This window comes from Xiphophorus hellerii, chromosome 14, assembly GCF_003331165.1.
Source record: "Xiphophorus hellerii strain 12219 chromosome 14, Xiphophorus_hellerii-4.1, whole genome shotgun sequence".
NCBI lineage: Eukaryota > Metazoa > Chordata > Actinopteri > Cyprinodontiformes > Poeciliidae > Xiphophorus > Xiphophorus hellerii.
The window spans coordinates 25,612,309-25,670,640 of record NC_045685.1 but is presented as its reverse complement, the minus strand read 5'-3'; the positions used below and the strand labels follow the sequence as shown (position 1 = coordinate 25,670,640).

Genomic DNA, 58,332 nt, shown 5'->3' with positions numbered 1-58,332 from the left:
CCGGGCAGTTAATAAATACAAAAACAGTCGATTATTGCCTTCTGTTCCACAGCTTTTGATTTTGAAATCGACAGTTTTGTAATAGTGCGCCATCTTGTGGCTCGAACCCAGAATGCTCAGCCAGGAAATGGCAACTCTCGCGAGACTTTTTATTTTTACTACTGTCTGAAGTCCAAACATAAAGCTAGCGGATAAGTTGGTTATCATCTTCAAAACAACATTTAAACCCGGTAAGTAACTAAAATCAATCTTCATAACTGTCAGATTGTAACATTTTGAACATTTAACGTCATGCAAACTGGGTTTTTATTAGATTTAGACCGGTTCGGAATTAGGTTTCCTGGTTTTGACAACAAATTAACTATTAACGGCGGCTGCATCTGTCACGAATAGAGAGTCAGTTTATTATATTTGGCTAAAACGTCTGATATTTTGGTAAATATAACACCTTTAAATGTTAATGTTTGCATTAACATTTGTAACATGGTAATGCAGGTGTTTTACCTTCGGGTTTGTTCTGTGGCAGAAAACGTAGAATTTCGTTTCAAAGTTTAAGTTTATGAAAGTAGTTCAAAATTTTAGAAAACTTTTTTCAATTTATTTAAATGGGACACAAATATAATAAACAGGTGCATATTTTAAAAATGATTTACCATTGGTTCATTTCAGTTATTGTAGTTATTGTATTATTATTGCAGATATTGTTCAAAAGGCCTTGCAGTGTTTTTAATTTACTTATGTTTTTTACAGCTTGCAGAAAATTATAATCAGGAATCAGATTCCTTTTGTTTGTTCCTTTAGGGGAAACTTGTCATTTTTCATCAATATTAAGGAAATATTGACTTAAAAGAAGCTCCTATATTTTTCTGAAGAGTTCCTTGTTAGTTAGTTTTGTCTTATTTTAAGATATTTGCAGTAGAAACTACTGTAGACTAAAATTACTTGGTAACGCTTTGTGTTTTTGCAGTGTATGAAGTGAGGAACTTTAGCTGCCATGTGTCTCTTTCTCTCTATTTTATGTAAATAAGTGTCTCTGTTGCTTTAACAATCAGGCCTGTGATGATGGTGGAGCGGTGAGGAAGATGAGGGCGAACCTTCATCAGCTGATGTTCGGATCCACAGAGGAAACACCTGGAAACACCTGGAAACGCCTGGAAACGCTGCTGCAGGTTGGCCATGAAGGAGAAACACATTCTAGTTTATTCTGATCTATTCAACGTTACTCTGTTCACGTCAAATAGATTCTGTTCTGATTTCTTCTTCTATTCTGATGATTTTATTCTCTCATCTGTTTTTTTATTCATTTTAGTCTTTATCTGATTTATTTAATTTGCATCTATTGTGTTAGTTTCAGTTCTAATCTAATGCGATTTATTGATTCAAACTGTTATTTCCTATTAAGTTTTGATTTTTGTTATTTCTTTAGGATTTTATTTATTCTAATTTGTGATTTGCTCTATTTTCTTTTTCTTTTTGTCTTTTTTGACTCACAAGGAAGCAAATTTTACAAAACATATCCTCACAATTCAATAGTTAAGAAGTAAATGGCACATCTGTGTAATAAATAAAACACAGGGAAAGATTACAATGTTCAAAATATGGAATAGAATAATGTGAAAGAAAGGAAAAATAAATAAATAAAAACGTAACATTAATATTATAATTTTCTTTATTATACAGTTTTTATTGTTACTGACTGAATTACAGTTTTTTTTTTTTTACATCTTTCTCTGTTCCTGCAATTTTTTAAATCTGTAAACACTAAGGAGCTACAAATATACAAAAAACTATAAATAAAATATTTTATTTGCTGGATAAATTTGCTCCAGGCTCTGATTCTCAGCAGATTGTCCAGATTTGCTGCATATTCTCATTTAATGGCAAATAAACTTATAATCTTCTCTGTTCTAGTCGACAAACCAGGAAGTTTTTTTTAGTTCTGTTTGTCAGTCAGATTCATAGAATCAAAAGTTTCTGATCGGATGAAGAAAGAAATGTTTTTATTGTTGCTTTCCTCTTTAATTTCCCTCCTTTACTTTTCAATCTGTTCTCGTCTTGTGACTCAGTCCGGCCCAAATTCCTGGAAAATCCTGGCTGTCCAAAATGAAACGGCTTCCGGAATAAAAGACCAGATTAATTCAAACAAAAGCAAAACTCTGAACTCTAATCCAGCTTGACGTTTGTCTCTGAACCTTTTACAGGCTGGAGAGCTGGAGGGGAGATGTAATGTCAGGAAGCTTCCAGAAGGTGGCAGAGTTCTGATTGTGAGTAAATAAAACAGAACAAAACTAAACCAGATGAACCATGTTTACCAGAACCACTGAGCTGGAAGCAGAAACATGACTAAATAAATCTATTCTATATTTTTTCTACCAATTATAAATTAAACATGTAATATTTTACTAACCCAAAACAGCCTGATGTTCGTATGAAATGTAGCATCCTCATAAGCTCATCATTTAAATAAAAATATTTATTCTCAGCAGCAAGAACAGGAAATGGGTTACACTTTAAAAATACTCACCTTATTTACTCATGTAAATAAGGTGAGTATTTTTAAAGTGTGTACATGAGTAAATAAGGTGAGTATTTTTAAAGTGTGTACATGAGTAAATAAGGTGAGTGGCAATTTATATCAAATTAAAATAGAAATAAAAAGCCCGGGTAAAGGAAAACAAATACTGTTGACTAAATACTTTCCATCTTAAAGGGACAGTATGATGTGTTTTCCAGTCATATAGAGACATTTTATAACAAAGTCAAGTAACTGTGTTGCCATCAGTTGTTAAAAATGCAAAATATATCAGATGTGACTTAAAAGAAGTTTAACTTCCTGATTTACAGCCTTGAAATTGGGCCTCTGTCTCTTTAAGAAACTCCTGCTCTTTCTGAAGCTCCGCCTTCAGGAAGTCATCCCAACATGGCTCCTCTATTAAAAACCCTTTAACAACGTTTTTACCAGAGAAGTAGCTCCTATAAGTTCAGCAGCTCCACCAGGTGTTTGCTAATTGCTGCTGGCTAGTCTGAAGGAGCTGAGTGGGGGAGGAGCTCCGTCTTTTAAGGCGGAGCTACGTCCACCCAGGCTGAACGGTTGCCATGGAGATTAAAGATTTGTTTTATGAGGGAAAACATTATAACATGATGTATAGCTAAAAAAAAGGCGATTTTACAGAATTCTGCTCCTTTAAGTAGATTTCAGTTTCTCTGTGTGACGTTTACTCTAATAATTTGGAAAAAGTCTCCATCTGGTGGGCCAAAGCTGTGGTTGGGGGGCCACAGAGAGTCATGCCGAGTGCTGAAAATGGCCCTCGCACCGCCCTTTGAACACCAAAGGTTTCACAGAATCAATAAACAGTCATGAAATCATTCAGTTAGATTCTGTTAACTAAACTAACTTAATACGTTTTCTAAGCTTTGGGGAAAATAGCAAAAGCAACATTTCCGATCAAACTGTCAGTTTAGTGAAATTAAACAAAACTCCAAAGATTTTTATGACAAATGATAAACAATATGATAAATGCTCCGACCTTTCTGCAAAATATGATCTTAAAGTTTTACTATTTTAGTCAACCTGTTTCCTGTCGTCTCTGACGATCTGTTTACTGTTCACTGTAAGATATGAGAACCGTTTCAGGAACTTTATTTTACACCCAGATCATCAAACAACGCACAATTTTAGCTGCAAACGTCGACATCTCACTTAAATGCAGAAAAACGGGAAGTGAATTTATTTGTTCAACATTAAACTTTATTGGCACATTTTGAGTTTAAAAACTTATGTCTTATGGCAAAGTACCCAGAAATTTTACTCAAGTAAGAGTAGAAATACTTTGACATATTTTTACTCAAGTAAAAGTAAAAAGTAGCCGTCCAAGAAATTATTAAAGAGTAAAAAAAGTATTTGGTAAAAAGTCGACTCAAGTCCTGAGTAACTGATCAAATGATCATTTAATATTTAAAAAGTTACACCATCAGATAAACAAAGATATAAAGTTAAAGGGACATTTTGATATTTTAAGGTCAGAAATTACAATAATTTATATAAGAAACAAAAAATAACAAAATCAATCAAAAGATAATTTTTCCAAATCATTTTTTTTTTCAATAAAAAATTGATGAAACAGAAACTGCAGCCGTGTGTCTGAGTCTGGTGATTTGTTTTTCATTCAGTGGGAAGAAAATCCAGAAATTTTACTCAAGTAAGAGTAGAAATACTTCATAATAAAATTACTTAAAGTACAGCCTAGTAAAAATACTCCTAAAAGTTACTCAAGTAAAAGTAACTGAGTAAAAGTTACTGCTGAACTCTGCATTTCATCTCCATGTTTATGTTAAATCTTAATGGTGACACAATAATTAGAAAAAACATCCAAACATTTTAAATAACTGTAACTAAATATAATCTGAGGCAGATTAAATTCTGGTTTTCCTGTCTGATTTCAGGAGCGCTGATCGTCCCGCCGTCATGAATTCGTTGAGGCGAGGATTCGCCAACCTGCAGACGCTGATGGACAGCCGCGCGTCGCGCAGCGAGCAAAACAACAACCTGGAAACTCCTGCAGCTGACCGTAAGTTTCTGTTCTCATCTCACCTCCGATGATCAACATCTGGTGACTAAAATATTCCCCCATTTTAATTAGTAAAACTACAGGGCCCCCTAGTGGCCATAGGGGAATTTATTTTTGCATTTCCTTGCTAAAAATGAGCAAATAAACTCTATTCTGGTCTATTTTGTTTGCAAACATCTATTTAAAATTGTACTCATACTTTTAAAGAGCCTCATTGAAAATATATTTATACATTTTTAACTCTTTGGTGCTTAAAACTTGATTGAAAATTAATCTATTACTTTGTGTTTGTTTATGTGAAGCTTAGATGAAAACGGCTGTTTATTAAACATTCAGACTGCTAACATAAAAAAACATAATCAGAACTTCAGAAGACTTTATCAAGTACCTGAAAAACACAAAATCAGTGAAGTAAATTAAAGTTTGCTAAGTTTAAACCTGACGTTATGTCGTTATTTTACCACAAGGTGGCGCCCCGACTGGCGCTAACTCGTCTCAGCAGCTCCTTCATGTTGGTACGTCACCACAGATTAATGATTTTATCTTTTTTTTCTTTTTACTTCATTTAAATCGGATCAAGAACCCAACAAACTTCCTTTTTCTTTTCATGCTATTAGCTTTTGGCATCTCTGCCAGTTTTATATTTGTCTTATAAGTTTTACTAAACTTAATTTTATTTCTATTTTGTCATTTATCTACCTGTGATGTTGTTTGTTGTGAAGCGCTTTGGTCAACTGAGGCTGTTGTAAATGTGCTATATAAATAAACTTTGACTTAACTTGACTTTTCTTTTCTTAAAAAATAAGAGTGTCAAGTTGCGGTTGCCGTGACAACCAAAGTCAAAATACACGTTTCTACAGTCGACCCCTATGATGTCAGGAAGCTCTGCAGCACTCAGATAGTCAAGGTACACACACACACACACACACACACACAGACACACACACATTCCTGTATGTTTTAGGCTTTAAAATGAAATAATAGGAATGTGATTAAAATCTCGTTGGCTTGCCGTATCTTTAGAGGTCAGAGGACGGCGAGTATCGAGCGTCGGTTTGCTGCAGCATCGACTCCAAGCTGCAGCGTCACAGCAGGATGGAAGTCAGACTTTACAGAGAGGATGATTTAAGGTCACACTCCTCAGTAAGTGTGTGTGTGTGTGTGTGTGTGTGTGTGTGTTTTACTACAACTGTGTGTTTGTGTGTATATAAGAGGATTAATGATGAGGACGTGTAAAACCAGCACAAACTGACTTGATTTCTCTCTAAATTAATCTCCAACACACACACACACACACACCCCGCCCCCCTCCACCCACCCCCACGCACACACACCCATGGGATGGATGGGTGGATGTGTAAAACAGAGAACAAGCTGAGTTAATTTTCGTTTTTCAGCTCTGTTTCTCCTGCCAGGAGCTTTTCTAATCTCCAAATATTTTCCCATGATGCACCTGGGGGGGGGCGTGTTTTTTTTCTTTTTTTAATCCCTTGGGCTACGATGAAATGGCAGGAGGAGGAAAAAGTGAGCGAGTGAAGAGGAGAAACAGCTGATTTTTCAGCTGAAGTCGTTCCTGTTTTTGTCTGGATTTGTGGAAACTTCTTCTTCTTTGTTTTTAATTTTTGCCGATTCTAATCTGAAGGATTAATCTTTTAACTCCTCCATCGCTCCGCTGCTGTTTGACTTTAACAGTAAAACTGTCAGTAGGCTTTAAACTGATGGTGCAGGTAGGAAACAGAAATTTATATTTCTGTTTTTATTTGGCATTTAGATCCTAATCTCTTAATCTCAAACTGATATTTTTGAACAGAAACTGAAAATAAACCAACACAATGGATCAAAATTAAGTCAAAAACAAATAGCAGCAGCAGAATAACTGCTTTCTACTACATAATGCTTAAAATAATGACAAATGTAGATTATTTTTCCAACTTGCAGCTGGAGGATCGATTTATCTATTTATTATTCTACATCCAGCAGCTCTAGTTACTCTAGCTCGTTATCTTTAAACTCTCCTAAAAATAAAACGTTCTCAAGATGCAGCGAGCGATGATGGCCTGCGCCGACTGTTTACGTCCTCCAAGAGACGACAGCTCCCCTGCTGGACAGGTAGGGCATTACACGGCGGAAACAAACAACATGGAGGCGAAAAATACCCGACATGTAAAGTTATGAATGTGATTGAATTAGAGCTGAAATGATTAATCGCGATTAATCGTGACTATTTGTGATTATTCCCAACTCTGGATGTGTGTAAAAATATTCAGCTCAACCCAAATTAATCTGAAATAATTCATCCCCATATTGAGTGAAAACCTGAGTAGGATTGTGTAAAATTTGAGTTTTTATTGAAGGTGTCGTCTTTAAATTGACCTTTAGCCACATTTAAATGAACAGCCAGCCATAGAAGAAGTAGGTGACGCTGAATGCTTTGTTTAGATGTGAATTTCTCTCACTGTTTGATGATAAAAGCTCGCTGGAAGCAGGGAGGAAGTGTGCAGAGGCGTTCGTCTGTTAACCACAAGCAGAGCACAGTTCAGCGTCTCTCACATCTCCTTCATCTCTGTTTACTCGTTCAGCCAGAAAACTCTTTTATTTAGAGTTAGAACATGTTTTCTGGTCAGGAGTTTATCTAAAGGCCACACAAACACCAGTTTAGGGTTTGGTTACCATGCCAACCATGGATTGGGACCTATCTGACTTCCAGTTTGAAAACATCCACTGTGATTTTGGGTTTTTACTCCAGTAGAAGGAAGGAGGTCCGTTGTTTACATGAGCTGATCTTAAGCTTTGGGTCTGATCAGCGTCCAAACGCTGACACATCGAGATGAAAGGTGACCTGTTATGTTTCCTTTAACAGGTTAGGGCAGGTCCACACAAAACATGTTCACAAAATCGTTCTCAGATCTTGAGGTTTCAGTCAGGTCAGCTGTTTTAGCGCTCTGTCACTTTAAATCCAAATGAGCGGCTGAACACGCCACCAGGTGAAAATGGCTGCAACTAGATGTGCAGTTATGCACATCTCGTTGCAAATGTGAGCTAAAAGTCGGGAGGTTTTTGAAACGGCTCGTTTTCCAGACACCAAAAACATGAACTCAAAGTGTTTGTGCTGTTTTTCACAAGCAGTCGACGCACAAAAAATGTGCAGGAAGTGAATTTTGATTAATAGATCCTCTTTAATTTTAGAGTGTAGATTAGAAAAGTTGAACAAAAAGCATCAGACATGCGTTTTTATTATCTAATAATCCAAATGTTTTCTACTTAATCTAATTAAACTGGTTACCTGCTTATTTAAAATCTACTCTTACCTCTAATCCTGGATGGTTCTCTTTAGGAACCTGCTCAAGACTCAAGCCTACTGTTAATATATCATCTCTTTTATTTACACATTTACAACCAGATTTTAACCTTTTATCTAATTATTTTTCAGTCCTTGTCTACTTGATGCTTCCTGTATTAAATTATGGTGTTAAATCTACTATAAAATTATCCCTTGAGCGTTGTTGATTTATGTTTACACTGCAAAAACACAAAATTTGACCAAATATTCTTGTCTAGTTTCAATTGCAAATCTCTTAGTGCACTAGTAATTAAATGAAACTAACTGATAAGTGACTTTTTAGCAATAAATAGAAGCTTGTTTTAAGTAAATACTTCCTTAAAATTGATTAACAGGTACTATATCCATTGGCGGATTATTTCATTTACAACACAGAAAAAATGTGGAATGAATCTGCCAGGGGAACTAGAACTTTTTCATCAATATTAAGAATATTCTCCTATATTTTAGTGAAAAGCTATTTGTAAGTTATTATTTGCTCCAGAAACTAGGTAATGTTTCCTGTTGATTTCATATTAATTTGGCCCATTTATCTCGTTTCCGCCCAGTTTGTTTTGAATGAAACGTGAAGCGGCGTTTAGCACCCAGCTGTGGCGTCCAGTGTGTGTCGTGTTTCTAGGTTTGATGAGGATTAACGCGTAATCCTGAAAGCCTCTTGTTTGGCCGGGAACTCATTGAGAAACATTGGCTCGGCGTGTCGTTGCACGTCGGCTTGTGGTTGCACCAACGCGGAGCCGCCAGCGAGGAAATGAGGCAACGGCTTGGATTTCTCTAGCATGCAGTAACTTTGCTGCAGGGAATTTTTAAAAGTTTGTAAGACTCTCTGAACGCGTCAGTCAGATCCAGGCTTGTTTTGTTACTGATCAGTTAAAAACCTGAAGAGGGGAAAGGAAATTTACCTGCAGCATTTTCCTAAATACTCTCTGACAAACTGGAACATTTGCATGTTTTAGAGAAGAAAATGTTGGAATAAATGAATAAAAAACTATGTTGAATCAGTTTTATCCTTAAATTTGAGGTTAACAGGTTCAGGAGGGAAACCCAACCAGAGTCTGAGGGGATTCACTGCAAAATGATAACATTTTACCAAGTATTTTTGTTTAGTTCTTGTTTCCAGTTATCTTAGTTCACTTGAAATAAGACTAAAATAACTTCCAAGTAACTTTTGAGAAAGAAATAGGAGCTTGTTTTAAGTTAATTCTTTAATTTTATTTAAAATAAACTAGTTTCGTTGGCAGATTTGTTCACTTATGACAATATATATTTCAATATTTTTTTTAACTTGTATTTTTCAAGTATTTTGAGGTTTTCTTAGGGCAGGTGAGAAATATTTGGTCTCTTTTCTTCCTGTTGTTTGGTTCATATGTTGTGACCTTCATTTTTTGTGAGTCCACGATTTCTGAAATTCTCTAAAATAATCCAGAATTATGGGTTTATCGCAGATTTTCTGCTAAAATTTATTTAAAACATTGGGTTTAAGTGATGCTAACTCCTACCTGCAGGTGCAGCGCTAATTTACTTGGCTGTTTTGTAAACTTTCAGTTTACATCTGATTAATGGCTCATGCTCTTATTTTGAAGTGTCCTGTGTGCTTTCTGACCGAAGCGCTACCGTGGGTAGTTAGCCTAAATTAGCAGCAGAGCTAGCAAACCTCAACAACAATAAAACAAAAACTCTGAGTGAAAGATTTGTTACAAAGAATCACTTCCTGAAGCGCAAACCGTACATGTAGGTGTGCAGTAACAAGTGTGAACCTGTTGAGGGCGATATAGTATGTTGTGACGCATGGTGGGCGTCAACAGGATTAGATTTAATGCCTTAGCATTAGCTTCCATTAAATACCTGTTGGTTTAAACCCTAGCATTAGTGGAACTGATGTTTATGAGTAGTGATTTAGCATTAGCCTCTACTAAATACCCTGATGATATAGCACCTTAGCGATATCAGAACTGATGTTTATTTTAAGTGATTTAGGGTTAGCATAGCTAGCATTTTAGCTCATGGCGCCCACCACTGCCAAAGATGTTCCCAAACCAAAGTCTTTGAGATTCTCTACTGGGAACAAGCTGGACTTGGTAGTAACACAAGAAGAAGTAGCATGTCGTTAGCTTGTGCTAAACCCAAATGAATGTAAAAACATTCATCTGAAAACCAAAACCAAAATGTTTCATCACTTTTAGCATTCAGAGCCAAAGTCTTTCCTCTTTAAGTCTCCTCCTTCGTGTTTGATAAAGCATCTTCATCTCAGGTTGTGACGACTTTAATAAACCTTTTCTGGGACTTTTCTCTGCTTCCCTTCACTTCAGTGTTGTGATTTTCTGTCGACTGCGTCGCCTGATTTGAGAGCTTTAATCCCCTGAGCTGCTGATTATCCTCACAGCAGCTCAGTGACTTCAGCTGTGGGGAGTTTGGACTTTGCTCGACTCTTTTATTAAAGATGGCCGTCGGTTTGTGGTGTGGCTCTGTAAATAGTGCAGACGCACCATATATAGACGCTAGTCCTCAATAGGACCAAAATAGTCATAAAAATGCTGAAATCTGCCATCAACGTCATTTAAATGTGAATTATTTTCTTAAGAGCTTTTTTTTCTTCAATAATTCTGTTTATTTTTCCCCTTTTTGCTGTTTCAGACGTTAATTTCTTGCTCAAAGCAAAATAAAAGTGACATTCTGCTAGAAGATTGTTTTGCTCTTAATTTTTTTTGAATAGTGAGCGTTTTGGGATCAAAGGTGCGGTTCTGTTGGACATAATGTGAATCTTTAACAGCGATGGTAACGCCTCATTTTATTTTTTCTGCTTCAAATGATCATCTGGGAATATGTTTTCAATTCTCTATCAGCTCCCTACTGGCAATGCTACTAAAAGCTGAATTAATCAGAAAGTAGGCCAAGCTGTCAGTTTCACTTCCAGGAATCCAGCAGGTGAATAAATCCTGATCAGACAGAGCAGCGCAGCGTAGCGTGAGATTCGCTGACAGTTTTTTGGGTCATTGCTGTGATAATAAAGTTGATTCACTGTAACTCTGAGGTAAATATGGCGTCCAGCAGCCTGGCGACCAAATTATTAATGTTACAGTTTTATTTTCCAGTGACATCATGTCTTCTTTTGACTCTAAAACAAACAGCAGAGACGCAGTAAACTGATTGAATGTTTGCAACTTTAAGCATATTTTATCATTAATGTTGGAAACCATTTTGTTTTTTGTTCTTTCAGAAAAGCTGTTTGGGTTTCACATCGTTCTCCATCAGAGATCTCCTCCGATCCAAAGAGCCTCGCTGCTCCCTGAAGCTCAGGTAAACTTTACATTTCACTTATAGAAGTAGCTTCTAGGACAATTAATCCTCCAGAAAAATCACAAAATGCCATTAAACTGATAAAAAGCCTAAAATCTTTTTCTTTCTGATCGGCTGTGAAACATCTCTGAACTTTCTAAGCTGGCTTAAAGTGAAATCAGAGAACCAGCATTCAGCCTCTGCGCTCTCATTTCTTGTGAAAAACGCTTTTGTAGTCAATGAGGTTCTTCTTAAACAGCCTGTAGATAGGGGTCCAGCTACCTGCCTGCTGATTGGCTGTTGCTCGGATACCTTTACCCAGAAGAGGAAGTGAAATGGGGCAGCGTGTGTCTCCGCCTCTAGACCCATAGAGGAAAAAGTCTCTTCCTGTTTTAGCATCAAATCACCTCCAGAGAAGAAGAGAGGAGACGCAGAGTGGAAGCTCACACATGCCTCAGTGCAGGTTTGCAGTTTGCTTGTGGTTTTCCTTCGCAGGCTGATTTTCTCTTTGAGTTTGTTTGTTTAAGAAGGAGATGATGTCCGTCCAGAAACGTTCAGTACGATGTCACTTCCTGCAGGTGACGGTCCAGGTTGACGTTTCAATGTAGATTTATTGGCTTTGTGTTGCATGAATGTCAACAAAACATAAAGTAGGGCTAACTAACTGCTAACGCAGTGGAAACCAGAAGTTTAAATTCATGTTTTCTTTTTCACAATTTGAAATTAAATCTTAAATTAATTTAATTTAAGTTTTAGTCTTTAAACAAGACTAAAACTTGTCTTGTTGTAGTTCAGCTGGAGTTATTTCTGTTTGCTGAAAGCCACAATAATAATAGCTAGAATATGTCAGAGATTTATTTATTGATGCTTACACACACAGAGTGATTACCATCTCTTTAAAGGGGATCTGTTGTGTAAAATTCACATTTTGAATGTTTTTACTCTTCCATTTTGGATCCTAGACGTTTCAAATTTGTTCATTTGACGGACACTGCGCAGTTACCTAGCAACCCCAGCCCCGTTACCTAGCAACCTAAGCAGAGCTCCAGCACTTTTGTTCTGCTGGTTTTATACTTTGTACAATGCTGGAAAATACAAGTGTTTTGTTGTTGACTTGCCATACAAAAACCACTTGCTAAATTCTTGTTGGTTGTGCAGGAGGCTCAACTTATGCTTTTCCAAGATGTACAGTTGAATAATTGCAAATCAGTCTCTAGCCATTTTTCATGTGCGAGTGTAAATGTTGAGTTGGGGGGGGGGGGGGGGGGGGGGGGGCTGCTTGCAGCAGATTATTTGGATTTAAAGGGACAGGACACCCTAAAATATCTAAAGTAGGCAGACGTGTTCAGACTAAAAATCGTCTAGGAATGATTTTGTGCAGAAGATGTCATGAACATGTTTTGTTTAGGACATAAGCTTATCCTAACCTGTTCAAGGAAGCATCATTTCTCACCTTTAAGCAATGAGGGAAAGCCCAGATGATGACGTCATGGCTTTAGAAAAAACTTCTCATAGGTTTAGCAAATGGAAATAAATTAGATGATTCTATTTAACATAGAATTTATCTTAAAACAAGAGACGTTTGGTCTGATTTGACCTCAGACTGTGAGAAAGGTGTATGTAAACTTCTGGTTTCACCCTAGAAAACCATTGATTAGAGATATTAGTATCAAATGTTGCTATAAATCCATATTTAGCTCTCTTTGCTCGTTCTTTGCTGTCATTGTTTGTTGCTTTCAGCTCTGACCTTTAGAGGTCGAACAATCAGTTGTTTAGAAATCAGTCGGCTGATTGTTTCCCTTTATCGACTTTAGCAGGTTGAAAACTGGAAGATCTGCTGCTGTTTAAAAGCAGATTAAATGTATTAACTGCACAACATATCTCTAATTTATTGTTACTGTGTTTCTGGGATGTTTTGCAGCAATTATTTATTGCAGCATAAAAAGTTTTAATACATTAAAAAGTAGTAAAGTGTTAAAGTTATTAAGAAACTACATTTATTTACTTTTCTCTTTTTCACGTTGATATAAAAACTTTTATCCGCGTCAACGTGTGATTTCCTCACATATTGCAGTTTATAGTCTACAGTTTTCCCTTTGGTAGAAATCCAGTCATGATTAGAGAAAAATTATTTGATTCAGACATCAGAACAACCTTGTAGTTTCTTCCAAACTCTGTCGAGTTATGATGGAGGTTATTATTGTTAACTAAAACTGACGAAATAATGAAAACTTCACTAAATAAAAACGGTAATTATAGAACTATAAGAACTGTAACTAACTATAACTAACTGGAACCAAATTGTGTGTTCATAAAATACTAAAACGATACATAAAACATCCTTTGTTTTTGTGTTTATGATTATATTTATTAGCCTTTTAACTGATGTGAAATTCAGCTGGTCTGAGTTTTCCACAAACTGCTGATCTACTGGGATTTTCACTCACAACCATCTCCAGGGTTAACAGGGAACGGAGGGAGAAAGAGAAAATATCCAGTGAGCCTCAGTTCTGCCTTGTTGAGGTCAGAGGTCAGAGGTCAGAGGAGACTGGCCAGACGGTCAAAAGGTCAAGACGAAATAAAACTAAACTATAAAGAAAAATACAAACTATTAAAACCCTGGTAATGGTCCTTCTGTTTCCAGTCTGAGGCCGTTTTGTTGGACTGAATGCGACCCGGTGTCGGAACCAGAACCGTCGGGTATCACATGTCACTGCTCATATTCCTGATCTGGGTTTAGTTCTCTTTGTTTTGAATATTTACCTTCTGGTTGATGTTTTCTTGCTTGGTTTTTGGTTTCCAGGCGTGTTTGATGCGTCCGCGGTGCACAGAGTGGCGTTAACATAGATCCATCTCTACAATATTTACATCCCTGCTGGGTTTGGTCCAGCTTGTTGCCACTTATTGTAAATAGTTTGTTGTTTTTTGTGCACAAATGCACATTTTCAATTTTTTTACTCCACTACACATTTCTTTGGATTGGAGTTTGGTATTTTATAGTTTTTTATATCTTAGTTTTTCTCAAACTGTACAGCATGTTATTCTTAATTCTATTTTTAGAAAGCATATTTTATATTTGTGTTCGTTTACATGTTTGGATTTTATGTCGCTTTGCTGCTTTTACACTTGAATTTCCCTTTTGTGGGACAATAAAGGATATTTTATTCAATTCTATTCTTTGTGTTTATTTTTATCAATCATATTTTTCTCCTTTTCGGTTTCCTCTTGTTGCTGTTTTCTTTCTCTTTTTTTTCTTCTGTCTTATTGTATTTAGTTACGATTGTTCAAGTTATTTTGTTTCCCAAATTCATCCCACCATCTTTTTGTTTTTTCAACTTATCTTTTAAACAGTTTCATTAATTTAACTGGGTTAAAGAACCTCAAAATTAAAAATAATAAAAGAATTTAGACCATTTTTCACACATTGTAAATTTCTTGTTTTGTTTCTTCATAATAGTGGTTTGTTTGGTTTTGTTAACTTTGCCTCTAGTTTTACAGTGTGACAGGAAGTGGCAGCTTTACTTTTAGAAGTGAGTTTCATTTTCACCAGGCCGCCTCCTTCAGTTCTGTCTTCTGTCCGTTTGTCTTCGCTGCAGGACGATGGACGGCGTGAACGAGGTCGGGGACGTGACGGTTTCCCGCCTGCAGCTGGAGGAAGAGACGGAGGATAAATGTCCAGAAAACAAGGTGGAGGAAGAGAAATGTTTGTTTGTCTCAGCAGAGAGGTCTCACTTTGACACTTTTCTTTGCAGTTTCCTCTTTGGCATGTTGATCTTGTTATGTGTGCCATGGGTCAAATTTAGATTAAAGGTTCAGTGCGTAAGTTTTATATAGAATATGCTCTTTAAATATTTGTTAAAACTGTCACCAAACAGATAAACTGTGAAACATTGATCTCCACCTCCTCCCTGAGCTGCTGCTGCTGAATAAATGCACAAAAGAAAAAAAATCAGAGCCAGGAGGCGGGTCTTAGCGCTGACAGTCATCCTCATCTACGTGCTGCTAAATGTGCTAATAGCAGAGAAACAACATACTGTTACAGGAAAACTTTTTATATGTTGTCATCAGTGGCCAAGTTAAGAAGATTGTGATTGACAGCGCTAGGCTGTTTAGTTGTTGACTTACCATCCAGAAACCACTTGCTGCATTCTTGTTGTTTGTGCAGGAGACTCCACTTCTGCTTTTCAAAGATGTACGGTTGTATAATTGCGCATTTGTTTAACCTGTGAGTGTAAACATTGAGTTGGGGGGGCACAACCAGCAGCAGATTATTTGGATTCAAAGTGACAAAGTGACAAACACAGGTATCAAACTCCAGTCCTCGAGGGTCCCTGTCCTGCAGGTTTTAGATGTGCCACAGGTACAAACACTGGAATGAAACGGCTTCATCACCTCCTCCTTGTGTAGATCAGTTCTCCAGAACCTTAATGACCTAATTATTCTATTCAGGAGCAGCAGAGGCACATCTAAAAGTTGCAGGACAGCGACTGGAGGACTGGAGTTTGACACCCCTGCCCTAAAACATTAAAATCTCATTATCTAAGAATGATTTTGAAATGTAATGAACGGGTTTTGTTTAGGCCACAGATCTAGAAGAACAGTGATTTCCGTCCATTTCACCTCCACTCAGGCCTGATCGTCTCTTCTCTCCCTCCAGAGCGCCGTGTTGTGTGACGCGCTGCACGGCTCCGTCCAGGACAAAGAAAACAGTCCGATGATGCGAGCAGGTGAGACTCCGGCCGGCGGCCATGTTTCTGCCCGATCCTCCGTCCTCCAACAGGTGTGCGTCTGTGCAGCCTTGTGCTCCCAGGTGTGTAAGCTGTACCGGTTTCAGACGGAGGATCACAGGTGGCTGCTGGTCCGGGAGCAGATGTCAGAGACGCCGCTGTCCTTCTCCTTACCCAAACAGCTGCTGAGCGCGCTCATCAGGGAGCACACTGACAGGTACACAAAGGGTTAATGACATGAAATAACATCGACGTGCCTCGACCTCGTTAAGTTTCAGTCGGCCGTGTTTGATTTTGTTGCTCAGGGTCGCGGAGGTCAAGGCGCTCGGTGACCTTTCACCTCACTGGGACGGCCTCCGCCACGACGCCGTCGCCCACTCCCTCCAGCTGATCGGCTGCTACCAACAAACGCAGGCGGAGCTGCACCACCTCTCCAGTGAGATCAGAGTGACATCATCAACGATGACTCAGTCCAGCCTTCCTCACCTCACGCTCCCTCCTCTTCCTCTTCCAGCGGCGTCCTGCTTCAAGGCGAGCAGCAGCAAATCGGACCGACACCTGCAGTTCATCCCCACCAACCTGCACAGCCAGAGGATGGAGGTGACCGGCCCCGGCAGCTCAGGTAACGCACAGCGCCCCCTACAGGTGTTTTCCTCTTCCTGTTTCCTCCAGATGTTTTCCTCTCTTCCTGTTTCCTCCAGGTGTTTTCCTCTCTTCCTGTTTCCTCCAGATGTTTTCCTCTCTTCCTGTTTCCTCCAGGTGTTTTCCTCTCTTCCTGTTTCCTCCAGGTGTTTTCCTCTCTTCCTGTTTCCTCCAGGTGTTTTCCTCTCTTCCTGTTTCCTCCAGGTGTTTTCTTCTCTTCCAGGTGTTTGGTACGAGGTCGTCACGTTCGGAGCGCCGGCCGATCACCACCAGGCCTTCAAACATGGAGGACTGAAGCGGCTGCTCATCAAGCACACAGACCACACACACAGGTGACCTCTTGACCTCAGATTCAAAGCTAAAAATACTCAGTATGGTTTTATGTTTTTGCAGTGTTGGAGGCGCCATCAGTGTAAATATCACAGCAGCTGCTTTAGTTTAAAAGAAAATGATGATGAAACATAATAATTATGATAATTTGGATTTTTTTGCAAACCTTTTAGAAATATCCTAAATATAATTATAATTTCTGAATATTGATTAAAAGATTAAAGTTTAGTTCCACTGACTGAAGTGAAATAATCTGAACGTTTTCATCAATTTGACCAATATTTTACTTAAAACAAGCTGCTATTTCTTGCTGAAATGTTACTTATCTGTTAGTTGTCTAAATTTAAGTGTACTACTATACTTTCAATAGAAATACTTTGTAAAATGTAGATTTTTAACAGCTCAAGTATTTTGATACCAACATGATAGAGAAATCTTAAAGAAAAGCAGAATTATTTTTGTGTATACCTCAGTTCAGTTTGTGTTAGAGTTGTTTCTCGCCGTTCCTTCGCCTTTAGCTCGGCGCCGTTTTCCCGTGACGAGTCGTGCAGAGCGAAGCGGCTGCTGGCCGCCGCGGCACAGCTGCAGCCTCTGGTCTTCGGCCTGGCGGAGCAGCTGCTCTCCGTCTCCATGGAGGCCGACCCGAACCGCCTGCAGGACGTCCTGGACGACCTCAGGGAGCAGGTGAGAGAAACACACACACAGCTAACAGGAAGGCAGATGAATCTGACTCGCTGCCTCCCTCCCTGCAGACGTCGCTGTTCATTCAGGCGCTGAACGACGATCTGGTGAAAGTCGCCCTGCAGGACATGAACAGCCGGGCCGGCAGCGGCAGCAGCCACCTGCACGGCAACGGGTTGCTATGTGAGGTATCCCCCGGCGACCAGGAGGGGGCGCCGCAGGACGACACGCAGAACAGAGAGGAGGAGTGGGCAAGTTGGAAAGGGTGGGACAGGGTTGCCAGGTCTGACAGTTTCCAGCAAAAACACAACATAAAACAAAACATCCAAATGAATGTAATGAAACTAATATAAGACTAGATAGAGTCATGTATGAACGAATGAAGGAACTAACAATAAAAGAAACAAACAAAAGAAGAAAGAATAAAAGAAAGAATAAAAGGAGTGAATAATGTAGCATTTTATTAAAGTTTGGTGCTTTTTTGAAAGAATTTTCCTCTGAACACTTTTGAAAAACCGGCCAAATTTTATGAAAAGCATCTCAAATTTTGATCAGCCTGTCGGAATCAGGTTTTTTTTTCCAACCCAAAGTTCAAAAGCAGCGGAAACTTTTCCAACCTGGCAACCCGGTGTGTGGTCGTTTCTGCGGCCATCGGTTGGGTAAACGTGTTTGTTTGTGTAGGACAGAACGTGGGTGAACGTCGGTAAGAGTCTGGACTGCATCACGGCCATGGTGGAGCGGCTGCAGGAGCGACAGCGCCACCTGCAGGAGCAGCCGTCGCCGGAGCAACAAGAGTCCACAGGGGAGACAAAGTCCCAACACACAGGTGGGACAGAAAGAGACAAATGTCCCAGTTTATCCTACAGTAATTTTAGCTCAAAAGTTCTTTCATTTCTCATATTACTTGACAAAATAAAAGCAAGATTTAAAAAACATAAAATACCTTAATCAGGAAAAATGAGTCATTTTTGGGGCCATTTATGGTGATTGTTTTTGTAAATCATAATTTCTATCAGTTTAGTTATTTTTTAAACAGTTGGAATCTATTTAAGGTAGTTTAGAACCAAAATCTATAATTATTTTCATTTATTTTGAATTATTTGGATTACTTTGGTAACTTTTCTACCTACCATTAATTTAAAGAGATGAAGAAAACAATGGGGGGCATAGTGGAGATATTTTTATTTTTGTTTGTTAGATGTCCAGTGTGACTTTATTATATTACTTATTTTTTTGTTTTGTTTATTTGATTCTTTTACAGCTTAAAATAACAATTTTGAATGAAAAATCTTGTGTGGTCTTCACCTTCTCCCAAAAGTTAATTCACTATAAAATAAACAACTATCTTTATATAAAGATAATAATAAAGAAATAACTTAAGTTTACATGTGAAATTATCGGTTTTTATTTTGTTTATATTTTTGATAAAAGTGAACTTTATGTACTAAATTAAAGATAAAATGTTCAGAGGAAGTTTCTCTCCTCTCTTCCTGCAGCCTCTCCTTCCTCCTTCTCCTCCTCCTCCTCCTGGCAGGAGCAGCTGCTCCCCCTGGTGGTGACGCTTAGAGACTGCGTGCGGGAGGCGGTAACCATGGCCCGAGCTGCCATGACCTTTGTTGTCCTGCAGGGGGCGGTGGCTGCGACTGTCGCTCGGGGTCCAACGCAGATCGTCCAGCGGCGCCACGCTGTCTTCAGCCAGGGGGTGAGAAAGAATCTCAGGCCCTGTCCGCCATTTTATCCTGAAGACATTTTGTCATTTTGGTGTCTTTGGAAATCAGAAAGTTTTTAAACCAACTTCCAGTTTAAAAACGTTGGTTTTATGTTTCCATGGTGACATATTTTAAACGATGACACCGCAGCTCCATGTTTCTCACTCTCATAAATAACAAACATGGCGCCGTTTGGTGTTCTTTGTGTCGTTCTCTGGCTGTGTTACAGCGCCACCGACTGGCCCGGCAGACCAACTGCAGCATTTCAGTCTGTGGTTCTGCATCTGTTGAACATTTTTTCTTAATCTGAGATCGTCTCCATGTGTACATGTGTACATCTGTTTCCTTAAAATTCTTTCTTTATTTTATTTAGTATTTTTGTTTAAATAAAACATTGTAGATAATCTGCAAATATATATAGAAAAGCAGCAAAAGGTGATTTTATAATAGCATCAGAATCAGGCACATTTTATGTTTTTAAATAGCTTTAATATTGGATTAGGGTCAGATTAATCATCATGGTTTCTTCAGGTTCTTGTTCCATATGGATAAAAATGTAACTTCCTGTTTTATTGTAAGGTTTGTCTGTTTGTCTCCCAGCTCTCAGCGATTGTTTGTGGATTTATGCTGAAACTGTTTGGAGGTTTGGAGGATCCAGAGTTTCTGCAGCAGCTTCTCTCCGTGGGGATCCTGGCCCAGTTTGAAGGCCTGCTCAGCACCTACGGTACGACGACGACCCCAAACAACCAGCTGAACGTTTTTATTTAACAGGATTTAAAAAATAATCTGAGCGTCTTTGAGAAAAACAGGGGCAGCAACAAATAAAGCACAAATAATTCTGAACATTCAGAAAAGATTTCTCTCTCTTGTTTGTTCTTCAGTGCTTGAAAACCTTGAAAATATTTGAATTTCATTCAATTTTGGTTTAGTTTCTAGTGCAAATATCTTACTACATTTAGAATAAGACAAAACTAAAGTATAAGTAACTTTTCAGCAATCTATATGAGCTTGTTTAATAAATAATTCCTTAAAATTAAAGCAAAAGTCCTATTTCTATTGGCAGATTATTTCACTTATAAAGAAATAATCTGTTATTTTCAATCAATATTAAGGAATTATTGACTTAAAACAAGCTCTTATTTCTTGCTGAAAAGTTACTTATAATTTAGTTTGTCTTATTTTAAGTGTATTATTTTCCTTTAAACTAGAAACTAGACTAAAATTACTTGGTAGGATTTTTGTGTTTTTGCAGTGTGTTGCTGGTAAATTTGGGAAACTTGATGCTGTAATCTGAGTGTGTGAATCGTTTGTGTCTCCAGGTGAGGAGTTGGGGATGCTGGAGGACATGGAGGTGGGCGTGGCCGACCTGAGCAGCCTGGCGTTCGCCATCACCGAGGCCCAATCCGAGCGACCCGACGACCTGCAGCCGACGCTCACAGGGGCCTGGTGAGCGCTCTGACACACACACACACACACCCACACACACACACACACACACACACACACACACACAGAACGCAGCCTCATCTCGGGTCATTTCTCCTCCATCCAGGGGCGATTTCGTGGTCGAGGTGCCGCTTCCCTCTGAAAGCTTCGGGTCGCTCCCCGAGGAGCTGAAGGCCGGCCGTTTGATCCGAGTCGAGCCGGTTCTGTTCAATATCGGGATCAACCAGCACCAGAGTCTGGCTGAGAGGTACAAACACGACGACATTAACATCTAGGAGTTAAAATCACCTCGTTTTTTCATCCATCGTGTTTTTTTTTATTGAATCTGCTTGTTTTTTGTTCAGTGGGTGGAGAATCCAGACATTTTACTCAACAGTAGAAATACGTCACAATAAAATTACTCAAGTAAAAGCAAAAGGTGCAGCGTAGGAAAAATACTTATAAAAGTAAATCTTTTCAAAAACGTTACTGAAGTGAATGTAATTGAGTAAATGTAACTAGTTACTACCCATCTTTGATTACAACCAGTACTTGATCATTTTTCAGTGCTCTACCCACCTCTGTGTAACACTAAGATAAATATCAGTGATATTTACAGTAGTACCTACCGCTAAATTAGCCTAGCTAATGTAGCTTCTATCTGCTAGCTAAGACAGACGTGTATCCTACATGTTTGTTGCTTCATGAACTCACTCTTGCCAGAACCTCATTTTTCACCTGAAGAGTTCGTACGTTCTTTAAAAAGCCGTTTAAATAAATGGATCTCAGTGAAGCTCCTCCATGTTGTACGAATTGGTAATAAACTTTATCATATTATCAGATCGGAAACATATTCTCCTTCTCCGTCTCATACGGGTCGGTCCTGACAGCAGCCATTTTGTTCTTGCATCTTTCTCTCGCACATTGATCCAGAGTTTCCACATATTTTCTCTGTGTTGGTCTTGGAGCCATGGGGTCGCTAAGCGCTGCGCTCGCCTACCAAGATGGCGCGGATCACTTCCTGTTCAGACGTGTGGGAATTGTGTATGAAGAGTTATTTTCTGTTGTTTTCAGGTTTGGAGACAGTTCTCTTCAGGAAAGAGTGAATCAGCAGAGCTGTGAGCGTCTCAGAGCTTATTGCAACAAGCTGAGAGAAAAACTTCCTAACATGGGTGAGACCGAGTCGCCTGGAGGTTTTTGTTTTTATTTTCATTTCTTTGTAGAGCTTCGAAATAAAATCTCGGAATTTTTTTAATCCCAATTTTTTTCCCTTAAAAAAAGTTTGAAATGACAGAAAATATCTTAAAAAAACATTTTTCTATCTCAATTATTGTTTATGTGAATTGACCTCATTTCAAAATAGAAGCTGTGAAACTCAAACAAGATGGCCGCCCTTTTTGCATTGGTGAAAAAAAGTCCAGATTTTACAAAAATGTTATCTCTAAAACCAAAAGTTTGGTTAATTGCCCAGCCTTATTTCTCTATTATCCCTAAATAGAAATGAGGTAATATAACAATAATGATGATATTAATATTTTAGAAGTAAATCGCTGACCGCTCCTGAACTGAAGCAGCTCTTTCTCGCCCTCAGCTGGTATCCAGTCACTATTGGACCTGCTGTCGTCTCTTGATCGCAGTATAGAGGCCAAGAAGAGGAAAAACGTCGAGGTTTTGTGGCTCGCAGCTTCAGTAAGTCGCTCTGCTCTACAGGTTAGGGATCTCAGGAGCTGAAATAAACTGAGAAATAAATTTTTATAATGTTAAAAACAGAAAATAGATCTCCTTCAGTCCAGAAATATTCTTACCATGTTCAAAAGCTAATTGCTAGAATGAAGTTGTTGTTTTTGTCACCATTTCTATGCAGGTAAATCTCATAAAAACACCACCACTCAACTATAGTTTAATGTTTTACATTTTTACTCAAAAGTAGAGATTTAATCACTTTATAAAACCAGGAATTTAGGAAACAGACAGAAAATCAGCTGGTAGATTGTGTGGATGAAATCACAGGGAAACTTTGGGATTTAGTTTTTGTTGTTTGAAAGCAACAACTTATTTTTCAGAGCCAGTTGAAAGTAGAAGAAATGTTCCTGAGTAACACTGGAGCTGCTGAGCTTGAATATCAGAAAACATCAACATCACCTGCAGAGAAGAGGGAAAAGTGTTGGCACTAATACTGAGCCCTGAGGGACACCATTTGTGACCTTTTAAAAAACAAAATAACATTTTAAAATTTAATCACATGATTAATTATTAATTAAAAGCTAAAATAACTTATTTTAAAAGTCAGTTTTACTTTTTACTTCCTGATGCTGCTCCAGTTTTGTTTGCATTTTGTGAAAAAGTAAGTTGTACTTTTCAAAGGTTTTCATGTCGTTTCCTTCAGTGGTTCTTGGTGCAGCGCCCCCACAGGTGAGGAGGGGAACAGGCTTTTCAATTAGTTTGGCTTGTTTGACTTTCAGCAGCTGAAAGTGTAAAAAATGTTCCACCTTTGGTCCCCAGAAACAGCCAAAGATAATTTTCTCCATGTTTTTTGTGTGCAGGTGTGTCGTAAAGTAAACGGCGTGCGGCTGACGAGCTGTAAGAGTGCGAAGGATCGCACGGCGATGTCTGTGACGCTGGAGCAGTGTATGATCCTCAGAGAGCAACACACACTCAGCCAGCAGCAGTTCAGCTCTGCGCTGGACAACATGAGGAGGTGTGTGTGTGGGGGTGTGTGTGTGTGTGTGTGTGTGTTTACACTCAGCTGTCTTCTTCTTCTGAGGGTGCGTTCACGCCAGAACCTGTTGAGCTCAGTGTCTCCAGAGGTTTCTGTCGTTTCCTTCAGTGGTTCTTGGTGCAGCGCCCCCACAGGCCAGGAGGGGAACAGGTTTTTCAATTAGTTTGGTTTGTTTGACTCAGTTTGGTGCGAAGGCGAACCGCAGCAGCTGAAAATGTAACAGATGTTGGTATTTTTGTTTCTAATGAACCGATTCTACTGGACCAGGTGTGAAAACATCCTCAGTTTCTGCATCTTCACTTCTCATTTTTTACCTTCATTTCCAGTTCTTTCTTTCTTTTAATTTCCTTCCTTCTCTTTCTGTTTTTTCTCTCTTCCACTCCCTCTTGCTTCACACACTGCCCCCTGCAGGTCTCGTCTGTCCTGGGGGCAGATGCTGGGCTGCTATGCCCACTCCGGGTTCTCTGTCTCTGGGTTTGACCCGGCAGAATGTCCCTCCGGCCTCCAGAGCCCCTGGATTCAGATGTGTTTTCACTCCAGAAGACATTTTTACCCAGTGGCCTTCCTCCTGGTGACCTCTCACCTGCTGGTTCTCTGGCTCATATTCAGCTTGGTGATCCTGCTGGCAAAATACCAATAAACAAGACTGGGAGCACTGGGAGGCAGGGATTATAATGTTGTTCCAGGTTTGTCCACAATAGGAGAGCATAAATGAGTCCAAACTTATTGATTTATTAATGGTTGAAAAAGACGATCTGTGTGTTTTAGGAGCGACGGATCCAACAGTTAGCTTTAACTTATTAGCATCCTGATGATTTACAGTATTAGTCGGTTTGATTTTGTTTTACAAAAAGCAAGATTGTTTATGAGTTGTTTGTTCAATAGTTTACTGATTTTTCAATTTAATCTAAGATTTATTTGTTTAGATTTACCAACCGACTTGTCCGAATATTTTTTCTAATTTCTGCTTGTTAATTTATTCACTCTTGGTTATTTTCTTACTGACAGCTTCGTTTGGTTTTTGATGCTTTTTATGTTGAGTTTTGCTGCCACCAAGTGGCCAAATTGAATTTAATCACTTCAAAAATTATATTTTACCAAGTATTTTTCATCCAGTTTCTAGAGCAAATATCTCACTACACTTAAAAAAGAGAAGAATTACTTATAAGCAACTTATAAGCAATATATATGAGCTTGTTTTAAGTCAATAAATTCTTAATATTGCAGAAAAAATACTTGTTGCATCGGCAAATAACAAAACATTTTTACCATATTATAAGTGAAATAATCTGCCAGTGGATCTAGTTATTTTTCATCAATATTAATGACTTATTGGCTTTAAAAAAGCTCCTATATATTGTTGAAAAGTTACTTATAAGCTTAGTTTTTTCTTATTTTAACTGTACTAGAACAAAAATACTTGTTAGTGTTTTAGTGTCGCCTACAGACAGTTTGCACAGGTAGCCTCTGTTTTTGTAGGACCGTAGATCTAGTCAAAGTAAAATCTGCTCTCCCCCAGAGGAGGATGTGTTTTCAGACAGGATGTTGCTGCCTGGTTGCTGATCTGTGTTTCTGTGTTTTCGTTTCGCCGTGCAGAGACGGCTGCAGGACGGAGAACGTCCAGAAGAACATCGGCACCAGGAAGTTCGCCTTCAGCAGCGTTCAGCTCCTCACTTTCCCCAAACTCTACAGACCTCCAGACGGCAGCTACGGATAAACACTTCCTGTTTATACTCTTATTTATGCCCAAAGATAGTTTATTTTTCCATGTGAAGTGTGTGTGTTTGCTGGTTAATGCTTGCAGATTGTATTTCTGTGTGAATGAGAACCATGTTGGCTGTTGACTGTTTTTATAGGTGTTCGAATTACAAACCTGTTTCTGTAATAAATGACTGAAATCTTGAGTCTCTGATTCCAAACGGTTATTGTGACAGTAAATCCACTGAAAGGCCTAAAATTCACTGCTGGGTTGGAGGTATTATGCATTTGTATGATAAATTTCCACAACTCTGATTTTAGAGTGAGAAATTCTTTGAAATAATCTCAGCCATGTTTGGCCATCGGCCTGATAGGGAAGTTTCCCACCTGCCGGGTTTGATCCAGACTGTGTTACACTTAAAATAAGACAAAACTAACTTATAAACAACTTTTTAGCAAAATAAATTAGCTTTTTTTAGGTCAGTAATTCATTAATATTGATGAAAATGTATTAATTCCACTGTTATTGTACTTATAACCAGGGGAAAATGTCTTGTTATAAGTGAAAATAATCTGCCAATGGAATTAGAACTTTTTTTTAATCAATATTAAGAAATTATTATTATTATTATACAAGCTCCTAATTTTTGCAGAAAAGTTACTTGTAAGCAGAAGTGGGTAAAGTGTCCAAATATTGTACTTCAGTAAGAGGAAAACTACTTCAACATATTTTAACTCAAGTAAAAGTTAAAAGTATCCATCCAAGAAAGAGTAAAAAAGTATTTAGTAAAAAGTTTACTCAAGTACTGATCAAATTATCAATCATTTACTATTTAAAATTACATCATCAGATGGACCAAAATATAAAGTTAAGTGGAACTTTTACAGTTTCTTTCAATAAAAAACTTATGAAACTTTAACAAAAACTGCAATGTGTGTCTGATCTGGTGAATGTTTGATTATGTTTGGTTTTCATTCAGTGGGTAGAAAATTCAGAAATTTTACTCAAGAGTAAAAATACTTCATAATAAAATTATTCAAGTAAAAATAAAAAAAGTACAGCGCAGCGAGTAAAAATACTCTTAAGAGTAAATGTTTTCAAAAACATGTCAGTAACTGTAACTGAGTATATGTTACTACTTACTATTCAACTCTGTAAGTTTCATCTTAAACCACAACATCTTGCAAATGTCTCAAAAGCTGCTCCAAAAACCTTTAGCACATTATCTGGTACATCGTACTCAAGGATTCTGTGATGTGCAGAAGTTGTGAGGAAAACCAGTTCTGCCTGGTTCATTATGATCTTTCTCCAGAGATGCATCACATAAGCACAAACTCTCTCCTCAAGTCTTTCTTTAGCTGCTGCTAGTAATTGTTGCTAGTTTGCCAAATGAACAGACAACAATCCTGCGAGACAGGACTCTTAAAATATCTCTTATTTAAGTTACATGTGTTTGACTTGTGAGAAGGATGACGAAAAGTATTTTCATTGTTTTTATTTTAAATGTTATAATTTTCGTTTAACCCTTAGCAACTTTTGAAAACTACAAAATAATTGATTATTTCCATTGGCATACAAAGCTTCAGTCTGAGTACAAAATAAAAGAGCTGGCTTTTAAATAACTTTGAAACCCAAATTACAGTAAGTTGCACATTATTTTAGATTAACACACTTGATTTTTGAGCAGTGAAGAAATGGCACAAAATTGACATAAAATTAACATAAGTTTAAAATGAGTATTTTAAACATATGGACCTGGATTTCAATTTAATGAACTCGGCAGAGCCTCCAAGATAAAGACAGATCCCAGCATAGAGAGGCTGAGTGAATCTGGTCTGGACTCTGTGGAGGAGAGTCATGGTTTCAGAGACGCTGTAGAAACACAGAACACCTGCTCTGTGATCCAGGTACACTCCTATTCTGGAGGAAACTGGACCTGGTACTGGAGATCTCACATCATTGTAGATAAATATATAACGTTTTTCATCACAACGCAATGCCCAGGAATTACTATTTGATCCAAACATAACTTGATCTGCCTGTGTAGATGAAACTGCAACACGAATAGCTTTTCCTCTCCACTCCACCTCCCAGTAACATCGTCCAGTTAGAATCTCTCTGCTCAGGGCAGTGAAACAAGGATTAGTATTGGTTTGATTATAAAGATAAAATTGTTCTTGTTCATAAGAAACTGTTGCTTTTCTATTCCCCTCTGATAATAATAGATCCCTGTGTGCCGATTTTGGATCCAGAGTGATTTCTTGTGAATATATTAAGAATCCATCTCTGGTCTTTGGTTCTGGTTCTGACAGTAAAACATCCACCTCAGTGACCTTCAGTTCTATGTTTCTCCATGAGTCTCTCAGGACGTCCTTTAGTTTGTCTCTGAGCTCTGACACAGCTGCTGTCACGTCCTCAAAGTGTCTCAGAGGACGGATGTTGATGCTGGATGAGTGTGTAGACTCACTGAGTGCTGGCAGTGAGGGGTAGTTGAGGAGAAACTGGTTGTGATCCTCTGTGTGTGAGAGCTGCTCCAGCTCAGCGTCTTTCCTCTTCAGCTCAGTGATCTCCTGCTCCAGCTTCTCCTGAACATCTTTGACTCGACTCACTTCAGTTTCCTGCTGGGATCTGATCTGCTGCTTCACATTAGAGCTTCTTTTCTGGAGGAGACGGATCAGCTCAGTGAAGATCTTCTCACTGTCCTCCACTGTTTTATCAGCAGAGACATTGATGGCCTCCACCTCCTGTTGAAGCAGCTTCACATCTTTCTCTTGGTCCTGGATTCTCTGATGGATTTGTTGTCGACTCTCCTGGAGCTCCTTCTGCTTCTCAGCTCTTTCTGTTGCAGCTGGGACGGTTTCATGGCCTTTATGTTCATCCATAGTGCAGAGATAACAGATACACTGCTGATCAGTACGACAGAAGATCTTCATCACCTCATCATGACGAGAGCAGATGTTCTGCTGGAGATTAGTAGATGCTTCAACCAGGTTACGTTTTTTAAAAGTATGCGATTCATGGTGAAGTTGAACGTGATTATCACAAGAAGAAGCCAAACAATCCAGACAGGACTTGACAGCTTTCATCTTCCTCCCAGTAGAAACATCACAGGCCACATCTTCAGGTCCAGCATAGCAGTGATCAGCTGCAGCAGTTTGGAGTCCAGTTTTCTTTAGATCTTCCACTAAATCAGCTAGCATGATGTTTTTCTCCAGATCAGGTCTCGGTATGAACTCTTTCCTGCACTGAGGGCAGCTGTGAATTCTCCTCTGATCTTCTCCATCCCAGAAGTCTTTAATACAGTTCATACAGTAACTGTGTCCACAGGGAATAGTCACCGGATCCTTCAGTAGATCCAAACAGATGGAGCAAGTGATTTTATCCATCAGAGGTCCACTCTGAGCCATATTCCCTGTGAATAACAGCAACTTTGTGAGTTCCTGTGTTTCGGAGATTTAATCAGTTTGAACTTTGATCTCAACTTGCAAAGCCACACCTGAAACTAAACACTTAACATCTATTAAGCCTGCAGCTCAAAGATCGGTTCTTCTGACTAAAATCATTGTCAGGCAGCCATAACTGTTATTCATTTACGAGTTGATCATCCCGTTTCCAGAGCTGCAGTCTCTATGTGTGCAAACATTCATCTATTGTATCAGGAAAGCTGCTTCATCGCTATAATTCACAGCTGAACACTTAAAGCAGAGTTATTGTTGAGACTTTTCTGAATCATCAAGGTTTCCTCAAAGTTCAACACAGACCTCCACTTTTGTGCCTGAGACTTGGGCTGGGGGAGGGGAGGAGTCAATGCTGCTGAAATTACACTGTATTACCAAAAGCATTTTCTCACCCATCCACATTATCAGAATCTGGTGTTCCAAACACTTTCTTGGCCACATGTGTATAAATGAAGCATTTAGACTGTTTTTACAAACATTTGTGAAAGAATGGGCCACTTTTAGGAGCTCAGTGAATTCCAGCATGGAGCTGTGATTGGATGCCACTTGTGAAACAAGTCCAGTCGTGAAATTTCCTCTCTCCTAAATACGTCACAGTCAGCTGTATTATAAGAAAATGGAAATGTTTGGGAACAACAGCAACTCATTCTCAAAGTGGTAGGACACGTAAACTGACGGAGCGAGGTCAGCGGATCGTGAAGCTCATAGCGCCAAGAGAGTCAATCACTGCAGACTTCCTAACTTCATGAGGCCTTCAGATTAGCTCAAGGACAGAGAGCTTCATGGAATGGGTTTCCATGGTGACCAGCTGCATCCAAGCCATACGTCACCAAGTGCAAAGCATCGGATGCAGTGGTATAAAGAACACCGCCACTGGACTCTAGAGCAGTGGAGGCGCGTTCTCTGGAGAGATGAATAACCCAGAGCACAAAGCAAGGTCCATAAAGGCATAAATGGAGAGTCTGGTGTGGATGAACGTGACTGGCCGGCACAGATTCCTGACCTCAACCTGATAGAACACCTTTAGGATGAAGTAGACTGGAGACTGAGAGCCAGGCCTTCTTGCTCAACATCAGTGTGTGACCTCATAAATGCTCTTCTGGGAGAATGGTGACCAATCTCCATAAACCCTCCTAAACCTTGTGGACAGCCTTCCCAGAAGAGTTGAAGCTGTTCCAGCTGCAAAGGGCAGACCAACGACACATGGAACCCCATTGGATCAGGAGTGGGATGGCTTTACACAGAAACTTCACTATGACTAGAGAAAGCCTTTACCAATCCACACAGAACAACTTTAAATCCTCTGAAAACTGCAGAACTCTCTGAGTTATGACTGCTAGTTTAATTTATGAACATGTTGCTGCAGTGAATGTTTGTGGTTCCTCCTACTCTCAGAAATGCACTTCTGAACAAACTAAATGGGTTCTTTAAATCACCTAAACAGAGATACTCTTTTTCCATATAAATGAATACTACTCGATGAATAAATTATAAATTAAAGTGCAAACTTTTCCCTTGTTACAAAATCAGTACAAGTTCAGACAGGAATGTTGAAAATATCGGAGGCAACTAGAGAGCAGAAACTGTTGGTTGTAATCCAACCCACCTCTCTGCTTCATCGGTGTTTTTTGAAACTGGCAAAAAGTGTTTTAACACAAGCTGGAAAATTTAACTCATGGGAATGTATTAAAAATGGCATTCATTCATTCATTGTCTGCCTGTTTATCCTAGCGGTATTGCAGGGGAGCTGGTGCTTATCAGCGTTATGTGACACCAACAACCAAGAATTAACCTGCTAACATAACATTAACGTTAGCTGGAGCGCCCAGAAAGAACCAACAGAGAACCTAGAAACTCTGTACAGAAAGATTAAAGTTTATGACCTTGTTGTTCAGCAGCTAAGAACTTTCTTCTGGCTGATATGCAATAAGTACTTCCATTGTAAGGTTCAGTGAGCATCATGAATTTAACAATATTAAAACCAACTTTTAAAAAGATTTTTTAAAAAAGGTAGTTTAATTTATATAGCACATTTTCAGCAACATGCAATACAAAGTTCTTTGCAGGATTTAAAAGGAAATACAAACAAAATAACAAACCAAAAGAAAGAGCAAAAGAAGAAAAAGCTAATAATGTTGATCCAAAGTAAATAAACTTGATACTCCTATTCAGCGTTGGTAGATAAGTATAAGTAAGTTTCCTCTGGTCTAATTCTGGGTTGGAAGAACAGGAGTCTAAAAAGTTTTTGCTAAGGTAGTTTTTCTGGGTTCCAAGTTTAATTCCTTTTCAGGGTTGATAAATAAGTATAAGTATCCTCTGGACTTTCTAAGTGTGCTCTAAATTTGTAAAAGTAATGAGTACTCCACAGTTTCTAAGTAATAATAAAAACTAAGTGTTCCTGTTCTCGCTCCTAGTTTAACAAGCTACTTTCTGTGTTTTCGTGTGGCGTTACAGTGCCCTCTATGGGAGTTTCAGTGGTACTGCAGGCCAATTTCCATACTGGATCCATGTGTAGCTGTAGTTGGGGCCTGCCATGCAAAGCAATGGCAGGAACCTATTACTATTGTCGGAGAAAGTGTTTCTTTCTTCTTCTTTATTTTTCTTCCGTAACCGTTAATGCGGCTCATACCGCTTGGTGCACACCTACAAATGAGGTATCAAAACCTGCAGAAAATTCACGCCATTCCAGCTATTACTTCTGGTGGGATTCGGGATGAACATGGCGACATAATTCGCAAAAAACTACGAAAAAAACCCCATTATAAGTCAATGGGAAAAATCCTGGAAATACCCTATTTTTGAGGATTTTCTGTGTCGTCACAAATTCACCTAGAAATGCCATTCAAATTTCATTTTGTAGATACCTCTGTGATCTCTTCGAAAGTGAAGACGGCTCGTCGATACCAGTTACGGTTTGTCCACAATTTGCCTCTAAGCGACCCAAAGTTTCTCATTTTTCCTAAAGTTAGAGTGCTTCTCTCGCTGATTAGAGTGAGAGATCAAGACAACTTTTTCAACCCAAATCATTTTTGAAATCGCCATCACGCCCACAAATATCGCACGATTAGTATCACAATCGGTCCTGACATTGATACGCCTGTCTGCTCCGGTAAAATCTTTTCGAAATTTATCTAGATCGTACGGTTTTCTGTCACGGTGCTTCAGAGCAAAGTCATGCGACAGGATTTTCTGAGGCTGTCTGAGGCTCTCTCCCATGTATTTGAATAGAATTTCAGATCTGGGCACAACATTTCTTTCTCTCATCGCTGTAAATGCTCTGAGTGAGGTACAGATATGAATCTCGGGACTATCGCAGAAGACACATTGGCCTCTCATACGCTCGAAACGCTTTTCGAATATGTATTACGGTTCCCGACCAGGAAGGATTTGTTTCCAATGCTTTTTGTCAGTAAAACGTGTTTGCTCAAACACACAATTGTGTGTTTGAGAGCTCAGAGCTCAGAGCTCACACCCTGCTGAGACCATTATTTACCATAGCAACGGATCTCAAGAGGCTATTGGCTGCTGGTTTGGACTACAAATACGCATCGCTGTAGTTCTATCTATAGTGGACCGCTCAGTTGAAACAGATCAGGACTGAACTGGCCTTTAGAACTAATTGCTGCTATGGGCTGTATATAACTGATTTAACTCAGTAACTGTTACACATGGGATTAGTTTGGAACTTTAAAATTAAGCATATTGAAAATTTCACAATAAAAGCCCTGAATATTTTTACATGACGTAATTGCTCTTTTTGGCTTTATTTGACTTTTTTATCCAAAGCACTGTTACACATGGTATTAGTTTGGAACTTTAAAATGGAGCATAATAATAATTTCAAAATAATAGCCTTGAATATTTTTACATCATGTAATTGCTCTTTTTGGCTTTATTTGACTTTTTCATCCAAAGCACTGTTACACATGGGATTAGTTTGGCCCTTTGAAATGAAGCATACTGAAAATTTCAAAATAAAAGCCTTGAATATTTTTACATCAACTACTTGCGTTTTCAGCATTATATAACTGATTTAACCCAATGACTATTACACATGGGATTAAAATAGACTGTTTTGCATGAGCAGCAGATAGATCCTCTATTGCACATGTGTCAAACTCAAGGCCCGCGGGCCACATGTGGCCCGCTACGTCATTTTATGTGGCCCTCTCCCCCCTACCACCGTTTTACAGCCCCATTGATTGACTTAAAATAGTTTTTGAGCACGAATTGACTACAAACTACATATCCCATAATGCCTTCCGATTCTTACCAACCAACATTACGGCTTCTCGCCACTAGAGTGCAGCAGAGTCACCTCAAGCTGATTATTAATTTTCCCAGCGAATAAAACTGAAACATCGACAAGCTAACAAGCTAAAGAGCGAAGTCCCGTGATGTTTCAATCGAGGACTTTTACCGTCTACTGCCCCCTGATTTGATGCCACAGCTTCGACTCCATGCAGCTCGTGTTTTGTCCACGTTTGGAAGCACCTATCTGTGCGAACAGATGTTTTCAATAATGACTTTAAACAAGACCAAGCACAGATCGCGCATTACTGACGAAAACCTACACGCCGTTTTGCGGATTGCCACAGAATAGAACTAAAACCAGACATCGACGAACTGACCAGGGGAAAACGGTGCCAGACATCCGGCCAGAAAACATTGGTAAGCACAAACAAACTACATTTAAATAGAATGAATGTAAAACCAAAACTCAGTATACTGGAATATGCATATAGTTTATTGATTTTGCTTGTGTTTTGTGTTTATTTACAGAACACAACACAATGAGGATGTGTGTGAGTTGGTGACAGGGTGAAGAGGGATCAGCGTTGTGTTCAAGGACAGGAAACGTCACCTCATTGTTTTGTTCTTATGTGAAATGCATGTTCGTTGTGTAATAAATAACGAAAAAGTTTTGTGAATGAAGTTGAGAGTTAATATCAAAACTTGTTTTTTATTCTTTGTCTGCTTATCTTCAAAGCAGACAAAGAATAATTTTCCCAGCGAATAAAACTGAAACATCGACAAGCTAACGAGCTAAAGAGCGAAGTTTAGCTGAGCAGTTTAAAAATACTGAGCATATTTTTAAACTGCTCAGTTTAAAAATACTGTAATTTTTAAACTGAGCAGTAATTTTACATCCATGCAAACTCAAATGTAATATTTAAAACTTGAATACATAAAATCAGTTATTTAACAATATGAGGTGTTGTTTAAAAATAAAAAAGATAGCAATTTCTTTTTATTGCAGAGACATTAGATTCTTAAATTTATGGTATTCTTTAAATGTTGTAATTTTGGTTCATTGTAAACTTTACCTGTAAAAAGTTTGTAGAAATCTTTAACATAAGGTCAATATATATTTTTAAACTGTAATATGTTGTGTGTGTGTGCGTTATTGAAAATTTATATTTGTGACAATCATTAGGTAAATGCTAATGAACTGCCTTCCTGCAGTTTATGAGCATTGAACTGTTACTAAACAGTTCAATGCAAGGTTCATTAGCGTTAGCATTTTAGCTTCAATAAGCTATTAGCTATTTATTTTACTTTTTAGCAATGTTTAGTATACTGAATGGAGTAAATCAATTACAGAAAATATCCTAGTGATTTCCCACATGCTGATGAAAGCAATGACGCTAACATTAGCGTTTCTGCTGATTTTAGCTGATATACTTACTTTATAATACTGAATGGTGCACGTCCGCCTTACTTAACGTTCTTGCGATTCTCCGCGTGCCACTGATTACGTTGCGGCGTTCTTTAGCGTCGATGCCGATTTGTAGCGTGACGACGCCGGGCCCAGACCCACGGGCGCGCCTTGGCAGGCCCCGGCTAAATTTCTTCCGAAATTTTCTAGTTTCCCTGTGTGGTTGTTAAATGCTCACATGATCGTTGTCTTTCCTGAGCTGGCATCAAAGTTAATTTAAACTTTTTACATTACGATAATTTGTTGCTTCTTTCTCCAATTTTTTGGGTTGCATCATAAATCTTTTTGGTGGCTCCATCTTGACTTTCTCCCTCCTCTGCCTCTGCTTCATCTCTCCAGGAGACCTATTTCAATAATATACTAGAACTGCAAGCAGTTATAATGGTTTATAACTGCAATCCAACCCAGCCAGCACACCTAGGTGGGAGGCATGTGGGATAAATGATGATATGTATCCCAGAAGGTTTCATCCACGGTTTCCATGGTGTGTAGAATCAGTAATTTGCAAGTGGAACTACAAAACAAACAGTTGCATCATGGGTAACACAGAGCTAAATGAGCACATTGACTTTTAACAAAATTGTTTAATTTTATATTTTCTTTATCGTTTTTGTTATTTATGACGAAAAATGCAGGACATTTTCAATATTTATTAACTACTAGATTAAAAAGAAGGGTAGTCAATGTTTTCACCTAGAATATGGCAAAATCTACAGTTAATTTCACAAATAGTATTTCTTCTTGAATAGTTTTAAATATATGTTTTACATTTAGACATTGTATTATTTGGGAGAATAAAAGTTACATACTGGGCTGCAATATGTAACTTCTAGAAAGAATGTTTTTATTTTACATATTTGTTAAAATATATAAACATGTTTTATATGTACATATTGCAGCTTTAATATATGGGGGAAATTTGAATGAGAGTTAAAATCTAAATACATATTCTTTAATAGTGACTGAAACATGAAACTTGTATTTTAGGAACACTTGACAAGCAAAAACACTCAGATGCAAGAATTTCTGGTAATAGAAGAAAAAAATGAAAGAATATTTATTAAACGCAAAAATTAGTTACAGGTTAAAATCTTTAAAGCAAAATCCATCCACAAAAATCTTCCTTGACATCCAAAACCTATTTCTCATAACAGTCAATAACAGTCTCCAGCCCCAAAACACACTCTGGTGTTTGGTATATCTAGCTAAAAAGCATTGAATGAACTGTCTAGCATTAGTATCTCTGAGTGAGGTTACACTTCTCAGTGTAAGTGTAAAGCCCCTTTAACAAGCACAAAAACTCAAGCTTTTGATAACTTTTAATCCCCAATGCCCTAAGGGCATTTTGACCAAGTATGAGTAATTTGCTAAAGTTAGACATGAATGAAAATTGAAAAATGGCCAAAAATTATCCTTTGATGCAAATTGCCCAACTTCCTGTTTTGTTAAGGGCATGAGTTCAAGAGATTTCTTTTCTTATTTCAGGGTTTTCTGCTTACATGCAGAATTTGCCAATCCCAGTTGGCCTATCTCACATTAGGGGGCGCTGTAGAGTCACTTGGCTACGCCCATTTGTAATTTCATTAAAATACTAAAATTTCAGTTGGAAACCATTTGGGATAGAATTTGGTGAGTTTTCATGGGTCTAGGCCTCCAAACTGGCTCTTCTTTTGTGTCAAGAAAAATAAGAAGAAACATTTGAATTACACAGTGTTTCCACTGCTTGGGCCTGATTATATTACAATTGATTATCCTTGATGAAAATGACAACAATAGGCCCAAAACAGGTTGATTCTCATATGGGCAACCCAAATATTATAGAAGAGTATAAGGTCCTGTCACTCATGCATCTAAGATATAAATTAACCAACATGTCACAAAGAAAGGAGAAAGAGATGGATGTGTCTGAAAAACTTAGGAGGTGAAAAAAGTTAGTGCAGGATGGAGACAATAGCACCAAATTTGAAGATATTTTCCATGGTGGCCAAGGTTTGTGAGAGCACAACACCAATCAGCACGACTACAGAAGGTAAGCACTACTATCTCTTCCCATCCCTAGAATATTGTGCGTTTGTGTTTTTGGATATGTTCAGGGCACACAGATAATTAAAAACAGCCCATCGGTAATGTTGCACCAAATGTATATAAATAATTAATCTGCTTAGTCAATTAAAATCAATCCATGCTACACAGAAAAAGGCTCACATTTCTTTATTGCAAAATAAAACATTTTAGGAGAAAGTCTGTGTTCAAAATAAAAAGGATAATATCTGATTTTACATAGTACTCATCTAGTTGTCCTGTTCTTTTTCATCAGTTTCCTCCAGCTCAAGAAAAATACAAATAGTGAGTCACTTCTTGTGTGTTAAAGTATAAAAATCAACTTAAGAAAAGCATTAATTCGTGTTATAACATGAATTATTTACAAAAGTGCTACAAAGTTTATAATTTTTGCTGCTTCTTAAAAGACAAGCAGTCATCAGAAAATTAGGGATATGTTTTAACACGGCAACATCTATTGTCATGCAGTTGAAAGTCATGAGTTTGGTTTTGTGGGTGTATTTCATGATGTAATTAGTTTTCTTTGGAGGTTGTTTTGTTTTTCCTAATACACATCTGGACACAATTGTTGTTAATGACAATCACAATCACAATGGTCAGTGAAATAATAAGTAATAATACATGAAAAAAGGAATGCAAATTAACCAATGAAAATCAGACATTGCTTTTGAAATGTGGTTCAACAGAATCATCTTAACAAGTAAATTAATGACACAGGCCTGGACAGAAAAGTTAAATGGCCTGTTCTTATACACCACTTTATCAAATCTGGAAAACATCACATTGGATTCAGTCTCTCAGAAACAGATGGTGTCAAATTACGTAGCCATAATTGCCCTGGGGCAGTCTCTAAAAATGAATGGATGTCAACAAACACGCAAAGTAGCTCCATAACGACAGCTGGGTGGAGACTGAAAAACTGAAACTAAAATACACATTTTAACCAACTGGACCTCAGATCACTGCTGACTATTTAGGTTTAACAAACTCAGCAGAGGATCCTTCAGAAAGTCTAATCCCAGCATACAGAGGCTGAGTGAATCTGGTCTGGACTCTGTGGAGGAGAGTCATGGTTTTAGAGACGCTGTAGAAACACAGAATACCTGCTCTGTGATCCAGGTACACTCCTATTCTGGAGGAAACTGGACCTGGTACTGGAGTTTGTCTTTTGTCGTGCCAAAATGTACAACTACTTGTGTCACAGCGCAGCGACCAAGATTTGTCATTGAACCCAAATAAGCATCCATTTGATCTTCCTGATCTGCTGATGTTCTTGTTTGAAACTGCAATATTAACTCCTCCTCCTTTCCACTCCACCTCCCAGTAACAGCGTCCAGTCAGACTCTCTCTGCTCAGGATCTGAGGCCAAAAAGTGAATCTCTCTGGATGATCAGGATAAAACACTTGTTGGTTCATTCTTGTTACTTTTCTGTTCCCCTCAGGTAATAACAGAAATCTACTTGCTGTATTTGCATCCAGAGTGATTTTTTGTAAACACCTTAAGAACTCAACTCGGGTCTTTGGTTCTGGCAGTACAACATCCAACTTTGTGACTCTCAGTGAAATTTTTCTCCATGTGTCTATCAGGATTTTCTGTAGTTTGTCTCTGAGCTCTGACACAGCTGCTGCCACGTCCTCAAAGTGTCTCAGAGGACGGATGTTGATGCTGGATGAGTGTGTAGACTCACTGAGTGCTGGCAGTGAGGGGTAGTTGAGGAGAAACTGGTTGTGATCCTCTGTGTGTGAGAGCTGCTCCAGCTCAGCGTCTTTCCTCTTCAGCTCAGTGATCTCCTGCTCCAGCTTCTCCTGAACATCTTTGACTCGACTCACTTCAGTTTCCTGCTGGGATCTGATCTGCTGCTTCACATTAGAGCTTCTTTTCTGGAGGAGACGGATCAGCTGGGTGAAGATCTTCTCACTGTCCTCCACTGCTTTATCAGCAGAGACATTGATGGCCTCCACCTCCTGTTGAAGCAGCTTCACATCTTTCTCTTGGTCCTGGATTCTCTGATGGATTTGTTGTCGACTCTCCTGGAGCTTCTTCTGCTTCTCAGCTCTTTCTGCTGCAGCTGGGACTGTTTCATGGCCTTTATGTTCATCCATAGTGCAGAGATAACAGATACACTGCTGATCAGTACGACAGAAGATCTTCATCACCTCATCATGACGAGAGCAGATGTTCTGCTGGAGGTTCTTAGACGGGCTCACCAGCTTGTGCTTTTTTAATGGTGGAGCATCATGGTGAGGTTGGAGGTGATCCTCACAGTAGGAAGCTGGACAGGATAAACAGGACTTGGAAGCTTTCCTTTTCCTCCCAGTGCAGACATCACAGGCCACATCTTCAGATCCAGCATAGCAGTGATCAGGTGGAACGGCTTTGCGCTTAGTCTTCTTTAGATCCATCACCAACTCTGCTAACATGATGTTTTTCTCCAGGACAGGTCTCGGTATGAACTCTTTCCTGCATTGAGGGCAGCTGTATTTTCTCCTCTGATCTTCTCCATCCCAGTGGCTTTTAATACAGTTCATACAGTAACTGTGTCCACAGGGAATAGTCACCTGATCCTTCAATAAATCCAAACAGATGGAACAAGAGATTTTCTCCTGCTGAACTCCTCTCTGAGCCATTTCTGCTCTCAGTAACGACTTTGAGTTTCTCTTCCTCAGAATAGGAACTAGTTTAAGTTCACATGTAAATATCAGGTAAATGTTCTGTCAATGGTCCCACCCATCATGACGTCTACAAAGCAGACGGGGAGGGAACAAAGAAGCTGTTTGAGCTGAACACAGACCTTTAACCCTGAAATATGTTTGAAAAACTGAGTGGAGGTAAAAAGGTTGTTTGGCTTAAGTTGCCGTGTTCCAAGAAAACAAACTGTTATCTTGAGGAAAACAGTTTGTTGACTGTGGTTGATGTTTTCATCAACCACAGTCAAACAGAACCACATGTGCCACATGCAAATTCTGCAGACGGAGACAACAAATTATGGATCAGAACTTTTTTTTCCAGGTTTATTGTGTTTTATTTCTCATTACTTATTGAAATCCCAAACTAAAGCGTGAAAAATTTGAAGAATGAAGAATTTAGCCTTTAACCTTTTAAAGTTTAGCTGACCTCTTTTATGGATATTTGTCTTTGGTTCACTTCTATAAGTTACATAAAATAGTCCCATAACTTGCTAAAATGTCTTGAAACTATTGGCTGGGAAATCTAGATGCTGCTTAGAGCTACACATAGCTTTCCCAGTCAACTGAACTCTTACCATACTATGTGTATTTCTCTATAATGAGATAGTGCAGTGATTTTGTCATGATTTGAGGTTTTCTGTGTGTTTATTTTAAGTTTCTGTGTCTTCTGAGTCTCCATATTTTCCTTGATTGTTTCCAGGTGTGTCTCGTTCCCTGATTACCTCCTGTGTATTTAATATCACCTGTGTAACTGTGTCTTTGTCAGGTCCTTGTCAAATGTGTCGAACTAGTCTGTCTGCGCTGTCCATTTGTTTGCCAGTGCTACCAGTGTTGAGCCTTTTGTCTTCCACTCAGCTGTGCTGCCTGGATTTTGGACTTTGGATTGTTTTTGTGCATTATTTTCATGATTAAACACCATAATTCGTCTCTACCTGGGTCTACAGCGTCCTGCCTCACCGCCTCACACCACAACTTATGACAGAAGGACCCGACCAAAAGCAACTATGGTGAGGCATGCTAAAAGGAAAATAACAACAATATGGACACGGCAAACTGGAATGAGTTAAAAAGAAATATTAAGGACGCTCAGTAAATCCAAACAGATGGAACAAGAGATGTTATCCATCTGAACTCCCCTCTTCTCCATTTAAGCTCTCAGTAACAATGACTGTTTTGGTTTTCATTCCCAACAACAGAAACCTGGCTGGGGTGTAAATATCCGGTTCCTGAAGGGTGTGTCTCTGGTTCCACCCATTATAACGTTTGAAAACCAGAGGGGCAGAGACCAAGGCAGCACTTTGACCGAAACTCTGTCTGCCAGCCCTTAAATATGTTTTTATCACTGAATGAATTTAAAACGGTTGCTAAGCTCAGGTTGAAATGCTCCAGGTTTCATTCCTGGTTGAATACAAGTAGGAAACAGAAATTGCAGTTGCGTAGAAAACTGAAAACATCCTGTTTTTATCTTAGTGTTAACATTAAGCACAGTGAAACAGAGCTACATGAAGTATGTATATGTTGCATGCAAATAGAGACAAGAGATTATGATCAGATATCGTCTCTCACATCAACTCTAAATTATGATTACTTGCCTAGGCAACAAATCAAATAGCCTTTGATTAATAGTAAATGGAGCTTTGATCAAAAATACTTGATGTGTAATTGTTGACTTTGACAAAATGTAACGCTTATTGCTTGTTGGATTACCAACCTGTCATGCTATATTGCACAATCTGATGAATAGTTATATGTGTTGGCTAAAGGACTCTATAAAAAGTAAAACTGTATCTGAGTCACCCGCTATTAAGATCATTTATATTTCATTCATTGGAGTTTTAGATTTTATGAACTCTTCACCCGTCTCTTCATCGTCTTGTACAGAAACCTTCACTATGACTACAGAAAGCTTTTATAGCTGTTAAACACTGAATAACTGTAAACCTGGATGAGCCATATGTTCTATTAATACATCAGAAATCTGAGTCATCTTTCTCGTTGGTAACGGCTGTTTATTTTAGTGTCTGAACATGTTGCTGCAGTAAACATTGTGGTTCCACCTGTTCTCAGATATGAACTTCTGATGGGAATAAATTAGTTCTTCAGATCATCTAAATAGAGATAAATACTCACTTTTCCAGTACCATTATTTTTTAGAAATAATTTTTTTTTACATCTGAATTAATACAACTCAGTAAATAAACGACATACTTAACAAATAAAACGACATAACAGTTGTTATTTGTCTGGATCCACATAATCAGCACAAGTTCAGACAGTACCCGGGGAAAGTACCCGAGGCAACAAGAGGGCAGAAACTGTTGGTTGTTTCAGGTCTAATCAGTTGTAATTGGGTCTGTCACAATAAACAGTAAAGCAATCACATGATAACTTAAAGGGAGCTCAATAATTTCCATTACCATGATTTATTGTTTTTCTCATTTCTTTCTTTCTACCAAAAACTGGATGATAAAAATCTTCGGTTTGGTGTTTTGGTCTCAACTATCCCTGTGTTTGACGGACAGTTTTGTTTACAAACACTTTATAATTTATTTGTTGTTTCGTTTATTTTAGATATTTAAAATGTCTTCTATTTCCAGTGTTAAATGTTCATTAGAATGTAAAGTTTATTGATATTTAAGAATGTATTCTTGCATTATTGTGCTACTATCATTAGATTATTTAAAAATTGTCACAAAACTACAATATTACAGTTTATCACAATAACTTCTGGGAAAATTAATCGCTCAGTAAATATTTGTTATTGTGACAGGCCTTGTTGTATCTAACCCACCCGCCTGCTGCTGCTTTCTTTAAAAAAATAAAAGTAAGCCTGAAATTGAAATGACCAAAAGAGAAAAACAATCTAGTTTAAGTCCCTGAACAAAACATATAGTAAAGTAAAATAAGGTCTTTAGGGTGCAGAGTGTTGCCAAATATTCTGAATATAAATAAATAAGTAAAAGAATGTTAAATTAAAATTCTGCCACCTTTTCCAATCATTTTTATGCTGGACAACAGAAAATGCCTCACCATTAGAAAAAAGCTTTTCTGCCTAACAACACAACTACATTTAAACAGCCTCTAAGTCACGGGACTTTACAGATAATATTGTTTGATAGGCAACAAAAAAAATGTTTTAGTAGCATGAACAAAACGGAACACTTTTGAACAAATGATTATTTCACATAAAATCTGGAGCCTGTTCTTTTGTGCCTGCCTCATAGCAGTTATTCCACGGTTTCTCACAAAGTCCCTGATATTTTGTGCTGTTCTTTGAGCCAGCACAGGACCTTCCACCAACTTGCAGTGTTTGCACTCATTTTTAGTGGCAAGTTTTCCTTTACCTATGTGAGCTTTAAAATGGCTCATAACAGCAGAAACCTCAGCACCTGACCATGTTTTTTTATCTTATTCTTGGTGCACCAGAGGAGGTCTCTGAAGGGAAAAAAGTAAAGAGAAAAATTATTAAAACTCTTTATTAAAACAGAAAATGAAACACAGGATAACAACCTCATTACAAAAATGTTGTTCAATCATGAAAGTGAACCTTGTGAGAACAAACTGCAGCCAAATGAAACCAGACAAGCCCCGCCCCCATACACACACACCTGTACCTCATCACTATTTCCTCCTGAATTAACCATCTAAACAACATGTTTGGAATTGGCCTTTTCCTTTTGACCAACAAATCTTCAGTTAACAAGCAATCTGAAATTTGTGCATGTTTAAAGCAACAGTCTCACAGATTCAAAAACTGTTAGCTTTGACATTCTTTATTTTTCTTTTGTAAAAGTTAATCAGGATGAAAGATTAAATAACCAAAATCAACTAAATGTTACAAATAAATTTAGATTATTCAGATTTTTACAATATTACAGCATCACACAGATATAATCATTAAAGCAGAAAATAAACATGGCAAGCTTGGCTGTTGTATAAAGTCTCCCATAAAAAAACACATAAAGCATGTTAATTAATGTAATCAATGTAGTTTACTAGATAACTACATTACTAGATAACATCAGCTCTTCTCTACAATCAGGAGAGAATTTGCTTCTCTGCTAAATCCAGAAATGAATGGACTCCATTCTGAAAACATCTTTTACAGATTATGAATAAGTGAATTTTCCACTCTAAGCCAATACATTGTTCCACACTTTGGCATCTTTGCTTCAATGTTCAAAAACTATTTTTTCCTTTGGAAAGAAGAATATTGTTATGAAATTGATCACTTTCCTTCTTTAACCTTTCAACTACAATAAATGCTGAAAAGGATGATAGTTTTCTCACAGCAGGAAGTTATTTTTACCTGCTGATGTCCTTTTACATTTCACTTACCAGCCCATACTAAACACTGTTTGAGTTTTAAAAAGTTGCATCATCATAATCTGATCTTCGTCCAACAAAATAATGAAAAACTTTCTGATTGATGATGATCGTAGCAATCAGTTTCCATCAGCTAATTTTTACATGGATTTAAATGAAAAAGTAATTCATGTAAATGTAATTAGAGAATCAAAATCCTCCTTAGCAGTGAGAGTCTCCATGGGTGAACAGAAACAGGAAGGGGCAGCACTCAAATGAACTCCAACACCAACAAAATAAAAAGATCATAAAGTAACTCCGTAAAGACAGCTGATCTGTGAGCAGTGAAGAAATGAAAACAAAGCTCTCAGCAACAATGGAGGAAAATCAAACACCTGAAACTAAAATACACATTTTAAAAAAACTGGACGTCAGATCACTGCTGGCTATTTCAGTTTAATGAACTCAGCAGATGATTCCTCACCAAAAAGTTTAATCCCAGCATGTAGAGGCTGAGTGAATCTGGTCTGGACTCTGTGGATCAGAGTCATAGTTTTAGAGACGCTGTAGAAACACAGAATACCTTCTATATGATCCAGGTACACTCCTAGTCTGGAGGAAACAGGATCCAGTACTGGAGTTTTAATGTTGTTGTGAAAACCTACATAACCTTTTGTGATAAAATATAATGACCAGGATTTGTCATTGACTCCAAATCCTCCTTTTCTGTTGATGTTCTTGTAAGAAACGGCTACAGCAATTCCTCCTCTCGTCTCCACCTCCCAGTAACAACGTCCAGTCAGACTCTCTGTACTCAGAACCTGATAACATAAATTATCAAATCTGTCTGGATGATCAGGATAAGATTGTCGTTCTTTTACCCTCGTTACTTTTCTGTTCTCCTCAGATAATAACAGAAACCTGTTTGCTGTGTTTGGATCCAGAGTGATTTCTTGCGTATATTTTAGGAATCCAGCTCTGGTCTTTGGTTCTGGTTCTGACAGTAAAACATCCACATCACTAATTGACCGTGAGATGTTTGTCCATTTGTCTCTCAGGACGTCCTGTAGTTTGTCTCTGAGCTCTGACACAGCTGCTGTCATGTCCTCAAAGTGTCTCAGAGGACGGATGTTGATGCTGGATGAGTGTGTAGACTCACTGAGTGCTGGCAGTGAGGGGTAGTTGAGGAGAAACTGGATGTGATCCTCTGTGTGTGAGAGCTGCTCCAGCTCAGCGTCTTTCCTCTTCAGCTCAGTGATCTCCTGCTCCAGCTTCTCCTGAACATCTTTGACTCGACTCACTTCAGTTTCCTGCTGGGATCTGATCTGCTGCTTCACATCAGAGCTTCTTTCCTGGAGGAGACGGATCAGCTGGGTGAAGATCTTCTCACTGTCCTCCACTGCTTTATCAGCAGAGACATTGATGGCCTCCACCTCCTGTTGAAGCAGCTTCACATCTTTCTCTTGGTCCTGGATTCTCTGATGGATTTGTTGTCGACTCTCCTGGAGCTTCTTCTGCTTCTCAGCTCTTTCTGCTGCAGCTGAAACTGTTTCATGGCCTTTATGTTCATCCATATTGCAGAGATAACAGATACACTGCTGATCAGTACGACAGAAGATCTTCATCACCTCATCATGACGAGAGCAGATCCTCTGCTGGAGATTCTTGGAGGGATTCACCAGCTTGTGCTTTTTTAATGGTGGAGCATCCTGGTGAGGTTGGAGGTGAGTCTCACAGTAGGAAGCTGGACAAGATAAACAGGACTTGACAGCTTTCCTCTTCCTCCCAGTGCAGACATCACAGGCCACATCTTCAGGTTCAGCATAGCAGTGATCAGCTGGAGCAGCTTGGAGTCCAGTCTTCTTCAGTTCAATATCCACTAAATCTGCTAACATTGTGCTTTTCTTCAAGACAGGTCTTTTTCTAAATTTCTCTCTGCATTGAAGGCAGCTGTGGTTTCTCCTCTGAACTTCTCCATCCCAGTGGTCGTTAATGCAGGTCATACAGTAGCTGTGTCCACAGGGAATAGTCACCGGATCCTTCACTGTCTCCAAACAGATGGAGCAAGAGAGTTTATCCCTTTGAACTTGTCTATAGTCCATTTCAGCTCTCAGTAAAATCAACTGTGTGAGTTTTTCTTTTGTAGAACAGAAACTGGCTTCAGTTCTCATGTAAATGTCGGGTAACTGAAGGGCGTGTCACTGGTTCCTCCCATCATGACGTTTGTAAACCAGAGGGAGAGGAAACAAGGATGCATCTTGAACTGAACACTGTCTGCTAACCCTGAAATATGTTTCAGTGCTTGAGTAGAGATAAAAAGTTGCTCAGCTCAGGTTGAAGTGCTCCATGATTTATTCCCAGTTGGATCCAACTAGAGAACAGTAACTGCAGCTGCTATGAAAACTATAAACATGCTGTTTTTTTCTGCTAAAGGGTAAATGGCCTGAACTTGTTTTATCATGTCTAGGGGATCCCAAGGCACTTCACACTACATTCAGCTTGTAAATCAGAGGGGGTGTAGGAGCCATTTGTCCTTTCCTGTGTTTATTGCCACCAGGGGGCGTATTTCATTTTGAGTTCTGAGTGTCTGATGGGGGATGGGGTTATTTAAGGTCAACCGTGATTCTGTTCAGGTGTTGTTAATGGGAAGAGTCAACTGTTTGGTTCAAATTATTGTCAAATTTATGTGTATCTAAATGGAAGTAGTAAAACAATGGACATTGTTCTGATAATAAATGACTTTATAATAAGTCAAACTAAAGATCGGCATTATAAATCTTAACTGAGCGCACGTAAAAAAAAAAACGCCTTTCAGGAACAGCAGCCAGTAGAATAAAATATAAGATTTTAGCTGCTACAGTGATTCAAAAATGACCGTGACCTTACAATTTGAGGAGACTGATTAAATATATATTTTTTGTCCTTTGCGTTAACCATGAGGAAAGAGAGGAGATGCTCTGTCTGGGAAAGCAAGCTTACAGCTGATTCAAGAAACTGTAAAGTGACACCAAAATTAGTTCTTTTAAGGAGACAGTTTGCATCTGGCACATTTACAAGCAGGTTCATTTCTTTAGTCCAGAAACATTATAGTGAGGTTAGAGGTGAATCCTTAGATGGATCCAAACAGATGGAACAAGAGAGTTTCTCCAGCTGAGTTTCTCTGTGAGACATTTTAACTATCAGGAATAGCGATCGCCTAAGTTTCTCTTTCCTAGAAGTTAGTTTAAGCTTTAATCTGGATCTGTGACTCATTCAATCAGACATTGAACTCTTCCATTATATTTCTAAAGAAGTGGGCAACAAATGTCAGAGTGAACAAAGCGGCGTTTACAGTGTAATTTAGTAGGAATCACAGAGTCCATGACGTTACAAGAAAAGCAAGTTTGAAACAGAAACTGATTATCTCTGTTTACAGCAGCATCTTTAGTCCCAAGGTTTGTGTTTAAGATGTAGATTCAGATTTAATTATCATTTTATTTAATTTTGACATCAGTTTTTCAGTTTTATTAAGTTAAATAAATAATCTCCAACCAAAAAGCTAATTCCTGTCACTAAAATGAAACAAACTGCTTCTCCAGTTTGACCAGCAAGTACATTAAGAAACCATTCAAACTAAGCAAACAGCTTGTAAAGCCACACCTGATCATGAAATGATGCGACCTTTGAACCTACACCTGATGCTTCACTGAAACCAAGGCCAGGAATCTCCTATTATCCATTTAGAATGAATCACGATAGACGATGTTTATAGAGTTACAGTTTCTATGTGTGCAACAGCACTAAGCTGCAGTAGCAGGAAAGCTGCTTCATCAATATAATTCACAGCTGAACACTTAAATCTCACTGTGAGATTCAGGAAGTGAGTTTCCCCTTAACTGGATATAAAACCTTAGATGGTTCCTCTGGAGAAGAAAAGTGTTTATTGATTTGGATGTAGAGAGGAACCGATTTAAAATGCTTCATCATTAGAATAAAATGAATGTGTGGAGACCCAGTTTGGTGAGCAGCTGTCCTCATACAGACTCCTCTTGACAGGGCAGTCATTTTATATGAAACTCCACAGAATCCCTCCTTTTCAAGTGTAGACATCTAAGGTAATGAAAATATATAAAAAATAAAGTGAAACAAAATTCAAAGTTTCTTTTTTAGTAAACTGAAAAGCCGTTACTGGCCAGCTGTACATCATGTGGGGTTTAACCATTTATAAGAGGTTTTGTGCATCACCCAAATCTGACAACCTTTTGGGGCCTCCATGTTTAGACCCTTAATTTGTTTCAGGATCGTTAATAATGCAGATCACCACTGGCTTAGTTAATGATAGAAAACATCTGACTGCTGTGGATGCCTTATTCTAGGAAACTGTAATCAAATTGGCCTCTTTAACACTTGTTGTATTTTTGTGGTTAAAGAACCGGGCCAACTGTTGCAATATGTCCTGTATGGACAATATCTGATCCAGTGACAGTCTTATTCACAGAAGTGGCGGCTAGCCACTTTCCTATTATCACAATAACCTTTTAATACTTTAAACCATCAAATCTTTATTTAAAGTTAAACTTTTGCATCAGAGGTTATCTTAAATCTGAAGAAGTGAGTTTTTGAGTCGGTTCATGGAATTTCACATCAAACCACTACTGTTTAATTTCACGACTAAATATTTATTGTGCAGATATGAAAAAGAAAATTATGGTACAGCAAAAATAGGTGAATAATTAAGATTATAGGCTGCAGCAAATGTATACAATAAAAGAAAATTATTGATCCCCACCCATAGAAACTTTGCAATCAGATGGAAAATTTGATAAAAAAATATCCACATTTAACTACATGCAGAGAAATTATATTTATTCAATCTAAACACTGTAATCATCTAAAAATAACCACCATTGACCAGTAAATTAAACACTAATTAGAACAGCATCATACATCTTAAATGTAATAGTATTACAAATTCTCAATAAAACAAAACCAATTATTAATGGAAGGTGATAGGCTGAAAGAGATTATCTCAAAAGATATAACAATAAAGGTTGTTAAGTTTTGGAGGGTTACACTTAAACTCTGCTGGGCATCAACACGTGAACTGGGCCAAAATACACTGCCTGGCCAAAAAAAAGTCGCCACCAAAAAATGGTCACACTCTAATATTTAGTTGGACCGCCTTTAGCTTTGATTACAGCCCGCATTCGCTGTGGCATTGTTTCAATAAGCTTCTGCAGTGTCACAAGATTTATTTCCATCCAGTGTTGCATTAATCTTTCACCAAGATCTTGTATTGATGATGGGAGAGTCTGACCACTGCGCAAAGCCTTCTCCAGCACATCCCAAAGATTCTCAATGGGGTTAAGGTCTGGACTCTGTGGTGGCCAATCCATGTGTGAAAAAGATGTCTCATGCTCCCTGAACCACTCTTTCACAATGTGAGCCCGATGAATCCTGGCATTGTCATCTTGGAATATGCCCATTCCATTTGGGAAGACAAAATCCATTGATGGAATAACCTGGTCATTCAGTATATTCAGGTAGTCAGCTGACCTCATTCTTTGGGCACACAATGTTGCTGAACCTAGACCTGACCAACTGCAGCAACCCCAGATCATAGCACGGCCCCCACAGGCTTGTACAGTAGGCACTAGGCATGATGGGTGCATCACTTCACCTGCCTCTCTTCTTACCCTGATGCGCCCATCACTCTGGAACAGGGTAAATCTGGACTCATCAGACCACATGACCCTCTTCCATTCCTCCAGAGTCCAATCTTTATGCTCCCTAGCAAACTGAAGCCTTTTTTTCTGGTTAGCCTTACTGATTAGAGGTTTTCTTACGGCTACACAGCTGTTCAATCCCAACCCCTTGAGTTCCCTTCGCATTGTGCGTGTGGAAATGCTTTTGCGTTCACAATTAAACATACTCCTGAGTTCTGCTGTTGTTTTTCTTCGATTTGATTTGACCAAACGTTTAAGTAATCGCCGATCACGATCATTCAGGATTTTTTTCCGACCACATTTCTTCCTGGAAGACGATGGTTCCCCACCATCCTTCCAGTTTTTAATGATGCGTTGGACAGTTCTTAACCCAATTCTAGTAGTTTCTGCAATCTCCTTAGATGTTTTCTCTGCTTGATGCATGCCAATGATTTGACCCTTCTTAAACAGACTAACGTCTTTTCCACGACCACAGGATGTGTCTTTTGCCATGGTTGTTTAAGAAATGAGGAGTTACTCATTGCATCAGCTGGGGTTAAATAACTTGTTGAAAGCTGAAAGATAATCGCCTATGCAGTACTTATCCAATAGGAGGCTTGTACCTATTTGCTTAGTTAAATCCAGGTGGCGACTTTTTTTTTGGCCAGGCAGTGTAGATCAACCAGTTGGACATGAACATGGGTTTGAAGCAGGTTGTCTGCTGGTCTCAGTGGAGAACATTTATCAGCCCCAGAGTAATTAAAATATAATTTACTATGAGATTTAATGGAAAGTTGAACAGAAGAAAAGACTCCCTTAAAAATCTTAATCAAATGAAAGGAGAGTTTTGTACAATATACATACATAACATTCACATGATTAAAATTAAACTGACATCAAATGACTTTATCATGTATGGAAAATCACAATTTAAACCAAAAACCTGAAACATAACTAACAAGGTATTCACTCTTAAAGTACTGTAAAATTTCTGCACATCGTGTTTCTTTGGTCCAAATTACCACAGTCTCTTGGAGATGCTGGGTCCCCATCATCGGTTTAAGGGATCATTAGTTCAGTGATCACTTGTTGATTGTTTCCTGTGACATCTGTGTACATGAGTCTCCACCAGCTTCCATTTTTTCTGAGCATGTGGCTGAGGAACTTCTTGCATGCAGCTGCACCAAACTACCAGTAGGTGGCTCTAAAGAACTAAAAATCCCTGAAGAGGATTCCCTCTAGTCAATTATCTTCACTTCCTGCTTGCAAGCCACTTTTTTCATCTTTTATTAGTGCCTCTGCCTCCATGTTGTTAAGACACCAGGCTCAAGGTAAAGTTGAGGAGGGTGGAACTGCATCAACTATTATATTATGGGCAAGAATGTATACTATTTTATTCAACATACACCTGTTTGTGAATAAAAATGTAAGTTTGATGTTGAAGTTAGAGAACGTTTCTATTTATTTTGTAATTCTAGTCATAAAAACCATCCTCACTCCCCAGCACACAAATGGTTCGGCTGCAGAGAAAACTTATTTCTTTAATTTCATCATTCTGCCCCAGTGCTGGACTAAATGCCCGGTTCGCTACAGACAGCCTGAGTCGGTCCCACCGCTGTGGGTCAGAACCAGATATCCTGATATAAAGAAACGGTACCAAGACTGTCGCCGAGACGCAGCTCAGATCCCCGGTACCACCTGTTCACTGTTCGCTCTCTGCTTCACCTTAACCTAATGTTACTACCAGGCGGTTCACACGTCTGCTCAGAGATCGGAAAATATCCACCCCATAAAGCCGGGAAACCAAAACCTCCTCTGTGACACTGAACCCATTTTTATTCTATCTCTGCTGAAAACATTAAAGTAAAATTTAACAGCATCGTCATTGTCAAAAGAAATGAATGCTACAGTTTTAGGTCTGTGGTCTGTGTTACATTCAAGTATTTATAGAATGTCTGGACGGGCCCCTGAATGTCTGGAGGGGCCCCTGAATGTCTGGACGGGCCATTGATTGTCTGGAGGGGCCCGTGAATGTCTGGACGGGCATTTGAATGTCTGGACGGGCCCCTGAATGTCTGGAGGGGCCCCTGAATGTCTGGAGGGGCCTCGAATGTCTGGACAGGCCATTGATTGTCTGGAGGGGCCCTTGAATGTCTGGACGGGCCCCTGAATGTCTGGAGGGGCCCCTGAATGTCTGGACGGGCCCCTGAATGTCTGGACGGGCCCCTGAATGTCTGGACGGGCCCTACCAGCAGCTACTGAGTTTTCTTTGCCCTGATTTTTCTGAATCTTAAAATTCTCAGAGGTGCTAACATCAAAAACATTATGCAGAGTTAAACCCTCTGAGCTTTTTCAATGTTTAAAGCAGCCAAGTTGTTATAGACAGTCAGATATTATTTGGGTTTATTTAGTAAAAAAGCAGGAAATTTGCTTATTTCATAACTTCATAACCAGAGATCTTCTCTCCTATAGTCTAACAGCTACAGTCTCAGATCAACACAATCCTTCAGCTGTCAGCAGCAGAAACCACAACTTTACACCTATCAAGAAAAAAGACTACATTTGCTTTGCATTGTCCCCACATGATGACAGGGACACAGTAGGATCCAATTAAATATTAGATTCTTGATGGGTTGTTGCTATGTTGTTGTACGTTGTTTTAAGATCTTGTTCAATGAACCTTTTTAACGATGAAACCCTGCAGCTCCAAAGATCTCTGCACGGCCCTGCTCCGAGGAACTGTTGGTTCAGTCACTGTCCCGGTGCCAGTACCAGAACTAAGATTTCTAGGCCAGTTGGTTTTTATAGCCGTCTCACCACTCGTCCCCTTGCATAGAATGGACGTGGGGGCAAGATTGGTTGGGGTGGGGACACAGCTGTGGATAAAAGAGAGGATGGGGCTGGGGGTGCAGGGTTGGAGTGGGTGGGGTGAGCTCTGCAGATAATAAAGGATTTGGCTGGACGTGAAAGGGTAGGTAAGGGCATAAGAGAGGATCGAGGTGTAAGTGGGAGGTCAGATAAGGAGAAACGAGGGGGTGGAGGTGGAGGGGCAGCTATGGAGCGTCTGGGCATGGGGATGATTGGCCTGCGTTTCCGACTGAAGTCATCAAGGTTAGTCTTTAAACATTGACCTGCGATTTCCTTGGCAATTGGTTTTGGTTCTGCCAGTAGAACATCCACCTCAGTGACCTTCAGTTCAATATTTGTCCATGTTTCTCTCAGGATGTCCTGCATTATGTCTCTGAGCTCTGACACAGCTGCTGTCACGTCCTCAAAGTGTCTCAGAGGACGGATGTTGATGCTGGATGAGTGTGTAGACTCACTGAGTGCTGGCAGTGAGGGGTAGTTGAGGAGAAACTGGTTGTGATCCTCTGTGTGTGAGAGCTGCTCCAGCTCAGCGTCTTTCCTCTTCAGCTCAGTGATCTCCTGCTCCAGCTTCTCCTGAACATCTTTGACTCGACTCACTTCAGTTTCCTGCTGGGATCTGATCTGCTGCTTCACATCAGAGCTTCTTTCCTGGAGGAGACGGATCATCTCGGTGAAGATCTTCTCATTGTCCTCCACTGCTTTATCAGCAGAGACATTGATGGCCTCCACCTCCTGTTGAAGCAGCTTCACATCTTTCTCTTGGTCCTGGATTCTCTGATGGATTTGTTGTCGACTCTCCTGGAGCTTCTTCTGCTTCTCAGCTCTTTCTGCTGCAGCTGGGACTGTTTCATGGCCTTTATGTTTATCCATAGTGCAGAGATAACAGATACACTGCTGATCAGTACGACAGAAGATCTTCATCACCTCATCATGATGAGAGCAGATGTTGTTCTGGAGCTTCTTGGAGGGATCCACCAGTTTGTGCTTTTGTAATGGTGGAGCATCATGGTGAGGTTGGAGGTGATTCCCACAATAAGATGCATGACAAGTTAAACAGGACTTAACAGCTTTCATTTTCCTCCCAGTGCAGACATCACAGGCCACATCTTCAGGTCCAGCATAACAGTGATCAGCTGCAGCAACTGTCTTTTTCAAATTTTCAACCAACGTTGCTAACATGATGTTTTTCTTCAACATAGATCTCTGCCTAAATGGCTCTCTGCACTGAGGGGAGCTGTGTAATCTACTCTGATCTTCTCCATCCCAGGAGATTTTAATACAGTTCATACAGTAGCTGTGTCCACAGGGAATAGTCACTGGATCCTTCAGTAGATCTAAGCAGATGGAACAAGACAAATTATCTTGGTCTTGGGAATCTCTTCTCTGAGCCATTTCACCTCTCAGAAATAACTGAGTTTCTCTTTCCAACAACAGCAACTGATTTGAGCCAGGTGTAAATATCACGTTCCTGAAAAGAGTGTCACTGATTCCACCTATCGTGATGTTTATAAACCAGAGGGGGAGGGAACAAAGTAGGACTTTGAACTGATTACTGTCTGCCGAACTGAAAACGTTTTTACAATTGAGTTTATTTTAAAAGGCCGTTGAGCTCAGGTTAAAAGTGAGCAGTTTCTATTCTAATTTGGTTGCAACTCCACAAAATTGCATGCTATGAAAACTATCATAGCATCCTGTTTTTATCTTAGTAAAAATTAACCATTCAAAAAGCTACATAAATCATGTGCAAATCATGTACATAAACAAAAGATTATGGGTCACAAATATTTAATTGGTTTATGATGTTTTTGTCCCAAATATAGAAACTTCCACCCGTACTGGCACTCAACGTGAAGGATATTCAATAAGGGTTCAATAAGTTCAATAAGGGGCATTATCTTACACTGAAGCATTTAGAAGGATCCAGTCTTAAATTTTAATTCATTTTTTGGATTCTCTCTTCAAAATTGGAAAGACAAGACAACAAATAATTTAAGAGGAGTAGCAGGAGAGGAAATTATAGAAAATTACTTCAAGAAAAATATCTCCTTCCCAAAATGTTCCCCATATTTAGTCAGAACTTCTGAATAATTGAATTAATCTACCAACATAAGGAATGAGGCAAACCTGCTGAGATAAGACACATTTATGCCAGCGGAGTGCACAATGACTTTCTCTTCTGTCAGTCCCTGCCAACAAACACCACAAGAGAAGCAATTTTAAACTCAAGTTTTTGGTGAAGAATAATATGGATTGGTAAAGACACGTCTGGATTTGTACAGATGGTGCAACTGCAATGATAGGAAAACAGAAAGGATTCATTTGTTTGTGCAGTTTACTCATCTGCTGCTACAACACACTGTTCCACCCACAGAGAACAGCTGAGATAATGTCTAAAATCTGTTGTGGACGAGTCTGAATACAATTAACCAGATCGAAGGAAAGTGTTGCCTTGCTAACAGAAGGCTGCAGGTTGCTCTGGTGAGCGCTGCACTCGGGCCAAACGAAACTGAAGGCTGTGGTGTTTTTCATTCGTCACTACCCGGCATTTCCAGCCCTTTAAAGATGGCAGCGTCAACAGAAAGCCACTGAACGCATGTCTTCTCCAAGCGCTGTGTGATGAAGTAGGAAGCGAACACACAAAGTGTGTTTCACGCAGAGGTTTGTTGGTTACCATCGGAAAAGTTCTCACACATCTGTTTGAACTTCAAGATGAGGTAAAACTCTTCCTGGACCATACTTATGAATTGCATAAAAAAAGGTGGATAATTTCTAATGGCTCACAAAATTGGCATACTTAGCTGATATTTTCAGCACACTCAACACATTGAATTTGGTTTTGCATGGAAGGCTATCACCACTTTCATTGTCCAGGAGAAAGTTTGGACGATGGCGGTAGGAGTTTGTTCCTCATTCAGTGGGTTGCTGGTTTGGCTCCTGTTGTTTGCCTCTGTTGTGTCTTTGAGCAAGACACTTCACCTGCCTTGCCTGCTGGTGTAGGTCAGAGGTCCCGATGTAACCGGTGCTTGGCAACCTCAGTTCTGCCAGACTCCCCCAGGGCAGCTGTGGCTACTATCCAGTAGCTTGCCACCATCAGCGTATGAATGAGTGCACAACATTTGCAAGACCTTCGATCACAGCAGGGGATTGCTTGATGTTGTGTTTCCATCCGAATTTGAAGTCTTTTAGATTTCTGAATTAAATGTTACGATCTGTGATTACTTCATCCAATGCCAGTATGTTTTAGTTCTTGTGGGTGGCAAGGCCTCAGCTGCTTGGTGTTATTAGTCGACTTTCTTCAGTTTTAATAGAATTTAGCCTGATTGTTGTTGCAGTTTGTTAATTGTAGTTTGGTGTTTTGAGTCTGATTCAGAGTTAGGTGTTGATGCTTATTTATTGATTAAATACTGTATATTTTTGCAAGTTACAGTACAGACATTTTACATTAAAACAATTTAACCCTTCATGTTATTTTGCTGTATGATGAAAGTTGTTTTATTGTGAAATTGTAGTCATGTTACTACTGTCCATTTGATTACATTTTCTACCACTGGGCTTGTGGTAGAAACACAATAAGCAAACCCATACACAGTTTCAGTCAAAGTTTATTCATTTAAAAAAATTTCCCTTCCAGCTAAAAGCTTTTAATTTGATTTGAAGTTAAAAGCAAACAAACTGCACACCCAGTTAGATCAACAACTACATAAAGGAACTTTTAGCAAACAGCAGCTTGTAAAGCCACACCTGTAGTTAAACATTTAACATAATCAGAAACAACCTTTGTACCTCCAGCACCACTTCTGATTAAAAACCAGGTCTGGCAGCCGTTGCTATCTTTCATTTACAAGTTGAAGGTCTTATTTACAGAACTACAGTCTTCATGTGTGGAACAAATCACGACATGAAATTTACTCACATCTCACGGATATGACGTTAACTTGCTGATTCTCGTCAATCAACCAAATTTATTTGTATAACACATTTCAACAATATGACAGCTCAAAGTGCTTCAATCGCAAAAACATAAAAATCCATCATAGACAAATATAGTAGGTAATTTAAGGGGAATTTTTACTTTACAAATGATTAACAGCCAATTCACACGGGATTAAGATGACAGACAATCTGTGCTATTAATACAAATATGTGATCAACAGAGTTTATCACTGTAGTGGTGATACGCTAGTTTAAAATTGCAGTCAAATCCACATATATCCTAGTTCTTTTAGAACAGAAAACATTAAAGAGGCAAATTTCTGACGCAGTCCCATCAAAGCATGCTAAAGAAAATATAAAATAACACATCTTGGAGCTGTATTTATACTGTGACATCAGGAAATTGTGATATTTCTACCTGAGGTTATTATACTGGCCCATTCCAATTTGGGGACGACAGTTAAAAGGGTTAATAATATTGGACAATTTGTGCTTAATGTCCAGCAACCCCCACTGCTAACAAAGCCATTACAGAGAAAAGAAACCTAGCATCGGACCACTGACACCTGGATCAGTTCTCAGCTCCCTTCACCAACAAATCTCCACCTTTGGTTCTGGTTGGGTTCTCTTTGTTCCATGAAGTCTCATACGGGGTACCCCAAGGTGTAATCCTGGGACTCCTCTTATTAAATATCTATATGCTCCCACTAGCTCAGGTTATTTCACATTATTAAACAAACCATGAAAACCATAACTGCAAGATTATGAGAATCATTTATTAATACACAGACTTCATCTACTATCAAACAAGACAAATTAAATCATTATTAGTTACTTCTCAGATTATTCTCCTCTTGCATCTTTTTTGTTGCCGTTTCTGTAAAACAAAAAGACTAACAGAATTACATATCAATCAAATGATTAAAATCTAACCTTCTTAACTTTCTTTTTATCCCAACAAAAGAAGATTATTTCGTGTATGGATAAAAACAATTCATAGGATAGTATGGCTGTTCATAAACGAAAGGATTTGGCTGGACGTAAGGGGTTTGGTAAGGGAGAGGACGTCCCATATTTGGGAGGACAGATGAGGGGAAAGGAGAGGGTGGAGGTGGAGGGGCAGCTATGAAGAAAGGAGAGGATGGGACTAGTTGTGGAGGTGTGGTCCTGTCGCATAACTGGTTGGGTCTGTCTGACCTGCAGTCACTGACGTCATCAAGGTTAGTCACATCAGTGACCTTCAGTTCAACGTTTCTCCATGTTTCTCTCAGGAGGTTCTGCATTTCGGCTCTGAGCTGTGACATTTCTGGTGTCATGTACTCAACGTCACTCAGAGGACAGATGTTGCTGATGGGTTCGGGTTTACAATCTCTGAGTGCTGGCCTTGAGGGGTAGTTGAGGAGAAACTGGTTGTGATCCTCTGTGTGTGAGAGCTGCTCCAGCTCAGCGTCTTTCCTCTTCAGCTCAGTGATCTCCTGCTCCAGCTTCTCCTGAACATCTTTGACTCGACTCACTTCAGTTTCCTGCTGGGATCTGAGCTGCTGCTTCACATCAGAGCTTCTTTCCTGGAGGAGACGGATCAGCTTGGTGAAGATCTTCTCCCTGTCCTCCACTGTTTTATCAGCAGAGACATTGATGGCCTCCACCTTCTGTTGATGCAGCTTCACATCTTTCTCTCGATCCTTTATATTCTGCTGGATTCGTTGTCGACTCTCCTGGAGCTTCTTCTGCTTCTCAGCCCTTTCTGCTGCAGCTGGGACTGTTTCATGGCCTTTATGTTCATCCATAGTGCAGAGATAACAGATACACTGCTGATCAGTGCGACAGAAGATCTTCATCACCTCATCATGACGAGAGCAGATGTTGTTCTGGAGATTCTTGGAGGGATCCACCAGTTTGTGCTTTTGTAATGGTGGAGCATCATGGTGAGGTTGGAGGTGATTCCCACAATAAGATGCATGACAAGTTAAACAGGACTTGACAGCTTTCATTTTCCTCCCAGTGCAGACATCACAGGCCACATCTTCAGGTCCAGCATAACAGTGATCAGCTGCAGCAACTGTCTTTTTCCAATTTTCAACCAACGTTGCTAACATGATGTTTTTCTTCAACATAGGTCTCTGCCTAAATGGCTGTCTGCACTGAGGGCAGCTGTGTAATCTACTCTGATATAATCCATCCCAGGAGATTTTAATACAGTTCATACAGTAACTGTGTCCACAGGGAATAGTCACTGGATCCTTCAGTAGATCTAAGCAGATGGAACAAGACAAGTTATCTTGGTCTTGGGAATCTCTTCTCTGCGCCATTTCAGCTCTCAGAAATAACTGAGTTTCTCTTTCCAACAACAGCAACTGATTTGAGCCAGGTGTAAATATCACGTTCCTGAAAAGAGTGTCACTGATTCCACCTATCGTGATGTTTATAAACCAGAGGGGGAGGGAACAAAGTAGGACTTTGAACTGATTACTGTCTGCCGAACTGAAAACGTTTTTACAATTGA

The 58,332-nt window shown here is 39.1% G+C and overlaps 5 protein-coding genes across 9 annotated transcripts; 1 reads left to right on the top strand and 4 right to left on the bottom strand.

The window, feature by feature from the left end:
• The first annotated feature begins 1,047 nt into the window (after positions 1-1,047).
• LOC116732402 (type II inositol 3,4-bisphosphate 4-phosphatase-like) lies at positions 1,048-25,318 on the top strand. Of its 5 annotated transcripts, XM_032582533.1 has the most exons (25): positions 1,048-1,169; positions 2,202-2,264; positions 4,444-4,568; positions 5,036-5,083; positions 5,375-5,475; positions 5,592-5,711; positions 11,123-11,202; positions 14,778-14,868; positions 15,839-15,908; positions 15,978-16,125; positions 16,214-16,344; positions 16,423-16,530; positions 16,774-16,882; positions 17,399-17,564; positions 17,633-17,812; positions 18,243-18,387; positions 19,058-19,263; positions 19,871-19,994; positions 20,590-20,716; positions 20,823-20,963; positions 21,770-21,867; positions 22,287-22,384; positions 23,239-23,393; positions 23,826-24,100; positions 25,011-25,121. In XM_032582533.1, exons 3-24 carry the CDS (start codon positions 4,466-4,468, stop codon positions 24,052-24,054), a joined length of 2,778 nt encoding a protein of 925 aa, XP_032438424.1. In that variant the 5' UTR covers positions 1,048-1,169; positions 2,202-2,264; positions 4,444-4,465; the 3' UTR covers positions 24,055-24,100; positions 25,011-25,121. The 5 variants fall into 5 exon arrangements, with proteins under 5 accessions (XP_032438424.1, XP_032438425.1, XP_032438426.1 ...); XM_032582534.1 differs by lacking the exon at positions 23,826-24,100 and having other exon boundaries at positions 25,011-25,318; XM_032582535.1 differs by lacking the exon at positions 5,592-5,711.
• Positions 25,319-26,825: 1,507 nt separating this feature from the next.
• Positions 26,826-28,520, bottom strand: LOC116732404 (tripartite motif-containing protein 16-like). The gene has a single exon (XM_032582540.1). It carries the CDS (start codon positions 28,518-28,520, stop codon positions 26,841-26,843), a length of 1,680 nt encoding a protein of 559 aa, XP_032438431.1. The 3' UTR covers positions 26,826-26,840.
• Positions 28,521-36,486: 7,966 nt separating this feature from the next.
• LOC116732405 (tripartite motif-containing protein 16-like) lies at positions 36,487-39,039 on the bottom strand. Its single transcript, XM_032582542.1, has one exon. It carries the CDS (start codon positions 38,977-38,979, stop codon positions 37,321-37,323), a length of 1,659 nt encoding a protein of 552 aa, XP_032438433.1. The 5' UTR covers positions 38,980-39,039; the 3' UTR covers positions 36,487-37,320.
• Positions 39,040-42,499: 3,460 nt separating this feature from the next.
• LOC116732060 (tripartite motif-containing protein 16-like) lies at positions 42,500-45,758 on the bottom strand. Its single transcript, XM_032581994.1, has one exon. The coding sequence runs from the start codon at positions 45,513-45,515 to the stop codon at positions 43,791-43,793; it is 1,725 nt and encodes a 574-aa protein (XP_032437885.1). The 5' UTR covers positions 45,516-45,758; the 3' UTR covers positions 42,500-43,790.
• Positions 45,759-52,412: 6,654 nt separating this feature from the next.
• On the bottom strand, positions 52,413-53,303 carry LOC116732061 (E3 ubiquitin/ISG15 ligase TRIM25-like; the record flags this gene model as incomplete). Its single annotated transcript, XM_032581995.1, has 1 exon — positions 52,413-53,303. A coding segment is annotated over exon 1 (876 nt), but the record flags the coding sequence as incomplete, so codon positions are not given.
• Positions 53,304-58,332: the final 5,029 nt, after the last annotated feature.

Coding starts and splice junctions, on each gene's coding strand:
- LOC116732402 (XM_032582533.1), top strand. CDS start 4,466: ATGAATTCGTTGAGGCGAGGATTCGCCAACCTGCAGACGCTGATGGAC. Junction 19,995..20,589: donor AGGCCTGCTCAGCACCTACG/GTACGACGACGA, acceptor TTGTGTCTCCAG/GTGAGGAGTTGGGGATGCTG. Junction 20,964..21,769: donor CACCAGAGTCTGGCTGAGAG/GTACAAACACGA, acceptor TGTTGTTTTCAG/GTTTGGAGACAGTTCTCTTC.
- LOC116732404 (XM_032582540.1), bottom strand. CDS start 28,520: ATGGCTCAGAGTGGACCTCTGATGGATAAAATCACTTGCTCCATCTGT.
- LOC116732405 (XM_032582542.1), bottom strand. CDS start 38,979: ATGGCTCAGAGAGGAGTTCAGCAGGAGAAAATCTCTTGTTCCATCTGT.
- LOC116732060 (XM_032581994.1), bottom strand. CDS start 45,515: ATGAGAACTGAAGCCAGTTTCTGTTCTACAAAAGAAAAACTCACACAG.